This window comes from Schistocerca gregaria, chromosome 2 (assembly GCF_023897955.1).
Source record: "Schistocerca gregaria isolate iqSchGreg1 chromosome 2, iqSchGreg1.2, whole genome shotgun sequence".
Classification (NCBI taxonomy): domain Eukaryota; kingdom Metazoa; phylum Arthropoda; class Insecta; order Orthoptera; family Acrididae; genus Schistocerca; species Schistocerca gregaria.
Genome location: NC_064921.1, coordinates 713,039,671 through 713,111,759, shown reverse-complemented (window position 1 = coordinate 713,111,759; position 72,089 = coordinate 713,039,671). Strand labels below are relative to the sequence as shown.

The window sequence follows — 72,089 nt, the reverse complement described above, 5'->3', positions numbered from 1 at the left end:
TGCTCATGCAGTTTCGTTTGGTCTTCTTACAGACCTGTAAACTGATTTTGTACCTGCTCTACTTTCTCTATTCTGTAGGTTAATTCTTCACCTCTTCCGGTGATTCTTTGGTTTCAGTGATAGATTCTTGTAATGTTTTCTTGACTTCTTGCACCTCTTTCAATGTTCAGCCTGCAAACAATTTAATCATTTCTGTTTCATCTCTTACTTCTTTCCTAGCTTCCTGTATTTCTTCCTGTATTTCATCTAACCGTCTCTGTATTTCATTGTCCAGTTCTGCGTTTGTTTTATGTCTTTCCTAATCTTGTCTGTCCCCTTCAGTACATCATCATTCATTTCCCTTAAAAATTTAAGAAATTCGAAAATATTTTCACTGTTTACTTTCTGTCTATCTGGAGCATGTCGTCGCACCAGCGTTTATGGCCTAGCCTTCTCTTCTACCTCGTAATTTTGAATACTCACTATTGCTTCGGCATGTTGTGAATTGACCTCTTCTCCTTCCTTCTTCATTATTCTTGCCGTGTGCATTATTAAACTCATCAGCTGACTGTAAGTAATTTAAATCCATTAGTTCATTATCGCTGATGTTCAGACTTGCCTGTTCCATGGGAAAGATCAACTGTTCCTCTCCTAAACCACCTTCTACCCTACCTTTACAGTGCTGCATGGTATTAATAGTTTTATTCTTGGCCTGTTCTTATTCTAGTTACGCCTTACGCCATATTATCATTCAAATTATGTACCATACACTGTTGTTAAAATGCAAAAGAACTAAACCTGATTACACCTAATCCCTTAACTACCACATTACTTAACAAATTTCCTGACATGTATAAACTTAAATGTCAGTACAGCTCTCAGACATGGAACAGATTCCGTCAAAAACAGGCAGAAAGCTGTATTAAGTACACGTATTATATATTCAAGCCAGAAAAATGTTCTGTATAGTATTGCAGTTTTAAACGTTCCTCAGTAATGACCCATTAAAAAAAGATCTTTCCTGTCTGACTGCTTCCTAGATTGTCCCGTTTTGTAATCTGATCCTGGAAGGATAAACTAGTTCATGCAAAACCCCACATATGTGAGAATGTGAAATCTAACTGAATTTGAAATTGTAACCGTAGGCTTCCGCGGCCGTTGTCAATGTCAATAAAATTCTTCTGGATTAGAGACCGCATTGTCATTTATAAAATTCCAACGTTTCGGCGTCTGTTGCAAGACGCCGAAACGTTGGAATTTTATAAATGACAATGCGGTCTCTAACCCAGAAGAATTTTATTGACAATGAATTTGAAATTAATCAACAATTTGGCACACGCTTGAGATCCAGTGCTGAATTTAATGTATACAACGAAATTATTAACACTTTAATTTATTGTCCCTAGCAGTTGATCTCATGGTGGAGAACTGCCATAATATTTATCGTTTGAAGGAAATGGTAGTGATAATAAATTCAAGATTTAAATAACACTATGGTTTATTATAGAAGACATATGACTAAATAATGCAACAAAACTCAATTACCTGTGTAAGAACTTTACAAAGAAGTATCTTAGTACGAGAACTGAAAACTAAAGCTTGGAGTAGGCAATGTTACTAAAAGAGATGGGGATGCATAAAATCTCAGATCTAATTCTGTGACCTAGGCACAGTACCCTGACTACGATGATCACAGTGACTGTTTGTCTGAAATCAACACGCAAGAATTCCAAATATCTGAAGAAACACTGACAAATATGAACCAGTGATAGCTATCTTGCAACTGAACTGCAATACTCTTGCTTGTGCTAATACACCAGAGCTGTAAGCGTTGTTTACGATAATCTGCAGTATACTGTGAACAGAGTGGAGAGACAGTGAATTCTCAACTTGAGAACGTGGCCGTAACTTTTCCTTCATCACCTGTGACGTCTGACCTGGAACTCCTCAAATTTCCGCGTCTCTTCACCTTCTGTGACAGAATATATGGATGTTCTATTTTTTTAAGTCTCCTCCCGGTAGCTTGTTCTTCTTTTCTCGCCAACAAAACGTGACCACCAATTCTCTTAAAAGTTGCTACAGCCTGCCAATGGCGCAATTGATTCTTGACAATAAGTAGCGACCAGAACCAGAGAAATGTCAACAAGCTAATGAATCAGATTTCTTTCTCTCTTTTCTAAACAGCTTCCCACCGAGCATTGCATCCTACAGTCGTCACTGCCACCACTCCAATCGGTGCTCATTTGGCCACCGACTAGTCTCGTATTACAGGTCCCGTGTAGTGTTAAAAAGATTGCTACGAGGCTAGTAGCCGACTCTGCTCCAGCGGCTGCCCCTTAAGTAGGTCTGTGCTTTTTGTCAAATTTTTAGGAAAACAAGGAGATGTTTATCTGCTCAAGTGTATTACTTTACACGCTCCTAGCACCTACCACCTGCTAGCAGAGTCCTGTCTTCTGCAATTACGGCTTTTTATCTTGGCCACCACCAAACCGTCCTATAAGTTGACAATGACCCGTCTGCCTGCTCTCCACATGGCAAAGTGTCTTCCAACCCCTGGCAAAGAGGTGGGCACCCTATCTGCTGTTTCTTCTCCCTGTGTTCCTGCAAAGGCTGGCATGCCCACAGCCCCACATTGCTCATTCCACCAGGCCACGCAATGCATTACTGTCCCATATTCACAGCACTCCTCAGCTCCAAAATTAGCCCATAAAGGAAATGAACGTATCCTAGCCATGTTAAACTACTAGAAGTTAACCAAAGTGAAAGCAGCTCATACAATCACTGTGATGACTTGCATTACTCTAATTCAACCTCTCTCCATTTCTATAATGAAAAGGTAACAAAAAGGAAGGAAGCCAGCTGAAGTGAGTGCCATGAAATGAAATGATCGTGTGGTACTGTTAACCGAGAGGCCTCTCCGGGGAAGTTCGGCCGCCAGGTAGAAATCTTCTTTCAGATGACGCCACACTGGGCGACTTGCACGTCGATGATGATGAGAAGACGACGAGGACAGTACAACTCCAAGTCCACAAGCGAAGAAAATCTCTAACCCAGCCGGGAATCGAACCATGGTCTCCAATCGGATGAGCAAGCCCGTTACCACTTTGTTTTTCATTTTGTTCCATATAGTTTATTGCATTTGGTCTGGGCGGACGTCACAAGACATCCGTTCAAGTTGATCGTTGATTGCTTTACTCTTTTTTTTTTTTAATTACAGAGGGCAAACAGCCCTTTTGACGGAACGCGCAAAGCTACCGTGCCGGCGTACTCAGCTAAGCAGTCGGACAGCGTGTGTCATCTTCCAAGCTTTTCATATGCTGTATACTGTACTGGTGCATTTCAAAATAATATTCACTATTCATAGTTAACAACTCATTTGATCTAATAATGGTACTGCTATATGTGTTTCCAACTGTAAAAGTATAAAATCTAACTAGTACAAGGCTTAATTATGGTTTATTTTTCAAACACTGAATTTCGCACATTTTATTTTTTTATTTTATTTTATTACAAACCGAAACAAGTTATGTTAAATGTATTATTATGGTTTTCAAATATTGTCTTAATACTCTTCATGTGCCACATCATTTTATAGAAACACATAATCATAAACCATGATAATTGGGTGTTACATAATTAACATAACAGTGGAAAACGACATCTGAATAGAAACGTAGTCCTTTTCTTACTATTGCCACATTATTATTATTGTTATTGCCGCATCAAAACCACAATCAAGTCCAAATCCGAAAGCAGGGTCGTCGAGTACAGCACTTAAAGAAGTGAAAGCACATATATTACTGCCACCAACGTAAGGCCATAACAGAAATGCATACCTGGATGGAGAGTCCAGCTGTATACCCAAACTTCGAATATTCCAGAGTACACAAACATAAGATACTTCTAGGGTATTCCAAAAAAGATAATTACTAAATAACAAATAATTGCCTGGGGTCAGATTTGAACTGACAGCGCACAGCACGCCAACCAGCACTACCAACCACTACTCAACACTGCGTATGCTACAGTTTACTTTATTGTTCAGTCAACAATCCGCTGTTTTAGTAATTCTCATTGCAGCCAGTTACAGCACTCTGGACCTAGTTCTTGTCAATGGCCCTCTGTATGGTGGCGTTGGTGGATCCTCACTATTACATCCTATTCACTGTGATCGCCATCGAAGATAGACCCTTCCATCACATTTTTTTCCGATCATCGGTTGTCTTCAGTTTCCTTGAAGTTCCCATCGTTCTCTGGTGGTGGTGGTGGTAAGTTCCTATGGGACCAAAGTGTCGAGGACACCGGACCCTAGGCTTACACACTACCTAATCTAACTTAAACTAACATACACACCCATGCCCGAGGAGGGACACAAACCTCCGACGGGGGAAGCCGCGCGAACCATGGCGGCTACTCCGCGCGTCCATCGTTCTGTGTCTGTGGATTGTAATAGGGCTCCATATGGAGGATATGAAAGACTTTTCTGCTTTTCCGTGTTCTTGATGAAGGGTCATAATCTTCAAATTCATACAGGGTGATACACGGGAGACGGACGGTTTTGAACTGTGTAGTACTGAGGGCGCGGTGGTGGGAGGTGGTCGTGGTGGGGATAATTCTGATCACACAAGACGCCATTTCATTTACTCAGTCACTATGGAGCAGTGGGACTTTCAACGTCGAGTGTTTATCTATGACAGTTTCGTGAAAAGTGATGAGTCTATTATTTCTACACAGCGATTGTTTCGTGCGCGGTTTAATGTCGGTCCACATGGAGCTGTTCCGAGCCGTAACACAGTCATCAGATGGGTGGAAAACTTCAGATCAACTGGAAGCATACTGGCTAAGAAGCATCTTGGCCCGAGACGCAGAGTAACGACACCAGAAAATGTTGAAAGGGTAAAGGAAGCGGCAGTCAGAAGCTCAGGACGGTCAGGTAGACATTATGCTAGTGAGTTACGAATCAATCGTGAATCGTTAGACGAATTTTGCATAAAGAATTAAAATTCCATCCCTACAAAATGCTCATTGTCCAACCACTTTAGGAAACTGATTTTGCTGTACGAGAAGACTTCGCTTACAGAATGCAAGTGATTTTGGGATCGAATCAAAATGAAATTCTATTGATGAGCGATGAAGCTCATTTTCATATAAACGGGGCCGTGAATAAGCAAAACCTACGTTACTATAGGCTCCAGAGCATCCACACCTTATCCACCAGCGTCCTCTACACTCAGAAAAAGTAACAGCCTGGTGTGCTTTTGGCTCTGTTGGCACCATTGGACCTTATTTTCTTGAAGAGAATGGGGCCACAGTTACTGTTGATTCGGTTAGTTACATTCGTATGCTTGAAACATTCTTGAAACCAGAACTAAGAAGACGACGAATCCCTTTAAAACGCGTTTGGTTCCAGCAGGATGGGGCAACATCGCACACCACAAACACTTCAATGACAGTTCTTAGACGCATATTTCCTTGCCGGATTTTCTCACGTTTTGGCAATGTTCCTTGCCCTCTAAGGTCTCTCGACTTGTCAGTATGTGACTTTTTTCTGTGGGGGTGCCTTAAGAACTGTGTCTATAACCACAAACCACGAAATTTGGACGAGTTGAAGAATGCAATCATTCAAGAAATTGCTGCCATCCCTGCATAGATTTTAGTCCGTGTGATGGAAGATTTTGAGAAGAGACTTGTGTCCTGCATTCGGAATGATGGACATCACCTTGACGACATAATTTTTCACAAATAACTTTGTTAACTAAAATGGCGAATAACGAGCTTTGATTTTGTGTAAATAACATGCATTAATTTTAAAGTTGGCTGAGTATTATCTAATTAAAAACCGTCCGTCTCCCGTGTGTTACCCTGTATGAGACGTCCGGAAAGCAGCGAATGATATGACATGGCCCAAGTAGCACTTTAGTAATTTTTCCAAAAGTCCTACTCTCTGCAGAGATGTAAATATTCAAATCACGTCTCCTGTGCTGAATCTCACTGGCTAGTGTTTGGTATTGTAGCACTCTCGGTCCTTCTCTTGTGAGCATCCAGGGTGCGTTTGTGAACCAGGTATATTGCTTCTTTGGTCCTGTTAATATAGTACGGCGGGTAGTCAACCTATGTATCATCTGGCTGAAATGGGAACAGTGCATCCATTGTTGCTTCGGCCTTGCAACCATGGCTCAGACAGAACTGTGTGAAGCCTGTAGTGTCCTGCTTCACTGTGTTGTAAGCAAATGTCGCAATGGACAGTATTGTATCCCAATCTCTCTGTTCGACATCGAGAGCCAGAGCATATCCGCCAGCGCCTTATTAAAGCATTCTTTGATGACATTCGTCTGTGGATGGTATGCAGTTGTCATCCTGTAGGTGATATCATAACTTGAAATTCCTTCCGATACTATACATGGATTAGAATAACAAGGTGATTGACGTGTAGCTGTTTACAGGGGTACGACCATTGCAACAGCCAATCAGAGAATGCGCTTGACCGCGCCTCCTGTTCTGTGCATCGTTGTCAAATCTCCCTGCTCTTTCAGGCGGCGGCGAGAACGGAAACGACACAGGATTTCGTACTATCCCCACCACGTCGTGCCAGCTCTAACCATGAGACCAATCGGAAAGCGCTGTTTCACCCGCGTGCAGGTTTATATTCGTTTTCTTATTAAAGTTGTTTTTGGCGCATTGAAGATTTATCACAAACTTTTCACCCCTGGTAGCACTTCTTATAATTAAACATCAACTAACAAAAACACATCGACGTAAATGGTTATCAGGAGATCCTAACATGGAAAATAACTTTATTCATTCGTATCCAACGTTCCGTTTGGAGGTGTGCTTAGAAGGATCGTATTACTGTGTCTAAGGTCACACTTCGAGTTTCTGCCGGATTGTGAGACCAACAATGATATTTGTATTCGTGCTTGTTAAAATATTTTACGGGTTTTTCCGACTTTATCCCGACTTCCATTGGTGTGGTTAGGCAGCTTTAATTATTGAGAGTGGACGATCAGCAATGACATTTGGTGAAGAAAGTGCCTAAAAGCGGGCTTCCATTTCGTTTTTCATTTTACAAAAATAGAACATAGAGTTGTGTTTTAAAGCATGTAATAATTCATTTGCAATGTTATGTACCGCTTGCATTTCAGCAATGGGAATAAGCAAAAAGTTATTATGAAGAAAATATTTAAAAAATTTACACTTAGCGAGTTCCAAAAATAGCTGCCAAAATCGGATCCCATGTACAAATAATCGAAATAACACTAAACAAAATTAGAAGAAGGTATTAATCGGAGAAAACATAATCTAGTTTCAAAGTAGGTATAATATAATATCTTCCAGGAAGTTATAGAATTCTTGTGTGTTTTCTCTGCTGAACCTAAAGAGCCTCGTGCTGCGATTTACTTGTGACAGTTTGGTTTTGTGTCGTTTAAGACTTCCCCCCCCCCCCCCCCCCATTTTTCCAGCAATTTCGTCTTTGAAAGAGTGTTTGATGTCATTTCTCTCTGCCAGTTGCATAGTCATTCTTCAAAGGTCATTGCTCGTAAGCATGAAGAAAGAAGCGTCCATGACAAGACAACACTAAACCAGCTCTTCTTCAAGATATTTACTCAGTAGGTCTGCCTTGTTTTGTTTGTGCTGCTTCTTCAGGTATTCAGTAGTGGTTACAGAAAAACCTTAAGGAGGGGGCTCTAAAGATATCTTGAGCTACCTTGTATGTATTGTATGTTAACCAGGGGCCTAGAAACGACGGAGAGGCTCCGTCCCCGCCGCAACCCCAGTGGTCCACAACTCCACGACGACTACCGCTGTCCACTTCACCCCTCCGCCGCCCCACAACGAACCCAGGGTTCGGCCCCCGGTCGATCCCCACCAGGGATGCAGGTATGTTTGCATGGTAGAGTAATGGTGGTTCACGCATACGTGAACTTGTTTGCGCAACAATCGCCGTCACAATGTAGCTGAGGCGGAATAAAGGGAACCAGCTCGCATTCGCCGAGGCAGATGGAAAACCGCCTAAAAACCATCCACAGACTGGCCGGCTCACCGGACCTCCTCCGGGCGGATTCGTGCCGAAGACCAGGCGCTTCTTCCCGCCCGGAAAGCCGTGTGTTAGACCGCACAGCTAACCGGGCTGGCTGAGCTATCTTTACTTTTACCGTAATAAAAAATAATCAAGTCACACATCGAAGGCTATCTGTGCAAGAAAACAGTAAAATATTCGTGACTTTTCTTAAACAAATACCAGACCTAATAAGGTATCGAGATCACTAGAATGGCCGCGACTTCTCTCGTAGGTATGTGTTAGCTATCTATGTGTCACACAGAAACGTATAAAACAAGACGAAACGGACGCGGGTGCTAAATAGGAAAGTACAACTACTCGATAACTCGTTGCAGTCGAGTCGACTGACGAAAGAAACGAACGAATAGCGTGCGGGTGGCAATGCAGGCGGCCCCGCAAATAGGTGGGGGTGGGGGTGGGGGGGGGAGGGGGGACGGGGGGGACGCGCCTCCCCCCCATATGTATCCGCTACTGAGTGTACTTTATGTTGTACACTCTCATGAGAGTTCACTGGTCTTCTTCCAACTCAAATGTCTTTTAATTGCATCAATAGCTTTAGTCAATTTAGACATACTCCACACTACCTATTACACTCTTGGAATCAGCAACAGAATTCCAAAGTTATAAGTGTGTCCACAGCACGGGCAGAGTTTACACATGAAAAAGTAAAGGGCCCAGTTTAAGGAACTTCAGAAGATTCAGTGTACGCGGCTAAAGCCTACATGTCATAACAGAATAATTTTTTAACCAGTCTCGTCAATTTAAATGTAAAAATGTTTGATACAACAAATGCATCAAAGTACAATAGGTATGCTGTGTGTGTGTACTGTATCAAACATTACTACAAAAAATACCAATTTTCCATACAAGCATTTATATTCTGTGCAAATGACTGCCGTCATATAATTTATTTGGCGTCCATTTGATAGCATTCGTGATATAGGGCTTGCTTTTACCCCTGCACTGACATTCAACATTCGTGGTAGAAGCTGTTCTAGAAGCTTCACACTTCACTTCATACGCACGTATTTCATCTGATTTCACTATTTAAAACACTAAACATAATTTTCACAAACAAATACAATCATTGCAAATCAATATAATTTTCAGAGGAGACTTTTTCACACATAAGTAGACAAATTTTCAAAAAAAAAAAAAAAAAAAAACAGCAGTGCTATAAACGGTAAATAAAAATCAGCTGTTTTCACCTGCAGACGGATGAAACATAGCGCTCTCCTATTGACCTTCCATTCATTGGTCGCTTGGTTAGAACTGGGATGACGTGGTAGAGATAGTGCAAAACACGGTGTCGTTTCCGTTCTCGCCAGACAGTGGCTACTGAAGCCAGTTGCAGACGATGCTCGCAGCCGGTAACGTAAACAGTTGCGGTCCGTTCCGTGCTGTGTTCGTCCGTGCGGCGAGTTTATTTTGCGCTACAGAATGTCTGATGCTTGTGGTGGAAGGTGCAAAAAAGTGTGAGTGCTAAACGGCGAGTTCAGCGATCTGCTCATTTTCTGCACGGTCACACACGTGAGTTTGTGTGCTCAGTGCAGGAATATTTCGAGAAGGAGAAAGACAGCGGTGCAACTCTAGCGCTCCTAAGGTAGTCGAAATGACTGTATGCGTTTTGAACATACATAAAAATACTGTCAGCGAAATCTGTAAGGAGAAATATTGTGCAGAAGGGAAAGAGCCTGGTTCATCCAAACTGCTGCGGAATCCCGCTAAAAAGAGGACGAAACCACGCATAACAAATTTGGACTCTTTCATCAGGATGCTGCTCGTCGCTACAGTTATGGATATTACGAGAGAAAATAACATCCATCTAAAGAAAAGCTGTGCCTCACTCTTCGCGTGGCAGTTATTCGGTGGCAGCAAGACGTCTTTCTTAACAGTTGGCAAAGCCGACGGTTTTCGGTATAAAAAAGTTAATGGACGTAAAGTTATATCGCAGAGAGATGACATCGTAGCATGGTATTGTCGATTTTTAAGAAATATCATTAAAGTGCCGTTTGAAGACATTGTGTGGCTCGACGAAACCTGGTTACACGCTACTCATTCCATACGAAAAGACAGGAGAGAAAAGGAAGATGTGGACAAGTTCTGCAGCTGCATTGGGAAAAGACGCAAGAATTATTGTCTCTGGTTTCGCACCTTAACTGTCTCCTCGTTTACAAATCGAGAGAACAAGCAACTACCACGAGGAGATGATCCATGGTGGTTTTTGAAATGATAAACGGGGCAACTATTGGAAAACTTGAATCGGCCATCTGTCGTTGTAAAGGATAATGCCCCATACCACTGAGTTATTAAGGATACAGCCGACATTGTTGAATGGCAAAAACGCCACATTGTGAAAATTCAGGATGAGTTACACAAGGCGGAGCTGACGGAAATAGTGAAAACAAATAAGCCACAGTTTCAACAGTATGTTGTGGACGAGGTAGCTAAAGAACGTAGCCAAGGGCTCTTAGGTTTCAACCGAATCAATGCCACTTCAATGCCATTGAAATGATTCGGGCATAGAGTAAATGTTACGTGGCAACAAATAACAAAAGCTTCACTGTGACAGAATTTCAAAGACTGTTACAGAAAGCAGCGGTACAAGTAACGCCATAGAAGTGGAGTAATGTCGTAAGCCACACAGAAACGGTTGATAAGGAAGCATGGAAAAGTGAAGTGAATGTAAATAGCAATATTCAAAATATAATTACATCCTTGGGCAATTTTCAGTGACTCTTCCACGGACCAGAGCTCAGATAACGACAGTGTCGAGGAAGAAAGTGATTCTGAGCTAAGTGGTATTTACTCTTTGCCATTTTTAGGTGTATGTTTCATATTTTTGACGAAACGGCTGAATGGTATGTACTGCCTTTGCACAATAAATGTCATGCAATACTCCTCTGCACGAGTATGGCGCTCTACATGCACACTACAGTGACTGGCAGTACTCATGCAGTTTATATTATTTTAATGTTGTTAGTTATTGTATTTACATGAACGACTCAGATCCATTTACGACCCCTTTCGTATCGAATGCGACAACTGATCCTGATTCATTCTGATTATTGTAAAAATAGTGCGCCTCCTGTTGCGTTTGTTGAGATACACAAATAATAAGAATACGATAGCATTTTATACGTGGGAGTACATTTGATAAGCCACAAGTATAATACGATCCTCTAAATTTGTACAGAAACCACACGGCAGTTATAAGAGTCGAGGGGCATGGGAGGGAAGCAGCGGTTGGGAAGGGAGTGAGATAGGGTTGTAGCCTTTCCCCGATGTTATTCAATCTGTATATTGAGCAAGCAGTAAAGGAAACAAAAGAAAAATTCGGAGTAGGTATTAAAATCCATGGAGAAGAAATAAAAACTTTGAGGTTCGCCGATGACATTGTAATTCTGCCAGAGACAGCAAAGAACTTGGAGGAGCAGTTGAACGGAATGGTCAGTGTCTTGAATGGAGGAAATAAGATGAACATCATCAAAAGCAAAACGATGATAATGGAATTTAGTCGAATTAAGTCAGGTGATGCTGAGGGAATTAGATTAGGAAATGAGACACTTAAAGTAGTAAAGGAGTTTTGCTATTTGGGGAGCAAAATAACTGATGATGGTCGAAGTAGAGAGGATATAACATGTAGATTGGAAATGTCAAGGAAAAGCATTTCTGAAGAAGAGAAATTTGTTAACATCGAGTATAGATTTAAGTGTCAGGAAGTCGTTTCTGAAAGTATTTGTATGGAATGTAGCCATGTATGGAAGTAAAACATGGACGATAAATAGTTTAGACAAGAAGAGAATAGAATCTTTCGAAATGTGGTGCTACAGAAGAATGCTGAAGGTTAGATAGGTAGATCACACACTAATGAGGAGATATTGAATAGTATTGGGGAGAAGAGGAGTTTGTGGCACAACTTGACTAGAAGAAGGGATCGGTTGGTAGGACATGCTCTGAGGCATCAAGGAATCACCAATTTAGTATTGGAGGAAAGTGTAGAGGGTAAAAATCGTAGAGGGAAACCAAGAAATGAATACACTAAGCTGATTGAGAAGGCTGTAGGTTGCAGTAAGTACTGGGAGATGAAGAAGCTTGCACAGGATAGAGTAGCATAGAGAGCTGCATCAAACCAGTCTCAGGACTGAAGACCACAACAACAACAAAGCGAACTCAGTACCGCACATTAAAAGGCGGTATGTGAAGTTAGTCCAGTAAAGGCCGTTTCCCAACTGGGCTGTCGCGCGTCAAAAGCGCGTGCAGGGCCTTGGTTGACATGAAAAGCTGTCAGCGGCACGGTGCAGCCGGCTTTGCGCCGCGGTTCGTCATGTCGAACAGCGACCACTGCCGCGTGCCGCGCTGCAGGTCCGCACTGCCAATCACTGGATGCGCTGAGCGTGACGTCAGGTACAGAGCACGGGCTACACGAACTGTCGCCGAAGCGCTGGCGCCGGCGAGGCGGCAGCTACGAAATACTTATCATCCGATTTCAAGGAAACTATTCCGTGAAAAAAATTGATTCTTCTTCGCTCGATAAAGTAGTGCATTTCTTTTCGTTATTCGTCGTTGTTACTTGCTAAACTATTATGTCAACCACTACATGAAATTTTGTTGTGTGTGCAGAGGTAAAAACGCATTGCGCAGACTTTCCATATAGTTCATTTTAGGTAATACTTTATTGCATATCAAATTTAGTCAACATATCGAAATTGTTTTTAAAGTTGAGAGCAGAACGATAGCTATTACCGTACTCAAGACATTGAATGATTTGTCGGCGAACGTGCCGCGTGCGGGTCGCGCCCACACTACGCCCTGGTCGCCGTATATGATGTTATATCAGCTCCATATTTTGTAAACGGTTCGAGATATCGGAACGTGTTTTTTTTTTTTTTTTTTTTTTTTTTTTTTTTTTTTTTTTTTTTGCAAACGATAGCTCAGTAAGAGTCACGTATTTTGTCTCACGATAAATATACTAAACCTTTTTATCTATCGAGACGTGAAACTAACTAGTATTTTACAATGGATCAAGGAAGGAACTTCTTTAACCGCCATTTAATAGCATGTGCTTGAGAATTGCGATGAGATGGGACACATTAATATCTACTATATTCTGTACAGACCTACAGAAGTTAAAATGAAACTAAATTCCTGGTACATCACAAGGTGCAATCTGCTAAGTATCTGCAACTATTATTTCATTTTCTAACAAACGCTTCTTTCTTGCTGCAATCTATTTTATTTGTTCCAGACGAGTTTTGCCTTTTACTGTAAGGTATCTAGAATGACTCAGTTTTATTTTGATATGCGATATTTGTAGATTATAAAACAGTTCACATGTAATTTTTTACGTTTATAAATGATTACTTACAGTTAATGGAGTTTTTGGGTTACATCTGCTTTTCCTCTGATCTCGTAACGTGCTGGAGGTCGCACTAAAACTTAACTTACGAAACATAAGCACATTTTGACGTTCGAAATTTTTTCATCACAATTTTCATGTTCTTTGTGCTAATTGGTAAGGAGCACTGTAATTCTTCTGTCAGTAACTACTGATATTCTACCAAAAACTGATTCAAAGTCGAACTACTGTGTGTTCAGTTTATGTCTCTTCTTATTTGGCCACGTGGTTAGTGGCGCCATGTCACGGATTGCACAGCCCCTCCCGCCGGAAGTTCGAGTCCTCCCTCGGGCATGGGTGTGTGTGTGTGTTTGAGTGTGTGTGTGTGTTAGTTCAAATGGCTCTGAGCACTATGGGACTTAACATCTGAGGTCATCAGTCCCCTAGAACTTAGAACTACTTAAACCTAAGTAACCTAAGAACATCACACACATACATGCCCAAAGCAGGATTCAAACCTGTGACCGTAGCAGTCGCAGGGTTCCAGACTGTAGTGCCTAGAACCGCTCGGCCACCCCGGCCGGCTGTGTGTGTTGTTCTTAGCATAAGTTAAAGTAGTGTATAAGTCTAGGGACCGATAACCTCAGCAGTTTGGTCCACTAAGAATTCACACATACACTCTTATTTGGTTTGTTTGTGTACATGTTGCCAAGCTAATGAAGTATATGCTGAAAACGTAAGTCCGTTCATTTCTGTTATCTTTGACTGTGTGTGAGTGTGTTTTGTGTGTGTGTGTGTGTGTGTGTGTGTGTGTATAGTTAGTCTGGGAGAGTTATAAAAAGTTGAATGCGAATGTAATAGCTGTCAGAGAGTGGGTGAAAGTCTTTGTGTTCAGCTGATTAGAGTTTTGGTTCAAATATTTTATGGAGGGGTTCAGGTAAGATTAAATTCACTGCATACAGTAATATATAAAATAGTAGAACAACAATTCAACAGATGATTATCATCAGAACATTATCACCAAACCTGGTTCTCCTCACTCTTAGAGCAACCCCTCTTCAAAATATTTCAACCAAAACTCGAATCAGTTGAAAACGAAAACTTTCACCCACTCTGCGAACTGCCGCCTCACCGCAGAAAACGCTTGCCGCTGGCGTTGCCGTTTCCCACAACAGTGCGGTGTGCGGTAAAGGCTAGTTGCCACTAGCGCTGCCTCAAGTCAAAACCGCGCGGCAGCGGCGTGGTTGCCATGGAAACTCCGTTAGCGGCGCGGCATAGCGGCGTCTACGTCGCGGTTTTCCCATGTCGAACCGCTGCCGCTGCAGCGTGCGGCGCTCCGGTCCGCGCCGCCAATCACAGAAGGCGGTGAGAGTGACGTCAGGTTGGGAACCTCGGGTCGCACGAACTTTCGCCAAACTGCAGGCGCGGACGCGGCGGCAGCTATGAAACACTTATCACCCGATATTAAGGAAACTATTCGGTAGAAAAATTTGATTCTTATGCATGTTAAATCTGATATCTCCTCTCTATAAAGGACCGAATTTCTTTTCGTTACTCGTTGTGGTTACTTGTTGTATCGCATTTACGTAAACCATTACACGAAATTTTAATGAGTTGACAGAGGTAAAAACTCATTGCGTGGACTTTGCGTTCAGTTCATTTTAGCTAATACATTATTATGTATGAAATTTAGTAAACATATAAAAACTGTTTTTAAAGCTGAGAACACAATGATAGCTATCACCATTCTCGAGATATTGAATGATACGTCGGCGGACGGGCTGTGCGGTGACCACGTGCGGGTCGCTCGCGATGCGAACGACACTTCGTCCTGCTCGTCGTAAACCATGTGGTTGTATCAACCGCAAATTTCGTAAATGGTTCAAGACATCGAAACGTGTTTTTCTGCAAACGATAACTTGTAAAAAGTCATGTATTTCGTCGCATGATAAACATCCAATATCTGTTTATCTACCGAGATATGAAAGCAACTATAGTTTTTCAGAATGGACAGATGAGTTTTTTTAAACGGCATTTAATAGCATCTAGAATGAGAATTCCAGTGACCTAGAACACGTTAATATTTACAATATTCTATATAGACTTACAGAAGTTAAACCGAGACTAATTTGCTGGTATGTCATACGATGAAGTTTGCTAAGTATCTACAGCTATTGATTATTTCCTTTGATAAGTAAGAAACTTTTTTTCTTCCTTCGGTGTACTTTATTTTTTCAAGACGCGTTTCGCTTTTCACTTTAAGGCATCTTCGGTGGAATCTAGAATGATTCAGTTTTGTTTTGATATGTGATACTTGCAGATTATAAAACAGTTCACATATTCTTTTACGTGAATAACTGATTACTTACAGATAATTGAGTTTTTGGAAGACATCTGCGTTTCCCATCACCTGGTCACATGCTGGAGGTTGAACTAAAACTTGTGTTATTTGCTGTTGGGCTGCATTAAAAAGAAATACAATTCGTCTGTGTGTTGATACAGTGTTCCACGGTAATCTATCCTTTGCAGGACTCTTCATCTCTACATAATTACTGCATACTACATCCATTCTAATCTGCTTGGTCTCACTCTACCATTTAGCCTCGATTACCAAACTGACAATTCTTTGACGCCTCATAATATGTCAACTAACCCCTCTTGCAGACAAGTTGTGCCATGATTTCCTCTTCCTCCTTTATTTAATTTCGCACCTCTTCTTTAGTTATTCGATCCTCATATCTAATCTCCAGCATTCTTATTTATCACAATGTTTTGAAAGCGTCCATTGTCTTCTTGAGATTCATCGTCCACGTTTCACTTACAAACAAGGCTACACTCCACACAAATACCTTTGTAAAATAGTACCCAGACATTAGAATTTATATTCGATGTGAACAAATTTTCTTTTCCAGAACACTTTTCTTGCTATTGACAGTCTTCATTTTACTGTATATCCTCTCTACTTCTGCATTCTCAATTACTGCTTCCCTTTCAAGTCATTGAAGTCTTAGAAATGCAGTTTGGTTTCTGTACAAGTTGTGGATAATCTTGTGTCTTTTATCGATGAGATCTCCAGAGCTTCAAAGAATGTTTTTCAATTAAGATTGTCAAAACCTTTCTCTTAACATGCAAATGCTATAAGCATGGTTTTGCCGTTCTTCAATCTATCTACTTATCTAAGCGTTGCAATCAATATTGCCTTGCGTCTTCAGGCATTGTACAGGAATCTATCATTGTGCTCATGTTAGTTTGTATAACCCCTCCCCCTCTTCTCGCTACATATTCCTTCCAACTTATAGCCTTCTCTTATTTTCTTAGTTCTGGCTTGCCAAATGAGTTCTTAACAGTTGCTTTTCCTTAGAACAAAGTTTTATTTCTTCTTTCTCATTTTCACTCCCCTATGTTTTCCAAGTGCAAAATCGCGTTGCGATTTTGGACTCTCTGTCAACATCATGTTTAAACATTTCTATTTCCCATGGCCTACTCTATTTGCTGCATTTTTATATTTTTCCCTCTTGTCAATTAAATTTAATATATCACGTTTTATCCAACGATTTCTTCAGTACCTTTTTCCCATTCACATACTCTGCTGCATTCACCAATTCTTCTTTCAAAGATATCCATTCGTATTCTATCGGATCCCTTCCTTTGTTTCAGTTAGTCGTTGCATTACGATAACTTTAAGATTATCGAAAAACTGTGGGTCTTGACTAATTCAAGTTCCATCTCCTTAATTTGCTATCGTTTACTGTCTCTTTAGATGTAAACTGCAGCTTTTAACCATTAAAGTATTCTCGGTTTCCGTCTGCACCAGGAAATGTCTTACAGTTTAAAATCTGGTTTCGAAAACTCTGTTCCAAATATGTATTATTCTTTCATGATTTTCCCCAAGGTGCTGACGATGATAACATTATGCTCTGTGCAAAATTCTATCAAGTGGCTTCCACTTTCATCCCTTCCCCCAAACCTTTGTGTTCTTACTGTTTTTCAGTACCTGCTACTGTATCACATTTTAAATTTTTGTCTCGCTTAACTATCTGAATAATCTCCTTTATCGTACATTGTTTCACTGTGTTAGGAGATAGTGAACAATCATGAACGTTAGTCATGGAATCTGTTTATGGTGAAATGAGAAAACATGAATAATGAAATATGTGGAAGAGTACATTGTACAGAAAATGAAAAATTGGTATGTCTTCACCCAACTTCGTCTTTCCTTCCTGTAGGTGTAAGATATAGTTAATAAAACGCACCGGGCGTTTCAGTTGGTCCCGCCCCGTACCTCAGTGGCTGTCCGTCATTGGCTACCGCTAGCGTCTGCCGCTTCCAGATAGAAACGCCAATTCCACGAGCTGTCCCGTCGAAAACGCTTGCCGCTGCCGCCCGCCGCGCTGCCACGCTGTAGTGGGAACCAGCCGTAACACCTGCATGAAAGGGCGCGCAGTCCGTGACATGGCGCCACTAATCACTTGGCCAGATGCCCCACAGGTAATTGCAGCATATGCTTCTGTCATTGGCGTTCCTTAATTTGGCTCAAGCAGTGTCTAACAAATCAGTAGAGACCTCGCCAGTGATACCTGTCTCTGATTCTGTCCAGGGTTTTCACGAATCCCAGGTGACCAGATGTTGGAGCATTGTGGAAAAACTTGAGGATATCTGGCTTTAGAGGAGCAGGGATGATAAGCAGCTATTTATACCCTACTGGAACATAGTTCCTCTTAATCAACATTCTGTTAATTAACTGGAGTCCTGATTGGTTGGCTCCTTCTCCTTCAAGGCTTCTATGATTGTCAGCAGTGTTGAATCCTCCCTCTTTTCAGCAGCAATGTCATTTAATGTAATGATGACTGAGATTTCATTCATGTAGTCATATTCTGCCTAAAGATTCTTTGAAAGACAATCAGTATCTTATATTTGCACAAACTGTGATGTTCTCTTGAAGCCTCAGTGTGTACCTCACCAGTCGACCCAATAGAACCTCCAGGCTAGTCAGTCAGCAGGGGGATTGGTCGTTGAGCCATGGTGGCTTTAATTTTTGTGGCATGGCAGTCCGCTGGCGCCGCTAACAATTTGGGTTGCCGATATCGATCTGATAATACGCCGCGTGCTAGGATCTTTGATCAAGGCGTGTGTTGTTGGTTTGGCAGGTCGGAGCACAGTCAGTTGGTTGGTGGGCACACGGCGGGCAAGTTGCTTTTGGGAGCCTCCGCCTGACCATACGGGCCCCAAAAAGCTGCGAGTCGATAAATCAGTTGGAGGCAAGCCTTGCCAGCTCACTTAAGGATTGGCAGGGGCGAGTTGCGGGAGGAGCTGCTGATGTTGCGTGCGAACTGGTTGGCAATTTCCTGACCCACTCTGCAAGCTTAAGTTTTACGGCACCTTGAAAATCGCGTACGGGTTGGAGACAATAGTACCTGGCTTAGAATCCTAGAAGTCATGATTCCTTCACATTTGAGTGGAGTTAATTGTTCTTTTCTTATCTTTTGGATATCTGACATTGCACGTCTGTGTTTATTAGAAATTAGGTCTGTTACATTAATGCGCCTGTGAGTGACTGTATCTCCCACTATCAGTCAGTGTAACTGATCGCAGTTTATTATTCCAGGCCATATTCCGTGCAAGTGCATGAGTGTTGTGTACTATAAATTTTTTAACTTGTGTCTGTAGTCGCTTTTGTGGTAAACTGAGATTTCCCACATCTCAGGCTTTCTCGTCTATGTCCTTATTTGCACATATTACTGATCCCTTCTGATGTATGTTGCAGGGTAGCTTTGACAGTGGACTACACGTTTCTGTTCCCTGGACCTGAAGCAGAGACATGTTTGCTTTCTGCTGTGGCGGCACTTCCATCATCGCATGACGTCTAGGTTGGCTGACAAGCTACCATCCACATTGTGGTGGCTCAAGTTAAGTAAGTTGATCGTTGTACGTGCCACAGCGGAGTGTCACCGATTAATCTGGAACTGTTAGGCTGTCCTATTTTGTGAATTCCGTAAGCTCATGAGGTTTAAAACGTGTTCTGCAAGCCTGAAATTGCTCCTCGCTACGCCTGTTCTTTACCTACTCATTCAAACCTTGCAACATTATTGCTAATTATGAAGTGCTTTAATTTTTAAGGCCTTTTACTTGTCGATACAAACTGCTGAACCTTTCCTTTGATCCACAGTCATCTGCTAACTCCATTCATTGTGAAACTTACCTGCTTGTTCCTGGTTAGCTGTGATAGTCGTTTGCTGTAGTTCCTGCTGAGGTGTACCAGTGGAGAGTCACATTTAAATTGCATGTCCTCCCAACTTACCTTGTATTTGGACAACTGTATTTTTATTAAGAGTCATTATCAATCTTTCTGCTGGTGTAAACCAGTTGGGAGTCACAGTTAAATTGTATGCCTTCCCAGCTTTGCTGTATTTTGGGGGATTGTGTTTTATTGCCTAAGGGGTTTTTATTCAGACTTGTGCATTGTTTAGGGCTTTACAACAGTCGCAATCAGTGCCATGACTTGTTACTCTTTCTATGTTTACGATGGGCGTTGTCCTCTTGTGTAACGTGTTACCCATGGTTGGAAATTGTCAGTAAGTTTAGTGCCTGTCATTTTATTTCATTTTACTGATAAAACTGTGTGTTGAACCCGCTTGGTGCGACTTTTTTTCTTGAACTTGGGAACTGTATACTCCTGCTTTCAAGCCCTGCTCTTAATGGTATAAATTTTTAAAGTTTGTTGTTAATGATGAGCATGTTCAAGTTTTTAAAATGATTGTGAGCATTGTTAGTCTTTTAATAAGGTTTTTTAAATTTAATTGTAATGTTGTTGTTAAGCAACGAAGTTCATTCCATGAAACAACAAATGATGAATTATATGGATCCATCTTCCATGTGTTTCCCTTAACGTTATCCCAACCCTAGTTCTATCAGTGGTCTGTCACAGTGGTGAATGAATGGTTTGCCAAATTAACATTGCCGGGACTTCTTGATGGCCCAGAAAACTGCAAGGTGCTTCTTCTCAGTTGTAGAGTAGTTCATCTTGGACTAGCTCAGGACATAAATCTGCCTGGTATGGAATGGAGGTTTCAAACAGGTGCCAACAAATTACATACAAAAACCACAAATTTTGGATGCAGTTTTGGAGAAACTATGTGACATATCCCACAGGACAGAAGTAACTGATGGTATCAACAAGCACAGGGCAGTCATGATAGAATTAGGGTGATTGGCAAGCATTTTGGACAACAAATAAAAATGGCATTATAATTACAACTCAGTGGAAGTAGTGAAACTATAACTATTTATGACATAGTTGTGAGTTGTGTGTAGAGACTGGTGTAACTATATATGATAGGAAAAATTTTATGGAACTGGTCAACACAGAGCAAAACCAGTGCATACCATGTTGGACATGGTATGGGAACAGTTTCGTATGAGAAAAAGAAAAGGGTGACATACATTGGGAGTGACAACATTCCAACTGACTCTGAGAGGGAGGGGAGATATAACCAGTTACTGCTGAAGAGTGTGGGTAGACTATGAGGTACAAACCAATCACAAGGGAAGAAAAAAGAATTCAACTTGCAACTACTGATAGCAGGAACTTCCAGCTAAAAATAAGGAAAATAGCAAAGATGCTTAGAAGCAGCAGTATGCGGGAGGCATGTTGGCCTGGCAATGTGACTGTTAATCTGCTGAAAAAGGTTGATTCAACAGTGGTGTCCTAGCTGGTTGAAGTTCATAAGTTTGGCTTGAACAGGGGGAAAGTAAGAGGACAAGTAGTTGTCCCCAAAGTAAATATTCTACATGACTATCTGATGTAGAAAATTATAGAGCAGTCATTTTAATGTCTGTGATTTGCAAGAAAGACAAATAGTCAAATTAATCAATATGACGTGCAATGAAGCATACTGACTTAGGGAAATCCAGCATGTGTTAGATACACTAGATAAGGAAGGAGGTGGGATTAGATGAAATTACTTTGGTAATTGATTGAACTACACAACGCATAAGGTAATTCAGAAACTTCTTTGTCTGTAACTAATGTTCAAAGGTGACACCAAAACTCTGATGAATATTTGTCATCAGTAACCTCACTATTTAAAATCTCTTGTATGCATTGTCACCTCAGTTTACAAACATGTCAAAGAACACTGTCTTGAGGTGTTCATATTTGTGCACCGACGGGTGTTGTGAGTAGTGACTGACAATAATAGGAGTCTGAGTGTCCAATGGCAAGTATAAATTGCAAATTGTCATCACATACATCATAGGCAGTAAATGAAAGTTCCAGCTATTTGAATCACAGGTCAGGCCAGTGTGGCATGCATGATAGAATGATGACATTGTAAGTGGTGTGGAAACATGGTACAGGCAACTGACAAATGTTCAAGAACTGAACAAAGCTCAAAAGTTGCAGCGAACGTATCTCAGTTGAAGCATTTGAGATCTGTTATTCGTAGCCAGTCTGTTTGATTTGTTCAACAATGGATCTGGTGACGTGGCCTCTGTTATAACTGGTGTGGCTGAAATGCCAGAAAATATTAATATCTTTGCTTTTTTGAACTTTGTTTTACTTACTTTGGTTGTTGCCAAGTTGGTGTGAGACATTCGTCATGACTCTTACCGTGATTGTCGAAAACTATTTCTTTGTATTTTGATTTATCTTGTGTCAATAAAAATATTACATAGTGAAAGTAAATGGTGTTTTCTGTGTTATAAGTATAACACACACGATACTGGTGACCCCGACGTGACATGAACATGCAACCTTCTGATCTGGAGTCAGATTGCTCTACTTTCCTTCCCTAATGATGATTGCTCTTTGTATTGTGCCATTAAAACAGGTCATCCTCATCCTATAGTACCTAAAGCTCTTAGGAAAGATGTTTTCGACACAGTCCACAATCTCACTCACGCGAGCATTCACGAGACTACGCGCCTCATTACAGAGAGATACATTGGCCTAATGTAAAAAGAGATTGTAATCGGTGGGCGAGAGCATGCATACCTTGCCAGAGAGCCAAAATACACAAACATACTAAGCCCCCATTAGGCAAATTTACTGTGAGGTAGATCTCTTCATGTCCATTTGGACATCGTCGGTCTGTTACCGATATCTAACAACTTCCGTTACTTACTGACCATGATAGATCGTACCACACATTGGGCCGAGGCTATCCCCATCGCGGACATTACGGCCGACTCTGTAGCTAACACTTTTGTCCACCATTGGCTTTCTCATTTTGGTTGCCCTACTTCACTTACCACAGACCAGGGGAGACAGTTTGAATCTAATCTGTTTAATTGCCTCTGTCAGCCGTATGGTATCAACAAATTCAGAACTACAGCCTATCACCTGCAATCTAGCGGCCTAATAGAATGGTGGCACCGTGCCCTGAAGGTCACTCTCATTTGTCATTCTTCCTCTTGGACTGAAGCACTCCCCTGGGTCCTTTTAGGTTTGAGGAAGGTTTTCAAAGAAGACCTTAAAGTGTCAGCTGCTGAGATGGTATACGGAGAAAACCTCGCGCTTCTGGCGGATTTTCTTGATGATCCTCCTCTACTTCCCGAGGATCAACTTCCCGAGTTGGTACGACAGGTTCGACAGCATATCACCAAGTTATGTTTTCCGCAACCTCGACCGCATGCTACCCTCCAGTTTTCATTCACCCACACCTCAGTTTTTGTAACTATGTGGTGCATAGAGAAGACGCCGTGCGTCCACCCCTTGCTCCACCCTACACTGGCCCATACCGGGTCCTGTCACGCTCTGAAAATACTTATACGATACTTTTTAAGAACAAACCATCTGTTGTGTCCATTGAGCGCTTGAAACCAGCATGGATCCTTAATGACACCGACATACACGATAATGAATTTGTTTTGCAGGAAACTTCAGAGGCCTGTCCTCTCCCTTCTCCACAAGCTAATCAAACACTCTCTGCAAGTCTATACTTCACGCCTCCGAGTGCCAGCAGTAATGAACTAGTGTTTCAAGTAAACTTGAGTGACTATGATGTGGTCTCTATAAAAATACAACTTGTGGACACTTTTCTTTTTTTATTTGAAATTCAAAACAATTCTGTGCCATCTGACCAGAAAGACATTAAGCTATTACAGTGCTTCAATTTGGCTCCTGGTACTTCACAAAATGACACTTCAGCCTATGTAGATTCCAATAATGTTTTATAAATAAGAGTAGCCCCCCCCCTTCTCCTTCATCTTCCCCAAATCTTCCTACCCCTATTGCTATCACCCGTGCTGGCCGCACTGTACGGCCACCTCTCAGACTTCAAGATTACATCATGCCTTAAATGTTTACCTTCCCTTTATCACTTTCTCCTCCTATGCGCTCCGCGCTCCTCGGAGGGTGGGGTGTGTGTGTGTGTGTGTGGGGGGGGGGGGGGGGGGGGCTCTGTGGCAGAACTGCCAGAAAATATTAATATCTTTGCTTTTTTGAACTTCGTTTTACTTACTTTGGTTGTTGACTAGTTGGTGTGAGATATTCGTTATGACTGTTATCGTGATTGTCGAAAACTATTTCTTTGTGTTTTGATTTATCTTGCGCCAATAAAAATATTACATAGTGAAAGTAAATGGTGTTTCCTGTGTTATAAATATAATAAACGCCATACTGGCACCACAGATTTACACGTGATGTATTTCCCATTATCCATAGCCGATACAAGACACATCCAGTCACAGTAAAAATAACATATAACTGCTGCAGGTGAAATACTGCAATTTATTACTGCACACTTGCAAAAGCATTCAAGAAGGAGAATATAAAACACCAACCACATGGGCATAGGACAAAATGTATGAAGACAAAGGAACACAACAAAAGGTATTACACACTTTATCCCTTCAATGAATGTCTTAAGTGTTTGGATATGTTGCCACAAGCTTATTTATTACTTATTTATTACTTATCATATGGTACATGATACCCACAGATTCATATGCAGAAATAAGTCATTTGGATGCAGAACAAGACTGTACATATAACATTATAAACAGAAAATAAACAGTAACAGAGAGTAGTAGTAATAAACTTTACAAGAAGTGTTATGTTCACCATTACTTTTGCTATACTGCCTCAGATTAATACATATTGTTAATCAGTACAGATAATTTAGTACCACTAATAGCTTATGAATTATATAAAATAAGAAAATGATTAACAGGAGTTTCTGTTTAGTATGCTACAGTATGGATTTAAAGTTTTATTTCCATTTACTTCAGTTTGCACATAAACTCTTGCTTTAAATATTTTATTTGCTACTGCAAAGGAGCTTTTCCATGTAATAAAATTGGATGTCGAACTAATTATTTTTGAGCAAAGAAATATTACTTCTTGTTGGTTTGATATTCTTATTATTATTATTCTTTATTTTTGATAGACCCAAGACATTTGTTACCCTGTTACTTATTTCCATATTCAGTCTTATTAAGTATCAATGCTGTGTCTCAATGAACAAAGAAAACTAAAGTTTCATCAATCAACATTTTAATTTTGCTCACTCATACTTGACTAATGTACAAAATAAAAAATAGCAAAGTGTAGAGCAATGACAACCAGTGAAAAAAGCTGGTAGTACAGCAGCAGTATAATGTCCCCATCTTTGAAATCTAGAACACTCCACATGACATGTTATTGATAGTCCCATGGATCCTTAATCTGTACACACATGTGTAGTTTGGATTTCCATGATTAGAATGAATCCTCATCTCAGTCATCGAATATAACTTAGGGCTGTAATTCTGTTGGAAGAGAAGATTATTCTCATAAGTATTTCAATCTCATTAATTGTTTGTATAAGGGGCATTAAAAAGAAATGAGCTGGAATCTGGAATATGCAAACCAGTGACAGGAGGATATTATCATGGCATGCGTAATGAGGTGTGGTTCCGACCAGAGCGTGGAAGTTCACAGCCTGTTACTAGAGGGCACGTGTGCACATCATGTGACAATACAGAGCTAGCAGCAGGATGTATCAATCATCCAATGCTGCCATTTGCATTGCAAACAGTGACGTGGAGGCATCAACAGAAGAGCAAAGAGGTCTTGTTCATTTTCTGACAGCTGAAGGAGTAGGAGGAACGGACATTCATCGATGAATGTCACAAGTGTACGGTGAACACTACATGTCCCTTGGAAGGGTCAAGACATGGCACAAGTGCTCCAGGGAAGGAAGGGTGTCGTTAGCTGATGATGCACAGTCTGGAGCACCACAGTGCATTGCTGTTGACATTGTCCAGCTGGTGGATGCACACATTATCCAGAACTGCCAAGTGACAGTGAAAGCCATAGTTGCCATAGTCGTATTGAGTGTCGGAAGTGTTCACACCATCATTAACAAACAACTGCACATGCACAAAGTGTGTGCCCAGAGGGGGCCCCACAGTCTTCAACCACACCAGGAAGCATGTTGAATGGCTCACTGTCTTGCTCATCTGCAGCACTATGCTCGGGAAAGGAATGCATTCCTTGCCACTAATGGTGATTGGAGATGAGTCAAGGTGTCATCACTTCGAACCAGAATCAAAACAACATTCTCCAGTGGAAGCATCCAGGGTCTCCACCACCAAAAAAGAACCTAGGCCATCCACATGAGTGCAGGAAAGGTTATGTTGACATTTTTTGTTTGACCAAGGTAGTCCCATTCTGATTCACTTCCTACAGCATGGGACAACAGTGAATGCCCAGCATTACTTGCAAACCTTGACCACCCTTCGTCAAGTGATCAAATCAAAACAACCAGGCAATCTCACCCATGGGGTCAGTCTGCTCCAAGACAAAGCAAAGCCTCATGCGGCCAATACTGTTACGGCACTCCTGCAGAAATTCAAATAGGAGGTTCTCAGCTACCGTCCATACAGTCCGAACCCATCTCCCTGTGATTACACTATTTTTGGCACCCTTACAAAGGCTCTGAGGGGCAAACGATTCACTTCAGATGACGGCATCCAGCTGTATGTGCAGAACTGTTTAACATTGCACTGGAATTTTATGAGACAGCCTTGTGTCACATTGGCACAAGTGTCACGAAGCCAGGGTCAATACTTCTAACATATAGGTATTGGTTTCTGTAATTATGCTTCTGGCTCGTTTCTTTATGAATGCCCCTTATAATATGACTGGTACAACTTAAAAAATATTAACACTAGAATGAATGAACAACATCCTTAGTTCAGCACTCTCGTTCACATACACACACTTTGTTCATGTTTCCAATAGTATTTTCCTTAATTAATTTACTCTTTAAATCATGCATTTTGTCACTTTTGGAGTAGTGTTTCTTTGAATCATTCATTGATTCATTCATCCATTCATTCATCATAATCTGTGGATCCTGTCATGAAGGAATCTGTAAGGGATATGAAATGAGTCAAGGTATACATTAACAAAGTGCAAAAGCTGCTGGAATCTACATTAATAGTGAACTGCCCTTAAACTGCTATAATCTTTTGGAGCTTGCTCTAGCTAAACTTAAAAGAGTAAAATCAATGGGAATTTCACCTCAATGAAACTTTTTGACCAATTCATGCAGTAATAATTAACTCATTTAAAATATGAAGGAGGAGAATCACTGTGTACTAATACACTGACAGATCATGCAGGTGTTATATGACTGCATTATTATACATGTACTGAAAACCTAAATAAAGAGGATCTGTTAGCAATATTACTACAAAACAGGCCCAACAGTACCAATTTTAAAGTAAAATTTCATTGTGTCAGAATAACCAAGCTTCATGCCACTCTAACTGAAGTATGAGTCTGACCTTATTCTTTGTAAACAAGTATATACCATAATAGTATTTTTTATTATTTTTTATGTCTGATCCTATTCACTTTTACAGTGCTGTGAATAGGATTACAAATGTTATACTGAAATTAATTCTTTCCCCATACTTGGTACAAAAAAATTACACACATATGTTTCCCTTACTTTGAATGATTTTTGAGAAGTACTTATGATTTGTAGAGGTGCTCAGAACAGTTTTGGCATCAACCTCAACTTCATAATTAAGGATGATGTAAGACCTGTCATGGAAATTGTGAAGACAATTCTTTAAAAAATGTGACAAGCCTAGGATGAAGTGTTCTGTCAAAAAATAAATGTGGAATGCAGAGGTGACTGGAGAGGTCCCTCAAGGGAGCATGGCTGGTTTGTCACTCTCTTAGAAGGTCGCGCCACACAAGCTATAGTCTCAAGTTTTCTGATAAGAGTTTAGTTGTACGGCCAATTTCCAGAAGCATTCGCTGCAACCAGAGCACTTTTGGTGCAATCCCTGTTAGTTCCAATATTTTTACTACATAATTTTTTTTAAATAAATGTTTTCAGAAGCAGAGATTCCAAATAACTATAGACAGAGTAGAAACAAATAGTGAAAAGGCAGCTTCGACACTACAAAGAGTAACATTCATGTTACATTTAGACTTGTAGATCAAAACAAAAGATTTTGTTACACACAAAAGATAGCTAGTTTCCTTTGCTTATTTTCATCCTATTATCTCCTAAGGTATCATATATTGCAGTAATTTGTACCCTCACCTGGAACACTGTTTCAGTTGTCACATAGATCTACAGAGTCAGTTCACAAACATTGTGGAGGTCACTGTTCAGGTATATCACAACTCTAACTTTGACAGTATTATGAAAAGGATATTGTTATTATTCCATCCTGGGTTTTCTATTGCTAGAATTCTAACTCTGTCAATGCTGTACAAATACTCCATCATGAGCTTTCTTGCTGACATTGTTGACTCATTCGGAAGAAATGAAAACATTGATCTGTTTTCATAGTTCACTGTGTATAGTTAGTACAATCTTCTTTTACTTACCATTGACAATAAACTGCCTTTTGTTCCACAACATATGAAGTGTGACTTTGCTGCATCGATTTCTTCCTTTCCCCTTGTGATGAAACTAAAGTTGTTACTGTTTCTTGATTTTTTTTCCATTCTGTAGTTTTTTACCACTTCTTCAGCATTTTTTTGTTGATGAATACCTTCCTTCATTCTTTTGATTTAAAGTCAAAGATACAGTGCTGGTTGTTCATCAATTATAATATCAAAATTTTTCGTCAGTTTTTGCAGGAGATTTTTCATTTGACAGATATCTTCCCCAAACAAAATCTCATCATCAATATGCATTGCAAGACATATTTCCTTATCAGTATCTGAATGACAAACACATAGGTTAGATTTCAGTTGGAAGTCATTCAGTTTCTTATTCTGCTGCAAAGGAGCTTAACTCTTACAATGCCTTTTTGAGACGGGAAATTTTCCCATGTGCTTTGTATCCCTCTCAAAGTTCCATTAAAAATGTTCTCTTACATTACCTTTAAGGAAGATCATAATTGTAAAATCACCTTGTGGATTACATGCAGATAGGAATCTCACAGAATTAATTTGTACAACAGAACTAAAAAATCTTTTAAATTCAGTTTTCTTTGATATTGTTGACATCCTATTGCAACTACCTTAGCTTAATACTTTCCATTATCCTTTTTCTTGAAGATCCATTTTTGTGTAATTATTTATTTTCCATGAGTGGTTTGTTTATTCACCAGAGTCCATGTTTCATTTTTATTCAATGATTCTTTCTTTTCATTTATAGCCTTAGTAGCATGACATATAATTGTCACATCTCTTTCATAAATTTATTTGACATTTTAGTCTCTGATCTGTTTTTTATCTTCTTCTGAAGTTTCTACTCTTTTCTCTTCCTTCTTCTTGAAAAAACATTATATTCCATATAACATAACCACTGTCTGTATATGGAACAAGAATGCCTTTTAACCTCTTCCATTAAGTTTTTTTCTGAATACTGCAACTCCAAATATACCACCCAATCATCACAAAGACAATGATCTCCCACACCACATCTGAGCTGGAATCACATGAACAGTTGTAGTCAGACTTCTGTTCATGAGATAAGCCACAGTCAAAACTGCACAGCCCATTTTGTTTCCAACTTTTGAATCAAAGAACATGCAGCTTGTTTTTTGTTTTTCATCATAGTAAGATTTATTCCTTCTGCCTTACCATTGACCTGAGAAGACTTTTTAATTGTGGAGTCAATCACTATACTTTCTTTTCACACCACTCCTTAAAATCAGTACTTCCATTCTCCTGTGTCACATTTTATTTGTTCTCTCTTCAGACTGAAACAAGCATCACTTTCATTTATATATTCCTTGATGTGACCTTCTGTTTCATCTTTTGTGTTTCAAAACATACGTACAATCAGCAACCTTTTCTCCCCCATTCTATTCAGTTCCTCCTCACTAGTTAGTTGATCTACTTATCTAATCTTCAGCATTCTTCTGTAGCACCACATTTCGAAAGCTTCTATTCTCTTCTTGTCTAAACTATTTATTGTCCATGTTTCACTTCCATAAATGGCTACACTCCACACAAATACTTTCACAAAAGAGTTCCTGACACTTAAATCTATACTCGATGTTAACAAATTTCTCTTCAGAAACACTTTCCTTGCCATTGCCAGTCTACATTTTATATCCTCTCTACTTCAAACATCATCAGTTATTTTGCTACCCAAATATCAAAACTCCTTTACTACTTTAAGTGTCTCATTTACTAATATTATTCCCTCAGCATCACATGGTTCAATTTGACTACATTCGATTATCATCATTTTGCTTCTGTTGATGTTCATCTTATATCCTCCTTTCAAGACACTGTCCACTGCTCTTTGAAGTCCTTTGCAGTCGCTGACACAATTACAATGTCATCGGCAAACCTCAAAGTTTTGAATTCTTCCCTATGGATTTTAATTCCTAGTCCAAATTTTTCTTTTGTTTCCTTTACTGCTTGCTCAATATACAGATTGAATAACATCGGGTATAGGCTACATTCCTGCCCCACTCCCTTCTCAACCATGGCTTCCCTTTCATGCTCCTTGTCTCTAATAACTGCCATCTGGCTCCTGTACAAATTGTAAATAGCCTTTTGTTCCCTGAATTTTACCCCTGCCACCTTCAGAATTTGAAAGAGAGTATTCCAATCAACATTATCAAAAGCGTTTTTGAGATGTTTGTATTCCTTTTGGCCTGCTTCATTTACTGTATTTTTATATTTTCTCCTTTCATCAATTAAATTCAGTATCTCTTCTGTTACCCAAGGATTTCTACTAGCCCTCGTCTTTCTACCTACTCGATCCCCTGCTGCTTCACTATTGCATCTTCTTCTACTGTATTTCTTTTCCCCATTCTTGCCAATCATTCCCTATTGCTCTCTCTCTGAAACTCTCTACAACTTCTGGTTCTTTCAGTTTATTCAGGTCCCATCTCCTTAAATTTCCATCTTTTTGGAGTTTCTTCACTTTTAGTCTACTGTTCACAACCAATAAATTGTGGTCAGAGTCCACAGCTGCCCCTGGAAATGTCTTACAATTTAAAGCCTGGTTCCTAAATCTCTGTCTTACCATTATATAACCTATCTGAAATCTTCCAGCATCTCAGGCCTCTTCCACATATACGAACCTTCTTTCATTATTCTTCAACCAAGTGTTAGCTATGATTAAGTTATACTCTGCGCAAAATTCTACCAGGCAGCTTCCCCTTTCATTCCTTCCAGTCCATATTCACTTACTACTTTTCCCTCTCTTCCTTTTCTTGCCATCTAATTCCAGTCCCCCATGACTATTAAATTTTTGTCTCCCTTCAGTTTCTGAATAATTTCTTTTATCAAATCATATATTTCTTCAATCTCTTCATCATCTGCGGAGTAGCTGGCATATAAACTTATACTACTATGGTAGGCATGGGCTTCGTGTCTATCTTGGTTACCATAATGCATTCACTATGCTGTTTGTAATAGCTTACACGTGCTCCTATTTTTTATTCATTGGTAATACTACTCCTGCATTACCCCTATTTGATTTTGTACTTATAACCCTGTATTCACCTGACCAAAAGTCTTGTTCCTCCTGCCACTAACCTTCACTAATTCCCACTGCATCTAACTTTAACCTCACCATTTCCCTTTTTAAATTTTCTAACCTACCAGCCTGATTAAGGCATCTGACATTCCAAGCTCTGTTCCGTAGAACACCAGTTTTGGTTCTCCAGAGATCTGACTGGGGAACTATTTTACCTCCAGAATATTTTACCCAAGAGGATTCCATTATCATTTAACCATACAGAAAATCTGCATGCCCTTGGGAAAAATTATGGCTGTAGTTCCCCCTTGCTTTCAGCCGTTCACAATAACAGTACAGCAAGGTCATTTTGGTTAATGTTACAAGGCCAGATCAGTCAGTCATCCAGACTGTCGCCCATGCAACTGCTGAAAAGGCTGCTGCTCCTCTACAGGAACCACACATTTGTCTGGCCTCTCAACAGATACCCCTCGGTATCTACAAGCGATTGCATGTCAGAAGACCTTTTGCAAGCTGGTTGCAGTGTATTTAATGTAACAAGAACTTTACAGTTTGACAGTTGTATAACTAATGAAAGTCATAATTTGTAAGTTATGTGATATGGTATCTATGCTAAAGAGTATCTGTAAATACATGTATAGCAATATTAAGTTAAGAAATTAATGTCATACAACTGCAGATAAATGTAAGTAATATTTGTCATTACAATATTTGTTAAGTACTTGTTTTAAATTGTAATACATAGACTACATTTTATCACTTCAGGATAAACTGCTGACTTGTCGACTATGTGCCAAATGTGATCAAATAGGACAAAATTAAATCAATCACTTAATCAAACAATGACAGATATAAAAGTTCACTGCCACAAAATATCCCTAGATGTAACAAAATACCTGATCTTAAATGTTTGGATTTGATAGTCTATACAGTGTATCCTGATTACATGGTGACTGAAAAAAGGAGGTCTTAAATACCTTGACCTTAAAAGTCTGTACTGGTGGTCCTTTCAGATCATACAAAAATTGACCAAAACAAAAAGCATCTTCATCACTGTCTACTGAAGTAATTCCCTGTAGAAAGATATGTTGTTATAGAAGATGCCAAACTGCAGGAGATAATAATAATAATATTATAATAATAATTTTACCATCATTCAGCCAATACAGCAATAGACAATATCACACATATTATAATTTAAAAGAAACAACAGGATTGTTAGTAGTGATATAATATTATATTACAGATGAAATATTCAGTTATGTCATAGACTGGCAGTATTTCTTTGAATGCTTGTACAGGTAATTCTTATACAGATTGTGGAACCTTATTAAATAATTTGTGCCCCACTAGTTCATAATTGTTCAGTGGTTTTGACAGTCTGTGGTATTGGATATAAATACATCTGTTCTCTCTTGAACTGAAACAATGTACATTTTCTCCGCGTTATGTTTCTGGTAACTTCTTTTTTTGTGTAAATTAAAGCATAGAGTAAGTTTATTGCAGTCATGATCTTTCATTCACAAAACAGTAGTTTACAGTGTACCTTACAGGAAGAACCAGTAATTACCTAATAGCTTTTTTCTGCAGTATTAAGATCTCATGCACACAACTATACTTCCCCCATAAAATAATACCATGTTAGTATGCTTTGGAAGAAAGAGAAATATGATGTTCTAACATACTTTATGGGTACGCAATCCATAAGTCTCCTTAACAGGTAAATTACTCTTGACAGCTTACACTAATATATTGTACATGTTGACTCCAAGGTAATTTATCATCTAAATATACCCCCACAAAAATTTAACATATGTGCTGTGTTTTGTTGCCATTCAGTAAGAAGCCATTTTCTTTTAACCAGTTGGAAGCTTGGTCTACTGTCTTTGCAACACATCTTTTAAGGCTGCTGAGGTCATTAATACAATGCACTATACTAGACTTTATAAATGATGGCAGATCATTGATCATTGTTAGGAACATAAAAGGGCCCAGTATAGATCCTTGAGGAGCACCTACCTTTTAACTTTTCTATTCTTGACATTTCCTTGCCAACACAGATAATTTACCTATGGTTCTGTAGATATGAGTTTAATAGTTTAAGGCTGTTACCTTCAATGCCATAGAATCCAATTTTTTTTCCAGAAGTGGTGTGCGCTCTACAAAGTCAAAAGCTTTACTTATGTTAGATAATGAAAAGTGGCTTGAGAAAAGCTTTTTGTCCTCAAACACTTGATGTATGTATTTGAGTACAGGGTCTATAGCATCAACTGTTGACAAATTTTTCCTAAAACCATACTGTGATTCACTAATTATTCCTAGTTTTTCAAAGTAAACATATAATTGTTGGTAAATTACACATTCCAGTACATTAGAAAAAGCTAGGACTATAGAAATTGGTGTGTAACTTGAAAGTAAGTCAGTATCTCCTTCTTTATGTATTGGAACTACCCTACACACCTTTAGCTCATCAGGGAAATATCTCTCAGCTATGCACTTGTTTATACAATATGCTAAGGGATACACAATATAATCTATTACCGTCTTTAGTACATTACAAGATATGTCTTATACATCTACACTGTCTAATGGTTTTAGCTAGGAGAGATCTCAGAGAAGGCAGACGTGTGTATTAGCTGGTAGTTTACAATCATTTTTGAAAGAATCTCTGATGAACTAATATCAGATTTGATAAAAGAATTTCCTACTTCCTCAATTCATTTAACAAAATAATCATTAAATTTTTGGAGACATATTAATTTTCTTGTTTCTTTCATTTTTAGCAATACTATTTATTAATTTCCATGAGGCTTTGCACTTGGTGGAATACTCAATACTGCTGAAATTGTCTACTTTTTTGGCTTCTGCAATGGGTTTTTTATGCTCATTCCTATATTTAAGATGGACTAATCTGGCATTGTCAGTATTCAGACTTTCATATACATTGTGCAACAGCATAACTTGGTTTTTCACATTTGTTAGTTTTTCACTATACCATGGATTTGTTTATTCATGGCCTTGCTTTTGAGGTCTTTGCCTATTGCTTTGCGAGAATGTCATCATTAAATTATGTCAAAAATGTTTTAAAGAACCTTTCAAATGTTACATTTGCTGACAAATCATTGCATAAGCTATTATGTGTGTCACCATAAGACTGGCCAAATCAGTCTCTGTCTGCAAGGGACTTCGAAACCTGACAATATATGTTATGTTCATGCAACAATAAATTTACAGCATGCCAAAAATGATAAAGATCATAAGAAAACATTTTAAAAATTTGCTAGTGCTTACTGGATATCCTTACTTGAACCAATTGAGGATTACCTCACCTTGGCTTCTAATGAGAAACTGACTCTTCTTAGTATGCGGTGTTGTGAAGCTAACTCAGTTTTTGGAAATCAAAATATAACTAAATGGACTATCTCATAACTACATAGAGTATGTTAAGTGCAATAATACAATCTGTTTGTGAGCCTATATTAGAAACTATCCAGGATGTCTGGCACATTAATGGAAACCTACTGGGAAACAGAAATATTATCCTGGCTGTAGTTTCTAATGATTCAGATTTAACACATAAATTTGCATTCTTTTCATAAACAGTTATCCCATAAGAGAACCTCCTGAAGCAAAACTTATATTACTAAACGAAATGCCATTTTGAGTACGTTGAAGGCAAATCTACAATATAACCATAATGAGGAATGTGTAAAACTATTGCAATGTGTGAAGGAAAATTACATTTACCATGCAGTATTTTTAAGAGGGAAACTATAATAGAAAGTAACAGTGTTTATATTCATTAAGAGAGACACTGTCATAAAACATGGCACTACTTCTGTTCAAAGAATGAGAATGCATAAATAATACTTCACATGTAACAGACATCTATAACAACATAGGTTATATTAAGAGAAGCATTTATACGTTGACACCAAACGTACTAAAATGTTTGAATATAATTACACCAAATTTGCAAGGTTTGTTAAAATGTATGTACATGCATGTGCACTAAAGGACATCTCAAGAAGTTCACATAATGTAGAACACAACAACAAATTTGTCTGGTATAGGCATGTGAATGTAGTGAACATGCAGAATCCTCTCACAGTACAGCTGAACATTTAGAATGAACTAATGAATAAAGATAGCAGTTTTCAATTAAGCATGGCCTGGGACCCAGCCTTGAGCATGATTAAAGAACAGTGGAAATCTGCTCCCATCATAGTAACTGAAAGGACAAAGGATTACTGTCACAGCACTGGCAGAGGCCAGCTCTGGTGCCGGTAACAGTGTGATTGAGAACAATGTATTGAGCTGCGGCCACATGATTCCCTCACAACTGCATCAGTTCCACACCCAGAAACTGCCAGCTAGAGGCTGTGGGCAATGGGATGGGATATAAAGACAGCACTCGGTGAAATACAATCAGTCATCATGAAATCCTGAAGATGGCAAGAAGTTGGCTTGCCAAAATACTGCTCCTTCTTAATAATGGCATTTGGCTGAATGCCCAAGAAATATTCAAAATAACTTTAAATTACCATCACTGAATATCTTTTAATTTCAGGGGTTATTGTGCTACAAGTGATGGAAGTCCCCTTTAATAAATGAATCTACCATCCCAAGAAAAAGACTTGGGTTACAATGAGAGAAAAGGTCGGAAAAAAGATTTACTGAATAACTGAAGCTAATATTGTGTCTTGAACTTGTGTTGAGGTTCTGCTGACAAGGAGACTCAGGTGATAAACGTGAAAATAGTTGAAATTAATAACAAATTTGGATAACGTACACTACTTTTGAAGGGAAAAATTAAATGATACATGATATGATGATTATAATATGTGCTAAACACCATCTTATGCCATAGCAGTCATCATTGTATGAGCTAGATTATCTTGTGCACAATTCAATGTCACTGTTACAAAGAGTGCATTTATCTGTATCTATAAATAGGTAGCACCACAATTGTTTCAAATGAAAGAAAAGAGATTACTGAAATAAGTTGATGCACTATCTACAGCTGAATTAATTGCACCATGTTGATGCCTCTTGAACTAATATATAAAGAAAAGGGAAACTAATAAAACAGAATCACTAAATGTGAGTGGCAACACCATATGTAGAAACAAAGAGGGGTGCAAAATTCAATATATGAGGGTTGGAACTGCAATAGTGGCAACTATTTATTTACAGTGCATACAAAATAAATACAGGTTTCAAATATTTGCTGACCTTCAGAGTAGTCATCTGAATTGTGTGTAACCTTTTGCCAGCAATGTGGAAGTCATAGGCTACTCTTAGCAGTGCCAATTGTGTTGACAGTTTGAGTGTCATCGTCTATTGCCCGACAAATTTGTAGCAGTTTTGAAGTGAAGGCCATGAAGTGTTTCCTTCAGCTTAGAAACTGAGTTGAACTCACAAGGGCTTAAGTCAGGAGAGTGCAGTAGGTGGTATAGCACTTGGCAGCCCCATCAGTCAAACAAATCAGTAACAGCTTCCACTGTACTTGAGTATTGTCCTGCAAAATGATGGTCAGGTCCTGCAGAAAGTGTCGTCACTTTTGTCTCTAAGCTGGTCATAGGTTGTGTTCCAAAAATGAACAGTTTAGAGACAGAAGTGATGACACTTTCTGCAGGATCTGACCATCATTTTGGAGTACAGTGCTGAAGCATGTACAGTGCAAGCTGTTACTGTTTTGTTTGACTGATGGGGCTGCTAAGTACTATACCACCTACCGCACTCACATGACTTACGCCCTTATGAGTTCAACTCAATTTCTAAACTGAAGGAAACACTTCATGGCATTCGCTTTAGAACTGCTACAAATTCGTCGGGCAATAGACTGCGCTGCTCAAACTGTCAACACAACTGACACTGCTATGAGTATCCTTCGACTTCCATATTACTGGCACCATGTTATACACAATGCTGATGACTACTATGAAGGTCAGTAAAACTTTGAAACATGTATCTATTTTGTATGAGCTGTAAATAAATAGTTGCCACTATTAAAGTTCCAAGCCTCTTATATCTTTCTGCCTGTTTAAAGCACAGTTCAAAGAAATGTTCCCAGTACCACAAAATTCAGTTTAAAGTTTTATTAAATAATTCATTTACAAAATGGTTTCCCATGCTATCTTAGTTTCCTGTGCCCTCCCCTGGTGTCACAACCACTGATTCATTTAAGATGTAACAGAAGAGTTTATTCCTCCACGCACAGAACCATCCTAAGCAGGAATGATTTAACCATTTCCCTTATTAATTCAGTATTTTTTTAATAAAATATGGCTCAAAATAAAGTCTGCTCTGCCTGCTATTCGTCTTCACCACCCATATTATGCCACACTGCCTGTCCCCTACAATGTATTTTTTCTGTATGGTCTCACCTCCTTGCAGCTGCTCTCATTTCAAAGTTTCCTCGTGTTCTCCTGCTCAGATCCATCATCTGTAGGGCAATGATAATGAAGAACCTCAATATTAGTAGAAGTATGAAAAAGAGAACAGAGGTGTAAAAATGATTGTGAGTCAAATGGAAGTTAAAATATTATGAATATTAACAGAAATATGAAAAATCGGACAGAGATGGGAAAACTGTAGTGAGACACGTGTACATTAAAACCTGTGAGACAGAGAACCACTTCCCATCTGTTCATACAGAACCATTTTTCATCTCTCAAGCTTAAAAGAAACAGTAATGGAATGGATGATCGAAATGACAGTAATACTGAAATGCATTATGTATACACATTGCATTTGTCATCTTCCGTGACATTTCCAGCAATAGGGTGTCAAATATTGTCAGTAAATATTATTTTTTTGTGCCTGTGTTTGTAGAGAGTCTGATAGTAATCATGACTAACAGAAAGCTGGACAACAGCTGCAGTTGAGTTGACATACCATGAAAGTCCTTTCATTTCACAAGGTTTCATTCATGCTCTATTTTTTGACAGTGCTGGGACTGTAGTGTGCAGTACTACTGTTGTGTACCAAGGAATTTTTCCAATGAAGTTGTTTAAATAGTTATAAACGAATCAAGAAAGAAGTGTGGTTTTGATGTCATTAGAATTGACAAATATACTGACAATACTGAGCAGGTGATAGAGGGCTACTTTGCAATCTATTTTAATAAATTAAATAACATCAATGTCATTTAAGAAAGTCATATTATTTGTACAGTAGTTGATTAAAAACCATATTTCTGTACTGTATGAGGAACAGTTTTATCACATTTAGGAGGGGAATGAGTCACAATTCAACTTAGGTTGAGGTTAGGCAAAGATTTTCTGAGAGATCATGTTAAACCAAATCTTGTATTTATAAATTTGGGAACACTTATAAAACAACAAATGTAATTAGTAAAACTGTCTGACGATACTGTTTTTTGTTGATAGAGCTATGCAAACATGAATCCGAGTGTGAAAAATTGATACATAATTCCAAATATTAAGAAAAGTACTGTAAGCCTGGAGCTGGTCCAAAATTTCAGAAATCCAGGCTCGTCATTACTCTAGATAAGAAAAATGCCAGCTTTATACACTCCTGGAAATGGAAAAAAGAACACATTGACACTGGTGTGTCAGACCCACCATACTTGCTCCGGACACTGCGAGAGGGCTGTACAAGCAATCATCACACGCACGGCACAGCGGACACACCAGGAACCACGGTGTTGGCTGTCGAATGGCGCTAGCTGCGCAGCATTTGTGCACCGCCGCCGTCAGTGTCAGCCAGTTTGCCGTGGCAAACACTGGTAGCATGCCGCAACAGCGTGGACGTGAACCGTATGTGCAGTTGACGGACTTTGAGCGAGGGCGTATACTGGGCATGCGGGAGGCTGGGTGGACGTACCGCCGAATTGCTCAACCCTTGGGGCGTGAGGTCTCCACAGTACATCGATGTTGTCGCCAGTGGTCGGCGGAAGGTGCACGTGCCCGTCGACCTGGGACCGGACCGATGCGACGCACGGATGCACGCCAAGACCGTAGGATCCTACGCAGTGCCGTAGGGGACTGCACCGCCACTTCCCAGCAAATTAGGGACACTGTTGCTCCTGGGGTATCGGCGAGGACCATTCGCAACCGTCTCCATGAAGCTGGGCTACGGTCCCGCACACCGTTAGGCCGTCTTCCGCTCACGCCCCAACATCGGGCAGCCCGCCTCCAGTGGTGTCGTGACAGGTGTGATTGGAGGGACGAATGGAGATGTGTCGTCTTCAGCAATGAGAGTCGCTTCTGCCTTGGTGCCAATGATGGTCGTATGCGTGTTTGGCGCCATGCAGGTGAGCGCCATAATCAGGACTGCATACTACCGAAGCACACAGGGCCAACACCCGGCATCATGGTGTGGGGAGCGATCTCCTACACTGGCCGTACACCTCTGGTGATCGTCGAGGGGACACTGAATAGTGCACGGTACATCCAAACCGTCATCGAACCCATCGTTCTACCATTCCTAGACCGGCAAGGGAACTTGCTGTTCCAACAGGACAATGCACGTCCGCATGTATCCCGTGCCACCCAACGTGCTCTAGAAGGTGTAAGTCAACTACCCTGGCCAGCAAGATCTCCAGATCTGTCCCCCATTCAGCATGTTTGGGACTGGATGAAGCGTCGTCTCACGCGGTCTGCACGTCCAGCACGAACGCTGGTCCAACTGAGGCGCCAGGTGGAAATGGCATGGCAAGCCATTACACAGGACTACATCCAGCATCCTTACGATCGTCTCCATGGGAGAACAGCAGCCTGCATTGCTGCGAAAGGTGGATATACACTGTACTAGTTGCCGACATTGTGCATGCTCTGTTGCCTGTGTCTATGTGCCTGTGGTTCTGTCAGTGTGATCATGTGATGTATCTGACCCCAGGAATGTGTCAATAAAGTTTCCCCTTCCTGGGACAATGAATTCACGGTGTTCTTATTTCAATTTCCAGGAGTGTATCTCTGAAATACATAGTGTTTATGTTAGAGTTAATAATTCAAGTAAGATAAAACTAGGAAAATAGATACTATTTTTAATATGATCTACAGTTTTAATTTGGTGCTTGATTAAAGACATATATGCAAGCTTTATACATACGAAAGCTATATGACTGTGTGGCACATCAAACTGAAGAAGTACAATTCTTGCTCATAAAAGCATGCAATACAATAATTATCCCTTGATGTATTACATTTTTTAAGAACCTACATGTTAGAACATAGAAGCAGTATATACCCATATTGAAAACTCTTTTGGTGCACTACTCCTTTCTCCTGTTGGTGACAGGGCCTGAGGAATGTGCTCCAGGGTCACTGCTGTCAGATAAATTTCTGTAATCAGTTTAATTGCTGCTGAGCCTGAACTGCCATGGAAAGCCCAGCATTCACCAGGCAAAACATTTGCCTGCAACACAGAATTTAAGTGCTGTTATGGAAAGGTTCTCTATTTTTGTAAATATAAGGAATAGTTGTAAATCTTGCACAGAACAAACAAATGCTTATTTGGAAGAAACATAATTGGATAAATGTCTAGTTTTCAACAACTCCTTTCATTTTCAAAGCATTGCCTGTGTCTTTCTTTGTACAATAAAGCCAATGTAATATATAAAAATTTTGTTCTGGTCATATAGATACAACTGAAATATCTATCCTTACACATCTGACTTCCATACAACAGATCAATTTAGCAAATGTGGTTGAGTGTAGTTGACAGGCACCATTAGTGTTCAATGTGACATATTACACAAACATATTTAATTGTTAAAAGTCTTTTCTGAATGTATTTGTCTAGAATGTAGCCTTGTACAAAAGTTAAATGTGGATTATAAACAGTTCAGACAGAATGGGAGTAAAAGCTTTTGAAATGTGTTGCTACAGAAGAATGCTGAGAATCAGATAGGTAGATCAAGTAACTAATGAGGAGGTGCTGAGACAAATTGGGAAAAAAACGAGATTTGTGTCACAACTTGACTAAAAGAAGATATTTGTTGATAGGATATATTCTGAGGTGGCAAGGAATTGGCAATTTTGTAATGGAGGGAAGTAAGGGGGGGGGGGGGGCAGAGTGTGAAATTTGTAGGATGAGACTAAAGGATGCATACAGTAATCAGGTTCAAATGGATGTATGTTGTACTAATTATGCAGAGATGAAGAAGCTTGCACAGAATAGACTAGTGTTGAGGGAAATCAGTCTTCATACTGAAGACCACAATAACATCACCAGTTTGCTAACACATCTTCTCTTGCCCTAATCAGACATTCCTCCAAAAATATTGCTAATACAATCTATAAAACTAAGAAATGCAAACTCCAGGGAGGAATATCAACAATGTAGGAAAAGATAGATTGCTACTTACCATATAGATGTCACATTAAGTTGCTGACAGGCACAGTTAAAAGACACCTACACAAACTTTTGACAACAGACAGCCTTCATCAAATAAAGAAAGAGAAACACACACTATTCATTCACACAAGCATGCACACCTCATGCATACATACATGACTGCCAGTTCTGGTAGCTCAGGCCAGAAAGCAACTATCATGTGGGATGGAAGCAGCAATCTGGAGGGGGGAATGAGTAGCAGTGTATGGGTGGGTGGGTGGGGAGAGAGAGGAGAGCTGTCTGATGGAGTGTGTAGGGACTAGAATTTCAACAGGCACGCACAGCACCAAGAGGTTGTGGGGAAGGGAGTTGGGGAAAATGGAGCAAAAAAGAAGAGGAATAAAGATGAGTGGGTGTGTTGGCAGGGGAAGGCAAGCAAAGAGCGTGGGAGATGAGAATAAAGAGGAGGTGATATGACAGAAGGGGTGGAAATTGTTGGGCGGGAGGTGCAGGGACAGTAAGTTACTCCAGGTCGAGGCCAGAATAATTATGGAGTGTTGTAAGGATAACTGCCATTTGTGCAGTTCAGAAAGACTGGTGGTGAAGGGGAGGATACATATGGTTTGGGTAGTGAAGCAGCCATTGAAATCAAGCACGTTATGTTCAGCTGCAAGTTGTGCCACAGTGTCGTCTACTTTGCTCTTGGTCACACTTCGGCGGTCGCTTTTGTCTTCACACAAATATGCACCCTACTCAAACCTCCTAGTCAACCTACTTCCTTAACATCTTACAAAGGTCTATGCTGGTCATAATTAGATAGAAGACATATATCACCAGTTCTCCTGTGACATCAGCCCTACATTTCAAATTAAAGTTGTTACTTATCCTGATATTCTGCATCACGTGTTTTCTTCTTTTATGTATAGCTTCAGATCTATGATGTTTCTCAAATCTAACTACTCCTTGGAATGGAGTCAGATAGCAAATATACATTTTCATGTGGGTTTAATTTTATAAGGGGCTACCACAAAGCTTTCCATTTGAGGGTGTTGCTGCAGCATATGCACAACGTAGCATCAAACTGATGTGGAGAAATAAGCACTGAGAAGTACAAAAAAGTTCAGTGTGCCATTTGTATCTTTCTAATTTGAACTACAATGATGTTATTACTGAACAAGTACAAACAGGATCAAAATGTTGTAATTCTTTTTTTGACTGCCCAAGGACAAACACCAGTACATGTACATTGGAGAATGAAGAAAGTTTAAAGGTCAGCACATCTTTCAAAAACCACTGAGCAAGCAATGGTGTGCCAAGGTCCAATGCTGGTCACAATTAGATAGAAGACATTGAGGCCAGCCTCAACTGGAAGACCAAAGTGGGAGATACTTGAGCACCCACCCTTTAGCCCTAATCTCTCCCTCTCTTCAGTCCTTTAAAAATGGCCTTGTAGGGTTGATGGTTCTTGTCAGAAGTGGATGTGCAGCAGGCAGTTACAGACTTTTTCACATAGCAGGACACAGTGTTTTACCAAACAGATATCTTCAATCTGATTCTTCAATCTGATGTGTCAGTGGGATGATTGCCTCAATGCTCATGGTGATTTTGCCTGATTGGCATACCGATTCTGTACAGTATGGCCTTAGGAAGGAAACTTTTTCATCACTCCTTATAATTTAAATGACCCATGGTAAACATGCAAAAATTCCTTTTATTTTGGAGTCTTTTTTTTCCTTTCGCTTAATGAAAATTAGGCCCCCTATTTCAAATACAGTAGGATTCAACCAATTTTCTTGCTATCTCTTTCTTCCTTCTGCTTTCTCATTCATTTCTTTGCAGTCTTCTCCTTCTGTGATGTTAGCTCTTGAGTGACAGAGAACTCAATCTTTTCCATTAACAAATTACAGGATTTCACTCCAGAACAACCTCATTTGGAGCAAATCGTGTGCCCTCTTTCTTACTCCTGTCTTTTTCTGTATCAATTTCTTCACTCTCTTTTCTAATTCCTGAGCACTTAGGCCTGGAATTTATGGGGAACTTAATCTCTTCCCTTACTAAATTCCTACATTTCACACTCAGCCATGATCCCTAGTGATGCAAATCCTGTGGCCTTGTGCCAAACATGATTTATATATCTCTTAAATGTAAATACATAGATGTCCCATGAAGTAGGTCCTGCACAACATATTCAGTTCTCTGACAAGTCTCGCTCAAGTTCCCTTGTGGGAAATAAGCTTACACTTTTAATGTGCCTTACACCTTTCCTCTCCTGACCCCCCACCTCCACCCCCCCCCCCCCAAAAAAAGTTAACTATAGTAATTGGAGTAATAAGGAAATTAGCAAACTACAAAAAATAAAGACACTACATCTGTTTGCAAGCTAAATACATGCTGGTATGAGCAAGTGCAATTAGAATAAATACAGTTTACGATTTCTACTTAACTTTGTCTTCATTAATGTTGAAACTGTTGTGTGGCTGTTTGTCTACATGGTAGATTCTCCTCCTTGTGAGACATAGTTGGGTTGTAACTTGAAAATATGTATGTTGAAATAATATCACGATGCAGATTTTCTTTACATCAACTTTTTTATGATGGCAAACTTATTTTAACATTAGATAACATACACTGTAGCTTTACAACATCTCAGTTCACAGTCTAACATATTGTGTTATGCCTTGCTGCTTTAACTGTATGCTTCCAAAAGTTTCTGCGATGATCACAACTTTTTTGCTGTGAGTAAGAGATAAAATCTAAACCAGTTGTTGCTCTTTTTCCCTAATTCCAAATTGTTGCAGTTTATCCACAATTAATTCATCACTGACAAGTTCAGAAGCCTTTTGAGATCAAGTAATACTCTTGCTGTACACTTTCTGTCACTGAGTACAACATAAATTTCATTTAGAAATGAATATAGGACCTTTTTTGGAAAGCATAAATTATGAGGTCTGAACAAACAGTTCCTTTCCAAGAACTTAAAAACACTTTCATATATTGAATTCTAATGAACTTTAGTATGTTTAATAGGATTGAGATGAGTTTGCAGTTATTGATGTCACCCCTTTCACTTTTTTTTAAAGAGACGAACCACATTTGCTGCCTTGAAAAATTTAGGGTCCAACAGCAAGGAGCAGTTTATTACATCTGACAAGGGATAGGACACAAGATTTTTTTGAGCTGTTAATCAGACATGCCACCAAAAATCATGATCATGACTGCATTCAGTTTTATAATACTGCTGAGTTCACCTGGTGTCACTGGAACAAGAAACACTTTTTTGGGGGAATAAACCCTTCTGAACAGCATTGGAGCACCAATTTGAGAAGAATGTTTGCTGCCAATGTTTATGAAGTTGAATACTTCACATATTTTTTAGAGTCAGAGAACATTATCCTCATTCTTAATATCTATTATTGAATGACTCTTGTTATCTTCACAACTTCCCATATTTTTAGATTTATTCCTAGAGTTGACTATAAACTTCCAGTAGCACAATTTCTTGTCTTTGTGAATAACCTCGTTGAGGATTTTTTTTTTTTATATTGCCTGCAATAGTCTTGAAATAACATCTTGCCCTTAGTTCTGCAATATACAAGCAACTATTCTTTACTTGAGCAATATATTTGTATGCCTAAAGTTAACCATTTCTTACTGGAGTTTGATAGGAAATGCTACATCATAACAGTACCCATTAATTTCCTCTACCTTACTGTCAATTTTACAGGCACTATAAACACTCCCCCAAACAGCTTTACAGAGTAAATGTGTGAAAGTTGCTACACTGTTCTTCTTGCCTACTGATGTCCATTTGTATACATGTAGGTGTATTTCTGTCTGCTTACTTTTGCTTGACAGCAATGTCAGTTCCTAGGTATATAGTGCATTTCTGCTTAATCAGCTGCTTAAGCTGGCTTTCAAAAATTTATCCACTTCCCCTGATAGCAAATTATTAAACTTTTGTGCCTTTGACAAGAAGACTGTTTGCTGTTAACTTCAATCCTTCATTGGTCTGTGAAAGGCCCTTCTGTGCCTCATATTACATTTATGATTTCAGAATTATAATATAAATGAAAAATAATGTCCAACAGAATAATTACTAATTTCTTGAGACACCAGGGTAGAAGTCACAGGAAGAAAATAGTGAAGATGTTTATGAAACAGACATGGTAAAAGAATAATGTATGTCCTTAAGTATAGGCTAATGACACTTTTAACTCTATTTTCCTTATGAATGCATGAACTATGAATAAATTTCAGTCACTGATATATTAGAGTAAAATTGCGCATAATGAGGAACAGAGACTGGGTAGCATGTAAATTATCTTCTGTCAAGAAAAAAGCACACTAATTCATAAAATGGGCCATAATACAGAACTTAACCTTTTTGCTGACAGTTTTTGAAGATTCTCTAGCCTGTTAAGACTATATCAAAATGGTGCACCATGCTTAACAAGTAAAAATCTAAAAGCATATTGAAAAAATATTCAGATCATTACTAAACAAAATGAGAATGACGAAAAAAATGCACTTCAGTTTCATGACGGAAATAATGATGTATTAAAATTATTGTCCACAAAAGGAAGCGACTAATATTTAATTAGTTAAATGTACATTCATTAGATTCCTTATATATTTCTTTTATTACTTTTACATGTTATATTTATTTGAGAACTCATGAACAGCTCTATGGCAAACTAGACAAATATCAAGGAGGCTTTCATCGGGGACGAATCTGTACAGATCAAATTATTAGTCTCAAATGGCTAATGAAACATCAAAGAGTCAGGGACAAGAAACTAGTGATCACGTTTGTCAATTTTTAAAAAGCCTACAATAGTATCCAACGTGAATCTCTACTGTCAATTCTTAAACAATTTGGTTTACATCAGAAACTTGTTAACCTCGCTGCAGTCACCCTTCGAAATACTAAAGCTAGAGTGAGGTTTAGAAATGAATTCTCTGAACCTTTTGAGATTCATACTGGCTTTCGACAAGGCAATGGATTGTCTCCCTTATTGGTCAATTGTGTGCTGGAGAAAATCATGCATGGATGGAACAAGATAGGTCCACCATCTGTTAAGATTTGAAGAAAGATTCGACTTAACTGCCTTGCATTTGCAGACAATTTGGTAATGTTAGCAAACAATACTGATGAAGCAAAGGTTCAGGTAGAACAACTAGAATGATTAGCAGCAAAGGTTGGATTGCAAATTTTAATTCAGGAAACAGAAATGATGCCCAGCTTCCCAGTTGACACATCCTATATCTTACTCTATAATGATCAAAAAATTAACGTAGTAAAAAAGTTTAAATATCTTGGTGAGATTATTACCTGGATGTTAATTAAAGAGCATCAATAGATAGTAGAACATTAAAACTTCAGCGAGCGCAGAGGTCCACGTGGCCAACCTACAAAAAACGATCTCTCTCAATAAATGCTAAATTTCGACATTACTCCTCCATCTTTAAACTGGAAGCAACATATGCAAGTGAAACACTATTTAGACTAAATACTCAAGCAACAACTGACAAATTACAGAAAGCTGATAGAAGAATATTCTGAACAATTATCAGTAAGAAACATCAAGTTAATGGGCAGTGGAGACTTTTGCCCAATTCAGTAGTACATAAAGAAAGTGAATCCATTATTGACCCAATGCGGAAAAGAAGGATTGCATTTTTTGGCCACATACCTCACCTATCAAATACTAGAATCCTGAAGCAACTTTTTGACTACTTCTGGAACAGTAAAACTAAAATCTGGTTTACAGAAGTTCAAAGTGATCTGGATGAACTGAACATCACCACACACCAAATTCAACTCAGAGAAGAGAAACTGCTTCTGAAGAACAAATATACATGGTTGACATTCAAACCATCAGAACGGAAGAAGTATGTCATATATGCAGAAGAGCGAGCAGCCAGATCACAGCGAATGAAGAAGTTTTGGGAAACAAAGAAATGGCTGACTAATAAGACCTAAACTTAATCATTATAGACTCTGTTATGTTATGTTTGATTTTAGTGCTCCAATGTGGGTGTAAACTATGTAAATATAAAAATATATAAATAATTTACACTGCCAAGCACTTATAGATTGCCACCAGTATGGGTTCCATCCTGTTCAATACTTCCTCATTAGTTATGTGATCTACCCATTTAATCTTCAGCATTCTTCTGTAGCACCACATTTCGAAAGATTCTATTCTCTTCTTGTCCAAACTATTTATCATCCAGGTTTCACTTCCATACAAGGCTACATTCCATACAAATACTTTCAGAAATGACTTCCTGACACTTAAATCTATACTCGATGTTAACAAATTTCTCTTCTTCAGAAACGCTTTCCTTGCCATTGCCAGTCTACATTTTATATCCTCTCTACTTCAACCATCATCAGTTATTTTGCTCCCCAAATAGCATTTTATATCCTCTCTACTTCAACCATCATCAGTTATTTTGCTCCCCAAATAGCAAAACTCCTTTACTACTTTAAATGTCTCATTTCCTAATCTAATTCCCTCAGCATCACCCAACTCAATTCGACTACATTCCATTATCCTCGTTTTGCTTTTGTTGATGTTCATCTTATATCCTCCTTTCAAGACACTATCCATTCCATTCAACTGCTCTTCCAAGTCCTTTTCTGTCTCTGACATTTTGATTTCTTCTCCATGGATTTTAATACCTACTCCGAATTTTTTTTTTGTTTCCTTCACTGCTTGCTCAATATACAGATTGAATAACATCGTGGAGAGACTACAAACCTATCTCACTTCCTTCCCAACCACTTCTTCCCTTTCATGTCCCTCGACTCTTATAACTGCCATCTGGTTTCTGTACAAATTGTAAATAGCCTTTCGCTCCCTGTATTTTATCCCTGCTACCTTCAGAATTTGAAAGAGAGTATTCCAATCAACATGGTCAAAAGCTTTCTCTAAGTCTACAAATGCTAGAAACATAGGTTTGCCCTTCCTTAATCTAGCTTCTAAGATAAGTCGTAGGGTCAGTATTGCCTCACGTGTTCCAACATTTCTACGAAATCCAAACTGATCTTCCCCGAGGTCGGCTTCTACTAGTTTTACCATTCGTCTGTAAAGAATTCGCGTTAGTATTTTGCAGTTGTGACTTATTAAACTGATAGTTCGGTAATTTTCACATCTGTCAACACCTGCTTTCTTTGGGATTGGAATTATTATATTCTTCTTGAAGTCTGAGGGTATTTCGCCTGTCTCATACATCTTGCTCACCAGATGGTAGAGTTTTGTCAGGACTGGCTCTCCCAAGGCCGTCAGTAGTTCCAATGGAATGTTATCTACTCCAGGGGCCTTGTTTCAACACAGGTCTTTCAGTGCTCTGTCAAACTCTTCACGCAGTATCGTATTTCCCATTTCATCTTCATCTACATCCTCTTCCATTTCCATAATATTGTCCTCAAGTACATCACCCTTGTATAGGCCCTCTATATACTCCTTCCACATTTCAGCTTTCCCTTCTTTGCTTAGAACTGGGTTTCCATCTGAGCCCTTGATGTTCATACAAGTGGTCCTCTTATCTCCAAAGGTCTCTTTAATTTTCCTGTAGGCAGTATCTACCTTACCCCTAGTGAGATAAGCCACTACGTCCTTACATTTGTCCTCTAGCCATCCCTGCTTAGCCATTTTGCACTTCCTGTTGATCTTATTTTTGAGGCGTTTGTATTCCTTTTTGCCTGCTTCATTTATTGCATTTTTATATTTTCTCCTTTTATCAATTAAATTCAATATTTCTTCTGTTACCCAAGGATTTCTACTAGCCCTCGTCTTTTTACCTACTTGATCGTCTGCTGCCTTCACTACTTCATCCCTCAAAGCTACCCATTCTTCTTCCACCGTATTTCTTTCCCCCATTCCTGTCAATTGCTCCCTTATGCTCTCCTTGAAACTCTCTACAACCTCTGGTTCTTTTAGTTTATCCAGGTCCCATCTCCTTAAATTCCCACCTTTTTGCAGTTTCTTTAGTTTTAATCTACAGGTCATAACCAATAGATTGTGGCCCGAGTCCACATCTGCCCCTGGAAATGTCTTACAATTTAAAACCTGGTTCCTAAATCTCTGTCTTACCATTATATAATCTATCTGAAACCTGTCAGTATCTCCAGGCTTCTTCCATGTATACAGCCTTCTTTTACGATTCTTGAACCAAGTGTGACCTATGATTAAGTTGTGCTCTGTTCAAAATTCTACCAGGCGGCTTCCTCTTTCATTTCTTTGCCCCAGTCCATATTCACCTACTACATTTCCTTCTCTCCCTTTTCCTACTACCGAATTCCAGTCACCCATGACTATTAAATGTTCGTCTCCCTTCACTACCTGAATAATTTCTTTTATTTGATCATACATTTCATCAATTTCTTCGTCATCTGCAGAGCTAGTTGGCATATAAACTTGTACTACTGTAGTAGGTGTGGGCTTCGTATCTATCTTGGCCAAGACATACTTAATAATATACAGTAAAAATGGAGACAAACAAATGTCGTCTAATTATAGGCGTATCTTATTCAAACCCATTTAAGGAGCTCACAATATATCTATCATTATCAAATGCTTGTCAACATATATACACTCATGGAAATTGAAATAAGAACACCGTGAATTCATTGTCCCAGGAAGGGGAAACTTTATTGACACATTCCACGGGGTCATATACATCACATGATCACACTGACAGAACCACAGGCACATAGACACAGGCAACAGAGCATGCACAATGTCGGCACTAGTACAGTGTATATCCACCTTTCGCAGCAATGCAGGCTGCTATTCTCCCATGGAGACGATCGTAGAGATGCTGGATGTAGTCCTGTGGAATGGCTTGCCATGCCATTTCCACCTGGCGCCTCAGTTGGACCAGCGTTCGTGCTGGACGTGCAGACCGTGTGAGATGACGCTTCATCCAGTCCCAAACATGCTCAATGGGGGACAGATCCGGAGATCTTGCTGGCCAGGGTAGTTGACTTACACCTTCTAGAGCACGTTGGGTGGCACGGGATACATGCGGACGTGCATTGTCCTGTTGGAACAGCAAGTTCCCTTGCCGGTCTAGGAATGGTAGAACGATGCGTTCGATGACGGTTTGGATGTACCGTGCACTATTCAGTGTCCCCTCGACGATCACCAGAGGTGTACGGCCAGTGTAGGAGATCGCTCCCTACACCATGATGCCGGGTGTTGGCCCTGTGTGCCTTGGTCATATGCAGTCCTGATTGTGGCGCTCACCTGTACGGCGCCAAACACTCATACGACCATCATTGGCACCAAGGCAGAAGCGACTCTCATCACTGAAGACGACACGTCTCCATTCATCCCTCCATTCACGCCTGTCGCGACACCACTGGAGGCGGGCTGCACGATGTTGGGGCGTGAGCGGAAGACGGCCTAACGGTGTGCGGGACCGTAGCCCAGCTTCATGCAGACAGTTGCGAATGGTCCTCGCCGATACCCCAGGAGCAACAGTGTCCCTAATTTGCTGGGAAGTGGCGGTGCGGTCCCCTACGGCACTGCGTAGGATCCTACGGTCTTGGCGTGAATCCGTGCGTCGCTGCGGTCCGGTCCCAGGTCGACGGGCACGTGCACCTTCCGCCGACCACTGGTGACTACATCGATGTGCTGTGGAGACCTCACGCCCCACGTGTTGAGCAATTCGGCGGTACGTCCACCCGGCCTCCCGCATGCCCACTATACGCCCTCGCTCAAAGTCCGTCAACTGCACATACAGTTCACGTCCACGCTGTCGTGGCATGCTACCAGTGTTAAAGACTGCGATGGAGCTCCGTATGCCACGGCAAACTGGCTGACACTGACGGCGGCGGTGCACAAATGCTGCGCAGCTAGCGCCATTCGACGGCCAACACCGCGGTTCCTGGTGTGTCCGCTGTGCCGTGCGTGTGATGATTGCTTGTACAGCCCTCTCGCAGTGTCCGGAGCAAGTATGGTGGGTCTGACACACCGGTATCAATGTGTTCTTTTTTCCATTTCCAGGAGTGTAGTTCAGCATGCTTACTTCCCCTACCACAGATGAAGGGTCCAGAAAACTGATTCCTCGAGCCACAAGAATACAGTGGCATTGTGGAGACTTTTCCATTAATTAATTATTAAGGCTCCTCTTTCATTACAGAATTCTAAGATATATTATCGAGTTAAAGACTGGGTTCAACTATTATGTTCTTAGTTTATTGAATAAGAATTTTAGAAGCCAGAATCTCATTTTACTCAATAATTCTATTTGTTTTTATTACATTACGCATAATGTTATGTTGATTTTTGAAGTAGCTCAAGAGAAATACTTGTTGCTCCACAACGCTTACCTGATCATCTCTTCTGTCAAACTTTCTTGTAACATCTCAAATTTGCTAAATTGAGAATGTACAATATGCTTGTAATATTCATTTCTGCAACAAGTGCACACTCTTGTTTGCTTTGGCATTTTTATGTGAACTAGTCTACTATCATATCTCAGAAAGGAAGTCCTTTTGCTTTATAAGATGTACAGGATCTCTTCCAATCATCAAAAGTACTCAAAGGTATGATTCCAGGAACTGTTTCTTTTTAACAGCTGAGTATGATAGCTGATTTTTCTGCCAATTTTAGGTCAGAGTGGTGTTTGACAAGTGTCCTAGAGAAATAATGTAAGTGTAATAGTAATTATCAATGTGTCTGCAGAATTATTTTATCTTAGTTGTGCCTTTAATGCAATGCATAAGTTGATTTATTTTTATGCATGAGAGTTCTCTCTCATGGGACTGGATCAGTGGGTCACATTTTCAGGAACTCGGGTATGGATGGGTGCAATAAGACATGACATGAATCAATAAATTAGAATTTACTACTTTATGTACATAATGTATGTACACTGTTGTGGACCATATGTCCTAACGTAACACAAATCATTTCCAGACTAAACTGGCATAGAATCTACGCAGCAACACTTGATAGTCAGAGATGAAGTGTTGGGGAGTCTCCCTAGTCGAGCCCGCACAGAACCCTTTGGAGTGGAGGAAGGAATGAGAAGAGAAGATGGGTGGAATGTTAGTGTGGTCACCTTCATGCAGATGCACATGATCACCTCCATCATGGCTGGCTGAGAGATGGTGTGCAGTGGACCATTTCTCACAGGATGGTGTTGAAGATGCACGTGACTAACCAAGCCACAAGCATTGCTGGTGTGAGGCATGGCCCGACCATTTCTCACATAAATTGTAGGGAATGAGTTATCTGGTTGGGAAGTCACAGATGAGACAAGGACAGCAGATTGCATGCCATGCACTGCAGTTGTCATCTGTTGTGAGGGAGGGCTAATTGAAAACAACAAATTGTAGCCATGACTTGGTCACAAAGCTGTTGCAGACATTCAGGAGGGAACAGATGTTCCAGAGGTGGCTTATTGTGTGTAACAAGTCGTCCACTTGCTGTCAGTGGAACTATGGTATGCCTCTGAAATGTCTTGTTCAGTGCAGTAACGTTGTCCTCCAGGCAGAAAAACTGCTGCAGTAATGTTGTCATTGATAGTGTTGTCATATCCGGTAGGTGATCACCTCGGGTAGCATCTACAATTCTGCATGTCCAGTGTGGGTTACACAACACAGTGGTGAAGTATGCATGGCCATTGACACTTGAGTGCAGAACAGATGAAACGATGGTGGAACCAACATAAATATTTGACACATGGCTGGAGATTGGCATCCACCACACAAGTTGTTATTGCATGAGCAGCTTCTGTAGGGAAATGTTGTCTCCTCACACAGCAGTGACTGGGCCAAGTCATGTCATCTAGGTGTCATTCAGATGAAGCTGTCACATCACAGCTGACTCCAACATTGGGGAGGCGATGCCGGCTGCATCAGCAAAGTCAGGTGGAGTCATGATGTATTGGACATCTGAAATGGCATAGTAGTGAGAGGATTGAGGGGGGTAATGGTTGGCTGGACTCATGAATTTTCAGGTACTTGCCACAGTGGATGAGTCGGAACCACAGTGAAGCAAGATGGCAGCCTCTATCGGTTGTGTTGGTTGTACACTGTTAATTACAGAAGTCAGGAGGACTGAAAAACATGTCTGAGCACAGTTAAACTGATTGAAAGGTACAATTGTGAAAATATTTGTGGTCCAAATGTGGAGCAGTAGAAACAAAGTGTTAATAAGAGCACATTATCTAATCAGCTGGACAGTGTGTCTCTATCCGGCACTGTAATGACACTTCATACCTGAATGTAAGTCTTGCAGAAAGTATTGAAAGCGCCATTGTAGAGCGCTGAACATGCCAATTATGAATTCCATGTCCAAACACGCCATTTCTTGCACACTGATAGGGGAGTGGAACATTGTAAATGCACTGGGTTGTCAGTACACTACATAGTTATGGCATTGTTTCAGATTTGAACACAGTTTGAGGCTTTGCACAGAAATGTCATAGATTGTAGTGTGGCAATGTTCTACATTGTAGTGTGGCATGTGAAACAATGATGCAGGAAAATCACAGTCAGTTCACACAAAACATGTAGCAACAGAGTGCAATAAGGGCTGTATTGTTGTTGCATGGTAACTGACTTGACAGTAATGCGAGAAAATACAGTATAATGAAGTAGTTGGGGGTCATGCATGGAGAAACTCAAGCATGGATGGGTGCAACAACATATGATGCAAAACACTACATTAGATTTCAGTACTTTATTTACATAAACTATATGTACTGTTATGGTCCAAAAGTCCTAATGTAACACAGGTCAAATCTATACTCAACTGGCAGCGAGTATCTACTCAGTACTGCTTGATAGCATATTGTTCGAGACACCACACACTTGAAGAATACATTAATGAATGAAAATTCCTCACTCTTGAAGCTCCTTGTGTTTGATAATAGGAAAACCTTCTGCAATTCAAAACAGTAACATGCCTTTTGGAAGTATTATACATTTCCTCATAACCTATTATACATTTCTTCATAACAGAAAGCAATTTGTGTGTCACTCAAATCAAAAGATTTTGGTTCCATGCTGCATTTTCACTCAGTGATATTTTATTTTAAAAAATAATGTCATGGAACCAAACACTATTTACCCAAAACTTACAGTTGTTGGACAAAAAATGTAAACATTGAAAAAATGTGTGCAGATGCTAGTCAAGCCTGCAGGTTGCATAGTTGTATTTGACCACAAAAGGAACCTGTGCAATGCCAACAATACATTGCAAATGTGAGTCATCATCAGGACAGAATTCTGTGTAGTTGTTAGTACATTATGTCACAGCTAAGTGAATTTGAACTTAGGCAGATTGTTGGTGCTCATGTGGTGGGTGCTTCTGTACACAAGGTAGCTGAAGTGTTTGGTGTTTCAAAAGGCATTGTATTAAAAATGTATACAGCATATATGGAAAGTGGAAAGACATCATCTGCTAAGCTATAACAAATATTAAAGGGTGTGGTGAGTTATAGTGACACATGGTCACTAAAGAGAACTGTAATGAAAATAGAGGACCAACATATGCAAAAGCCACTGCACAACTCAATGTCCACTTGGGAAAACTGTCAGCAAAAAAGCAACATAAAGGAAGTTCTGTAAACAGGAAATTAGAGAGTGAGCTGGAATTCCAAAACCATTCATCAGTGATGCAGATTCTCATAACAGGAAAATATTGTAACAAAGCCATAAAATCTGGGTTATGGAGCAATCGAAAAATGTAGTTTGGTTGGATGGGTCTTGTTTCACATAGTTTCAAACTTCTGGCTGAGTTTATGTCCAAAGAGTGAAACAGTGATGATTTAGTCAGTCATATCAGGATATCCCTCTGGCCCTATGGTGACTCTGCAAGGCTGCATTACTGCCAAGGATTATGTGACCATTTTGGCTGATCAAGTCCATCTCAGGATACAATGTTTGTTTCCCAGTGGTGACGCAGTATTCTAAGACGATAGGGCCCTGTTCACACAGCTCACAATATCCTAGACTGTTTTGTGAGCATGAGAATGCAGTGTTGCATCTCCCCTGGCCACCACAGTCACCAGATCTCAAACTTATTGAGTCTTTGTGGTGTACTTTTGAGAGAAGGATGTGTGATTGCTAACCATCTCCACCAAAATTACCTGAAGTTGCCACTATGATAGAATACAGAATCTGTATTTATCCCTTCTAAGGCAACTGGAAGCTGTTATGAATGCCAATGGTCATTGCACATTATGCAGGGTAATGTGTCGTGTTTCTGGTGTTTCCATATTTTTGCCTACTACCAGTATATCATTCAGAACAATTTCAAACATGATTACACATGGATGAGACATATTGAAAATTGCTTGAACAGTCCACAGGTATACTGCTGGTTCATAGTGTTCAATGGGTGATCAGACATGTCACCATCGTCAGGTGCGCTGACGAACTGAGCTTCTGAGGGCGGGTGGCCAATTTAAATCCCCTTCCCCAGCGGGCCGCTCTCTTCGCCATCTGCGCCTGCGCGCCGGTGGTCGCAAAGACGTGAGCATCAGAATCTGTTGTAGTGTCGATGTGCTTGTTATGTCTGCCCTAGTCAACAGTTCGTACTTCTTGCTGAGAGTCTTCTTAATTACATTCAGTGCCAGGTCCCAAGCTTTGCTGGGATTGTAGCCGCAATCTCAGTAGATAAGATCTTCCCTGGTGCGAATTTTGATAGCCTCCCTTATAACAATGTCACAATATTTAGAGGTTTGAGCCAGGATCTTGGTACACTTATAATCCGTCTCGTGTTTCTCAGATAAACAGTGCTAGACTATGATTTTCGATGGTGCATACTGTTTGTCCGATATAAGTCTTCTCACACCACAGGGAATTTGGTATATGCCAGCCTTCCTCAAACTGAGGTCATCTTTCACACTTCCCAGTAATGCCCGTGTTTTATTGGGTGGGCAGAAGATGGTTTCAACTCGGTGTTTCTTTAATATACGATATACGGCCGATTTTCCCTGATAGTGCACCATTGTATGGAATAAAGACAGTGGCTACCTCTTCTTCCATGACTTCATCCATCTCCACAGGTTGTGCTGTGGTGGTGGGACGGAGAGCGCTTCTAATCTGCCATTCTGAGTACCCGTTTTTTCGAAACACGGTTCTGAGGTGTTCCAATTCCTGGGCCAGATTCTCTGCATCTGAGATGCTGCACGCCCTGTGTACTAGTGTTTTTAGTACTTCATTCCTCTGAGAAGGGTGGTGGCAGCTGTCTGCATGCAGGTACAGGCCAGTGTGCATTTTCTTCCTGTACACACCGTGGCTCAGGATACCATCAGCTCTTCTCTTGACCGTGATGTCCAGGAATTGTAATCTTCCTTCTGCTTTGGTCTCCATAGTGAATTTGATGTTTGGATGTATGGAGTTTAGGTGTGTAAGGAAATCCAGAAGCTTGTCCCTACCATGGGGCCAGATGACGAATGTGTCATCGACATAATGGAAGAAACAAATAGGTTTCCAATTGGATGACACCAAGGCTTCCTCCTTGAAGTACTCTATGTACAAACTCGTGACCAGCCGGCAAGAGTGGGCTGCCCACTGTGACTCCATCTGTTTGCTCATAGTATTCCCCACTAAACAGAAATACGATGAGGTCAAAACATGCCTAAAGAGTTCGGTGGTCTTTCGTCAATTTCTGCCCAATAAGCTCGACTGACTCTCATAGAGGCACCCTGGTGAATAGTGAAACCACGTTGAAGCTCACTAGGATATCAGTGTCTTTCAGTCTGAAGTTGTCGAGACGTTTTACGAAATCCACGGAATTACGGATATGGTGAGAGCATTTACCTACATAGGGGCTAAGTAATTCAGCCAGATATTTTGCCAGCAAGTAAGTAGGTGCCCTAATGTTGCTGACAATTGGGCGCATAGGTTCCCCCTCTTTGTGGACCTTAGAGAGTCCATAAAGTCTCGGTGGTACAGGTCCTTGAGGTGACAATTTCTTGGTGTCCCCCTCTGGTAGATCCATGTCCTTGAGTAGAGCCCAGGTCTTGTTCTCCACCTTCTTCGTGGGGTCAGCGTTGATCTTCCTATAGGAGTCGTCATCTGGCAGGTGCTGCATCTTCTCAATGTAGTCCTTACGGAAAAGAACAACAGTGGCATTGCCTTTGTCAGCAGGTAAGATAACAATCTCAGAGCACTCTCTTAGGTCCCGAATGGCCGCCCTCTCTCTACTGGTAATGTTAGTCTTCGTACGTTTAGTTCTGGTCAGAACCCGGCAGGAATCCCGACACACTTCTTCTGCTGCTTCAGGTGATAATAGCGCTACAACCTGTACCACTGCACTGACGATGTCTGCACCGGCGTGAACCTATAGGTGGGAGCAAAGTTGAGTGTCTTCTCCAGAACCGAAACTGCCTCATGAGACAGCTCCATGTAAGTGAGATTGATGATCATCTTGTTTGGTGCCTCCAGCAATGGTTTATCCGAGAGACATGAGAATTTTGAAATCTGACGTCCAGTGGCCTTTTTATGTGCAGAATCGGCTGTCGTCCAGGTAACACCATCCACCCAGTCCCACGTCCATGAATTAAACTGATTGGCCAGTTTACGATGAAGTTTAAATAGTTCCTGGGGGTTGTAAATCAGCCGCCCATTCTCAGGAGCTCAGTTCATCAGCGCACCTGGCAATGGCGACATGTCTGATCGCCGAAATATTGTGCCTGTTGGACACTATGAACTGGCAGTATACCCGTGGACTGTTCGAGCAACAAATATGCTGGGAGAAATTGAAGAATCATACTGAAAATTGTTTATTTTTTCTCATTCACTCTATTCAGTGATATAGATCAAAACATAAAAAGAAAACACCAATTCCTGTATTGAATCTGTGCTTCTTTGAAGAAATTTCTCCAAATTAATTTTTCATAATCAGCCTTAATTGTTCTCCAATAGTGAAAAACTAACTGCTTTTTAGTTAAATACACATTTTTCAATAACTACACTTTTCTGGAATACAATACCACAATTTTATTTCACATTTACTTGGTATTTCTCACCTGTATTATACGATTGGGCAAATTCTTCTGGGTACAGAGTGATGTACCCATCAATGATACACTGATCTGTTTTGTCTGTGTACCGCGAGTGGTGATGACACTTCCTCCTGTGAAAAAAAAGATAGTCATAGCTTTTACACTACAAATTATGATTGTTTATAAAATAGAGGTAAATGTATTGAAACATGTGGTTTCAAAAAGAAACTGCACTTTTGCTCTATCAGCTTTATTGCTTATTGTAGAACATTTTAAGTATTGTCCCCTTCAAAAAAGTTCCCTCGGCTGTTAATACACCATTCCCATCATTTCTTCCAGTTTTGGAAAGTCTCCTGGAACACATTTTGTGGGATGGGGTGCAGGGTTCTCATCACATTGTCCTGTACCTCGTCTGTGGTTTGGAAATGACATCCTTTAAATGTGTTTTTCAGTATGGGAAACAGGAGAAAGCCTGCTAGGGCTAGGTCTGGAGAATATGGTGGATGGGACACAGTTGGAATGTGGTGTTTGACTAGGCAGTTGCAGACAAGGAGTGACATGTGAGCTGGTGCATTCTCATGATGCAACATCAAACTGTGGTTTCCCCACAATCCAGGCCTCTTCATGTGCACAGCATCCCTCAAGCGCACTAGGATTCCCTGGTAGACTTCCTTGTTTGTCATCTGGTCACATGGCTCAAATTCATGACGGATAATGCCGTTGTATTCAAATAACACAACCTACATCGCATTGATCTTTGACCAACTCATGCATGATTTTTTTTGATGAGGTGACCTTTTGGCCACCCACTGCGATGAGTGCATCTTCATTTCAGCATCGTAGCCATACACACACATCTCATCACCTGCTATGATGTTCTTAAGAAAGACCTCATTGTCATTAAGAGCTGCAAGCAGATCGTCGCACATTTCAACACAGGTCTATTTCTGATCTTCAGTCAACAAATGAGGTATGAATTTTGCCCTGACACAACACATCTCAAGTTTTTTGCTCAAAATTTGATGGCATGATCCTACATTCATGTCCACCTCCTCAGCAACTTCTCGAACAGTTATAGGACAATTTCCACGAATCACTGCACAAACAATATTCACATGGTCTTCATCTGTTGATGTGGGAGGATGTCCAGACTTGGAATCATCACAGACTGACATTCTGCCCTGTTCAAAATGTTTAAACCACTCACAGCACTGTGTGTGACTCATACAGTCCTCCCTGTATGCTTGGCTAAGCATTTGAAATGTCTGTGTGAAAGTTTTGACAAGTTTGTAGCAGAATTTCACACACACATATTGTTCTTCAAGCCTCTTCATTGCACTAAACAGACAAACATGCTATACACGAGCTTACTTCACTGGCTGTGGTTCGTTTGCTAAATGTCTGAGTGACACAAGGCAAATAGCAGTTTGTTGTCTAAACCTGCAGCTAGGTGCACTCAGTAGCTGCAGCACCCTCTCTCTGCTGATTGGTGCACTGTTTCAAAAGTTTGGTTTCTTTTTGAACACAGCTTGTATGTTGTAAGTCACATGGTTTCTATTTGAAAATGAATTATAATGTGATTTAGCATTTGCTTGTCAGATAACATACATACATAACATACAAGAGGTATGGATAGCAGTTTAAAGCTTTACATAGTACATAACAGTTCAAAAAGTATGGACTTTAATGTCAAGAATGGTTACATCAGTACCTCCATACACATCAAACTCACCAACAGTGCCTCCACTTCAACAGCTACCATCCACTCCATATCAAGAAGTAGCTCCTGTACAACCTAACTATCCATGGTCATTGCATCTACAGTAATGTACAGTTCCTCTTCAAATATGCCATGGGTCTCACTGAGGCCTCCACAGACTAAAATTATACTCCCAATCTTGTCCAGAAAGAGATCTCCAAGTCTTCTCACCAGTGAGCTACAAACACCCACAATCTGGTAGCAAGCACTCTTCTTGTGACTCGGCAAGCCAGAACTGGAACAACCGAATTACATTCTCTGACAGGGATTGACTACCTCTCATTCTACCATGAAATGAGAAATATTCTCTCCACTTTCCTCCATATTCTCCCACAGTGGTGTTCTGCCAGCCACCCAACCTATGCGATACTTTTTTCTGTCCCTGCTCCACCCTTGCTCCCAACCCCTAGCCTAATGGCTCCTATCCCTGCAATAGACCTAGCTGCAAGACTTGTCCCAAATCACCAACTCCAGTCTTGTCACTGGCATTTCCTACCCCTTCAAAAGCAGCCATGTGATGTATAAATTTAGATGCAACCACTCTGCTGCATTCTATAAGAGCATGAGAACTAATAACCTGTTGGTCTGCATGAATGGGTGCTGCTAAATCATGGCCAAGAGACAGCTGGACCACCCAGTTGCTGAACATGCCTCCCAGAATGATTGCTTCACTTTACTGACTGCTTCACAGCCTGTGCCATCTGGATTATTCTCACCAAAACTAAATTTTCTGAACTTCACAGGTAGGAATTCTCCCTACATTCATTCCTGTAACCTCTGTGGCCTCAACTTTAGTCCCTGTCCTTCACCTGTCTATCCCTTTCCCTGATCTCATTTCAGTACACACCCACTCTTTATCTCACCAATGCGCCTACAAGGCCTTCACCCTCTCTACTTGTTTCTTCTCTACTCCCCCTCCCCTCCCATCCCAGTCACCCATTGCCATACCTGACCTAGCTGTCTATCCTGTTCCCTGCAAGCTCCCAACAAGCTTCCACAGGCAGCACTAGTGTCTCCCACCACCCCTGCTCAGTTTACCCTCCCCTCCCCAAATACCGACACCAGCTGAGTTGCAGCTCACGTCAGATGCAGTCATAGCCAAGACTCAGTGCTTGGAGACAGTAGACATGTGTATGTGATGTGTTGTGTGAATGTATAAGACTTTCATTCAAAATTGAAAAAAAAGGTCTTGCACACAAATATGTTGATCAAAATCTTGCACCACTCTGCAACCTCATTATGGAGATAGGAAAATTATGCCTGAAGAAAACAATGCAGATGTCCTGGACAGTTTTAAAGTAAAAGGTTTTGTCATTAAAATAAGAATTACCTTGTACATCAATCAGTTACAGCTGTACATGCGAGGGGGCACTTTCAACCAAAATGGCAAATGCTCTCAATAACACATGTAAGATTGATAGTGTTCTCAAAATGTTTAGGAAATTGCCCTTGTAAGGTCACAATGAATTCTTCAAACCCTGTGTTTTTTTAATGCCACCAAACATAGAGAAATAGTTGGGTGTTATTTGTTAGAATTTGTCCCTTCCACAATATAATTTTCTTTTTAAGTGCATCCCTATCAAACTCTCACCTTGCAATGTCTTGCTGTGGGCAGTGGGCAGTTAAAACTCAAGGTCTGCAATCCATTTGGAAGTTGAAATTTCCATTCCTGCACTCCAGTCTCCTTAATAAATTCAACAATAGTGAATTTTAAATAAAAAATTGTTCCATATATGCCCCTTGACTTTACCAACATAGTTTGGAATCATATATAAAACATCTGCACTCTTTGTTGAGTTTCATAAAAAACTGTTACAACTATAATGCATGTGGCTTAAGAAACTTTGGTATTCATACAATCAGTTTCTTCATGTGCTGCATGCCAGCAAATTTAACAAAAATTGCTTCTCGATGCACTGAACAATGAAACCCATCTGTCCCTAGTTGCAATTTTTTTCTCTTTCATTGTCAACTAAATCTTTAAATCTTTTATGCACGATATTGTTGGCATGTTGGTGGGGTATCCTGCATCGCCGCCAACCTGCAACATAGCACTGCTATGTAGGTCATCACTCCAGCTCCGCAGGAGCACTGCCCAAATTGAGCTGAACTTTGCCTGACCTGCAGGAAGCATGCTAGTTCAGAAGGCACATGCATGAGCAGTAAAGGGTGCCACATCTACAGACCTTCTGCTTATATCCTATGTGCATTCTTTTCAGCAAGTCCGAGCCCACATCCCAAGACCAACAGCTGTTTGGTAGTCATCTGCCTTATGGGTATAACTGTCCTTCCCCTATAAGCAGCAGACAGTTCTGTCTCCACTGTCCAAATTAGAAGATTGCCAGCACCACGCTGCCACCCAGACTCGATCTTCCCCTTACCACCCAGGACCACCACATATTGCAACCAGCTGCTCTGGTTGTGGACTCTAATGCTGCAACTCCTTGTACTGCTCATGAGATAGGACTTTAATTTTCTGCCTACTGTTGATGTCTAAGAAGACAACTTTTCAGAACATAGTTTCTTGGAGAGATTTGCTTGCGTTGTTTTCCAAGAACTCCAGTTGTCAAAGAAGTCATTCCTATATTTCCAAGAAGGAGTTCCCTTAGAACGAAATTTTCACTCTACAGCAGAGTGTGTGCTGTTATGAAACTTCCTGGCAGATTAAAACTGTGTGCCGGACCGAGACTCGAACTCTGGACCTTTGCCTTTCGCAGGCAAGTGCTCTACCGACTGAGCTACCCAAGCACGACTCACGCCCCATCCTCACGGCTTTAATTCTGCCAGTACCTCGTCTCCTACCTTCTATGGCTAAGCCATGTCTCCGCAATATCCTTTCTTCCAGGAAAGCTAGTTCTGCAAGGTTTGCAGGAGAGCTTCTGTGAAATTTGGAAGGTAGGAGATGAGGTACTGGCAGAATTAAAGCTGGAGGGCGGGGCGTGAGTCGTGCTTGGGTAGCGCAGTCGGTAGAGCACTTGCCTGGGAAATGCAAAGGTCCCGAGGTCGAGTCTCGGTCCGGCAAACAGTTTTAATCTGCCAGGAAGTTTCAGGACTTCCCTTATTTGTTTTTAACTGTCAGTGGACTGCAGAACTTACATTTGTGACCATAACTGACTGTGTCAGTAAATTGATTTTTGACTGTCATCAACTGACTTACTGTGAAAGTGCCTTAAGCCAAGACACTTCAATTGTAATATCACCTCACAGAAAATTTACATTAAACATCACTTATGCAACTGCATAATATACGAGGGTTGGATCTTCAATAGTGGCAACTATTTATTTACAGCTCTTACGAAACAGATACATGTTTCACAGTTTTACTGACCTTCAAATTAATTACCAGCATTGTCTATAACCCATTGTCAGCAATGTGGAAGTCGTAGGATACTCTTAGTAGTGCCAGTTGTGTTGACAGCTCAAGCAGCGCGGTCTATTGCCTGACAAATTTGTAACAGTTCTTAAGCAAATGCTGTGAAGTGTTTCCTTCAGTTTAGAAATCAAGTTAAACTCATAAGGGCGTAAGTCATGTGAGTGCGGTAGGTGGTATAGTACTTAGCAGCCCCATCAGTCAAACAAAACAGTAACAGCTTGCACTGTACATGCTTCAGCACTGTACTGCAAAATGATGGTCAGATCCTGCAGAAAGTGTCATCACTTCTGTCTCTAAGCTGTTCATTTTTGGAACACAACCTATGACCAGCTTAGAGACAGAAGTGATGACACTTTCTGCAGGACCTGACCATCATTTTGCAGGACAATACTCAAGTACAGTGCAAGCTGTTACTGATTTGTTTGACTGATGGGGCTGCCAAGTGCTATACCACCTACTGCACTCCTCTGACTTAAGCCCTTGTGAGTCAACTCAGTTTCTAAGCTGAAGGAAACACTTCATGGCCTTCACTTCAAAACTGCTACAAATTTGTCGGGCAATAGACGATGACACTCAAACTGTCAACACAACTGGCACTGCTAAGAGTATCCTACAACTACCACATTGCTGGCAATGGTTTATACACAATGTTGGTGACTACTTTGAAGATCAGTGAAACTTTGAAACATTTACGAGCTGTATATGAATAGTTGCCACTACTAAGGTTCCAATCCTCATATATTGGGAATTCTCATTCATTTCTTCTGTCATTCCAAATCATTTTAAAGGCTAGTGACAATAGATTGCTAAACTTCCTCTTTGTATGCAAGCAACCACTGTACCTGTGAATGAGTTTCATACCATGAACTAATAATGAAGGGTAAACAGCACTGACACAGTGATTTTGCTGAACTGAAGAGAGTTGTGGCAACTGGAAAATGCCTTACTGCAACACTAACTTCCAGGAAGGAGTGAACAAAGTCCAGACAGACTGAGCCTTGGCCCACATGCATGCCGCACAGCCAGCCTGCATGGAGTTTGGCATGCCCTGGCCAGAATTGGTATAGGGAGTCCAAAAGTGGATAAGTTAACATACTGTTTTTGTCTAGTGAAAGGTATAACAAGCAACACTGGTCAAAACTTGGACAATGGAAGTTTGTATAAAACTAGAAACATAAAAGTCTGCATTCAAACATACAGGTTGTTCAAAATTTCTATTCACTCTGAGATCTAATAACAGAATAAATACATTTTCGCTCTCAACAAAAAGTTTCAAAAACAGAAATAAAAACACATGTACAAATGTACGTTATGGTACATTAAAACATCTCCAGAAACACACTTCACCTGGAGAGAATGCTGTCATTTACATACAACATCCACCCTTGCAAGCGATAAACTCTACATATAGAGGAGTCTGTATAATAAACAGATGGGGATAGTATATAAAGGCAATAAAGAAGTAACCATAAACTTGCTTGAGGAAATGGCAGTTGTCTGGATGTATTAATACATGCTGAGGTTGTAAAATGAAATTTAGATACAATTTGAATTATGGTACAGGTAGTATCAACCTAGGGCAAAATATGCCTTTGCATAAAAGTTGTATTATTTAACTCCAATTTTTAATATTTTAACTGTGTAAATGTACATTATAGTACTTTGTAAGGTGAAAGATAAACAGAAAAAGGTCCATAAACATGGAAGGATATTTGTTTTGATTTATTTTAATAAAAGAAAAATGTACAGGCACTTTTTGCCCATGCTTGGTGGTTCTAGAGTTAGAAAAGTGATACCATTTTTCTAGGTAGAAACACATCAGATATTAAGGCACTGTGAGAGGACAGGAAGCCAGACATGATTAATCTTAAGTCTGCTTGTAGTGCAGCACACTATGCCAGGTTTATTACAGTACATATATATCCAAATTAAACAGTGAACAGCGCAATTCATATGGTAAGTGAGGAAAGCTTGAGGGTAAATGAACATATGAATTTTTATTTTTCATATTTGAAATATATGCAATATAACTATAAAAAGAAGAAAAGGTATATCTGATTTGATTTGATTTTTTATTGGTCAGTTTTATCATATAGCACAAATTGTACAATTGATATTGGACAAGTCAAAGATAAGTTACAATTGTACATAGCATTAGCAATTAAAATTAGATACCTACTACAATTAATTTTGTTACTTATTCAGAAATTCTCTGACAGAATAGAAACAGTTTTTTATTAGAAATGCCTGTAGTTTAGCTTTAAATATTGGATGAGTAGTATTTTTTATTTCCTCTGGTATCTTATTGTGTAGTATTACACCAATGTTTATTATGCTACTCTGATAGGTGGTTATTCTGTGATATTTTTGATGTATATTTGATTCCCTTCTGGTACTATAGTTGTGTACACTTTTGTTCTGTACCAGTTTGCCTGTTTTCAGGAGGTAGTTCCTAGTGAACAAGATAGTTTCATAAATGAATAAACTTGGAACATATAGAACACCAATCTCAGTAAAATTGGATTTACAGGACTCCATCTTTTTAAGGCCACAAATTATTCTTAAAGTTCTTTTTTGCATTCTAAAAACCTTTACACTGTGAGTTGAGTATCCCCAGAAAATGATCCCAGATCGGATTAGTGAGTGGAACTGTGCTTGGTATGCCTGCAGTACTGTTGTTTTGCTTGCTGTAACCTTTAAAATTCTTAGGCCATAGCACACAGATGATAGTTTTCTACACAAGTTATTTATATGTGTGTCCCACTTTAAGTCTTGCTGAACACAAAAACCCAAGAATTTTGTGACACTTACATTTTCTAGGGGATCATTTTTTTATTGGGCTTGAACAGACATTTGATTAGTTGGAGGAATTAAATGAAAATCGACACACACAGTTTTTTCAGTATTTATAATGAGTTTGTTTTTTGTGAACCAGTCATAAAGTCTTTTCATAGAACTTTCTGCTGTGGACCACAAAGTTTCTGGACTGGATCCAGTGAGCAATATGCTGGTGTCATCAGCAAACAGGATAGTTTTTGTGGGACGCATATATTCAACCAAGTCGTCCACATAAATCAAGAAGAGTAGTGGACCTAAGACTGAGCCCTGTGGTACACCATATTTTATTGGTAATTCCCTAGAAAGACAGGAGTTGTTTCTTGTTTTATTCATTTCGTTGAATTCACACTGAAGTGATACTTTCTGCCTGCAGTTTTTTAGGTATGAACACAACCAGCTATGTGCTACACCTCTTACTCCTCGTCTTTCTAATTTTTCGAGCAGAATGTTATGGTCCAGGACTTCGAAGGCTTTTGATAGATCTAGAAAAATACCTGCAGCTAATTTATGTTGATCAAGGGATTTTAAAATGCAGTCTAAGAATTCGAAAATTGCTGTCTGTGTAGCTTTAGACTTTCTGAAACCATGTTGTTGTACTGTAAGAGGTGCATATTTATTTATGAAACTTAAAAGCCTGTCATAAAAGAGTTTTTCTAGAATTTTTGAGAAGGAACTTAACAGTGACACAGGTCAGTAGTTTGATATTTTTTCAGAAGAACCTTTTTTTAGCAGTGGTGAAACTTTTGCTATTTTAAAAATATCTGGAAATATACCAATTTTTAAAGAGAGGTTGAAAATTTTTGCCAAGGGGTTTGCTATGTGGTGAGCACATGCTTTTAATATGAAATCAGGTATTTCATCAAGACCACTTGACATTTTATTGCTTAATGATTTAATTTTACTTATAATTTCATTGGGGTTTGTTTCATACACATACATAGAAGCATTGAAGGTCACTGACTTGCTGGAGAAACTTGGGACTGGTCCTTGACAGTGCACTTGAACAAGGTCTTCAGCTAATGAGGTGAAGTATTCATTGAATTTTTCCACAACTGAATTTGGGTCTGTGACTTCTGAGCCTTCTAGTGCTAATGATACATTCTTTTTCTTTGGCACTGAACAACGAGTTTCTTTCTTTATAACTCTCCACGTGGATCTCATTTTGTTAGATGAGTTTCTTATCAAATTGTCATTTCACATAATTTTTGCCTCTTTGACTACTCTACCATAGATTCTTTTGTAGGCTTTTGAATAATCTGTGAATTCTTGGGTTACTCTATATTTCTTACAAAAGTACGGCAGAAATCTGTTTCTCTCACTGGAAATTTTTATGCCTTTAGTTACCCATTGCTTATTATTGGTAGGTTTTACTGTTTTTACTACTTTTGGAAATGCTACATTAAAATAGTGAAGAAAGATGCTCTGAAAACTCATGTACATGCTATCAACATTATTCTGAGTGGCAATGCTTTCCCAGTTTTCCTTCACCAGTAAGAGATTAAAAATTCTAATGTTATCTTCAGAAAAGGTTCTTTTTTCAACTACTTTTCTGGAACTGCTACTACTTGTTGGCATTTCTATACACAGCTGCTGTGCCTCATGATCACTATAACTCATGCTCAGTACTCTGCTTGTGAATCTGTAAGTTGTTTCTGAGATGAATATTTGGTCAATAATGGAATTTGTGCATACTGCTAATCTTGTTGGACAGTGTATTGTGGGGATCGCATTGAATATATTACAGCAAGTGTTAATGAAATGTACTGTGATGAGATACAGTATTGCTGTCTAACCAATCAAATCATGGGGAACATTCCAGCTATATAAAGCATTATATGTTATGCAGATCAACAGTAAAACTGTCTGAAAATAAGCCAGGAAACACATCTGCAGAGACATCTTTCATGACTGTGTCTATTAGAACATGCAGGTATGTGAACACCAATATGGCAGCTCCATATTGAATTTACAGAGGTAATCTATGCAGGTGGTAATTCTTAATAATAACACTGCCTAAAGTCATCATCCTTGAGTAAGTAATTTTACGGAAGTGAGATGATATATGACTACTTCCTGGAGGTGAAACACTGACCTCCAAGATTGCAGTCATAAAATAATCAAGTTAAAAGTTCACTCACTAACATTACTGAGATTTGTTTTCCCTTTTACAAACTTCCAGTAGCTGCACTCATAGGACATTAAAATAACGTTTAAGTCTAAACACAATGAAATGACTGAAAAATCACAGACACTAACAAACTGTGTTACATAGATAAACATATTAATTAGCATTGTTGGGAAAATGTTGCATATTGACTTGAAAATAGTTTCAACTATTCATTTATTCACAAACTGTAGACTCCATTATGAAGTACCCATATGGACATGCAGTAAGTGAACACATACATTAACATGGAGATCTCATTCTAGGGGAAACCTGAAATGATCTCGTGGAACAATCAGTCCAGTATGTGTGTAACCATTGGTACAAAGTTTATCTCTGAAGTTACCCTAAGTCATTCTGTGTCTTTTACAAACTTTCATTTGTGTAGTTAAAAATAAAAAGTAGTGGTGTATAAGCTTTACCCACATAATTGGCATACCCAACAATAAAAAACAAGTATAAGCATGGACTGTTAATTATGGCACCATGACAATGGAAAAGATTCACAATTAGTTGCAAGCCATCAATAACAAGATTCAAGAAATTCACAATGAAACTCAGCTTTTGGGGCTCACTGTTCCTGCAACACAAAAAGTGGACACAGTGAAGAGCAAAAAAACTAAACATTACAACAATGCAAAACATCATGTTTATTGAAGAAATGCTAATAATAATGTTGAATACACACCACCATGCATCCATGCACTTTCCTAACTCCATGTCATCAAGCTTACCTTACTTTAAAAACTTCATTAATTGTGTGCTGCACTAAATTACCAGACCAAAGATTCAGACAAGCGCTTAATCAAGAAAAACAAAGTGACAAAAACCCTTGGGGAATTTGGCAGTGCCTGTGAGGTGTGATGGGCCCAATTACAGTTTCAGACAATTTGTTGTTACTTATTTGGCAACAGTAGCTACCATCACATGTGCAAGCAGCATTGGAAGTGTGTAAAGATCATCTAATAAACAAGTTGCTAGAAGTGGTCAAAAGAGTATATGTGACATCGGAGTCACCAATAACAATTACCATGATGACACTGGTAGACAACCATCAGCCAACTCCGAATGTGTGTAAGTTAACTGACCTGTATTTTACCTCACTATAACCTTGACTACTGATAATTTTGAAAATAATAAATGTTTGAAAAAAAAATGCTTATGGAGAAGAGGAGAATGAGGGCTGCATCAATTTAGAAACAAACATATATAAGCTCATTGCAGATTTCACCTTGCGAGCTAACATCCCAAAGATGTTCAGGCTTACATATGGTTCCTTTTTGTCGAAATGTCTTGGTTCAAACTTGTCTAGAAGTTGAACTGCACATGTCACATTACATGCCCTAAATTAAAAACTTGACCCTTTGGTTAAATTGCCTGGCTGATGGCAAGTTTGTGAAATACATAGCTAACATAACATATAATAACAGCAGTAATAATATTGGGAACTAAATTAATGACCCATAAATGATGTACGCCACACAGTTGCGATTAGGTTAGAATAATGTTTATTCAAAAAGACAACTAATAGTGAAAGTGGTCGTATTTAGAGTTACCGTTACACTCGAGTGCATATCCACTTGGCACAGTTCGATCATTCTCAATCTCATTACGAAACACAATACTCCATCTCGATATTTACTCAGAAAGTGAGAGTTCACTCCAGGTGTGAGGCTGCTCACCGCTCAGAGACTAAGTCCTGCAATATCACGCAATGTGAAATTTTCTAAGTCGTTTCACTTCCTAGCTGCCTAAAGACCGACTGTCCGCTTTTGCATCTCAATCCGAACTGTACCCTTTGGTGACTCCAGCCGAACTGTCTGCTTTTGCATATGCCCCAGCACTGTCCCCTGACCAGAACTGCCTTCTGCCCATCTCTAACCACATTTCCCACACACCAAACATCTTTGCTCAAATGACTAGCACAGTTCCCTTTCCTGAAGCCATCTGATTGGCTACAGCTTATTCTACATTACTTTACATTTTAACACAGTTAAATAATCAAAGCTTGACCACTTTCACATTCTAAATAAAGTAACAATAATATCCATTATATAACAAACATAAAATTCTTTTATGTAAAACAAATACAATCTCCTTCTTAACTTTGAATGTCACGGGCAGTAGCCTTGCACCAATGTGATTTCTCATAAATAAATACATAAAAAGTAACTATTATGCACAAAACTTTACAACAAATATTCTACTACCTGATGATTCAATAAGATGTCATGCTGTCATTGCTCAATGTGCTTTGTGTGGAGGAAATGGTGATCTGATGCTTAACTGAAAATATTAATAATTTAAATTTACTATATTTTAAACAAATAAAATTACACAGTTGATATTTACAACATTTGTCATTTTAATGATGTGCTTCTATATGAAAAGTTGATCATTAAGATTGATCAAAGCATTCAGATTTTTGTTACAAAACTTATTAATTTTAACAGTAAATCCTAAACTATTATAGATATGATCAATATTAAAGTTTTATTGGGATCACCATGAAGTTTTATAGTGGATGGCAGACTAAAATTACTGTGGTTTCATTAAATATTTTTCATAAATGTTTCCCGTTATGGCCAATCTTAGGCCCAACTTATTTAACACTGCTACATCCCTTGGCCACAAAAGCCTTCTGCTGGGTTTCCCTACGATGTACATTCTCATCTGTCTCACACACACACTACAGTGCTTAGTCCTCAATAGACAATTGACACCTGTGAGTTTCCCCATCTCATGGTGAATCTGTGCTCTTTGTGGCACGTAGTCCTGGATGACAAGGATTGTTTCACAATTCCTGCAGGCTGGCTCTTTCGGCCATGTATTTAAATGAGAGTGCAATGCTTGGTAATTCACAACCTTGACAAATCTTAAATAATGAATATTTCTTTATAAAAATTATTTTCCATGTAAATTAACTATAATATCATTGTTTGTGATTTGGAAGTGATATAATGAATAATCAAATCTGATAAAATAAGGCCTGAGTAAAAGATCAACTATTTTGTGTAGCTTTCTCATATGTGTTCTTCACAAAACTGCATCAAATACAGGAAAAAAATTTATATTATGACAGGAAAGGGACAAGAACAAATAAGATGGTTCAACCTTACTTTGTAACAGGTGGACATTGAACTGAATCAAAGAGATGACACCTTACTGTGCTACCAACACACTCCACCAACTGATGAGTATTTCTGAACAGCTCCAGAAATATGCAACACAGCTGAGATACTGGCTAAACAGATTCAGTTACAGCAGCAATGACTAATAAACCACTATGATGTTGACAAAACACAGTGCTGCAACCCCAAGGTTACTGGCAAGTTTGAGGCAACTTAACTAAGGTTTTTAATATTGCAGTGCTTCAGATGTTATGAAGAATGAT

The 72,089-nt window shown here is 39.7% G+C and overlaps 1 protein-coding gene across 1 annotated transcript; it reads right to left on the bottom strand.

Moving 5' to 3' along the window:
• Positions 1-24,754: 24,754 nt before the first annotated feature.
• Positions 24,755-67,692, bottom strand: LOC126335949 (SUN domain-containing protein 3-like). The gene is made up of 5 exons (XM_049999425.1): positions 67,305-67,692; positions 58,586-58,692; positions 40,493-40,660; positions 32,254-32,349; positions 24,755-25,124 (listed from the first exon to the last, which is right to left on the bottom strand). Exons 1-5 carry the CDS (start codon positions 67,690-67,692, stop codon positions 24,993-24,995), a joined length of 891 nt encoding a protein of 296 aa, XP_049855382.1. The 3' UTR covers positions 24,755-24,992.
• Between the last annotated feature and the right edge of the window lie 4,397 nt (positions 67,693-72,089).

Bases quoted from the DNA above. Each gene is read 5' to 3' on its own strand.
- LOC126335949 (XM_049999425.1), bottom strand. From the start codon at position 67,692: ATGAGATCCACGTGGAGAGTTATAAAGAAAGAAACTCGTTGTTCAGTG. The intron at 58,693-67,304 runs GTATATTTCCAG...TTTTTTTCACAG, and splicing joins CAACCTCTCTTTAAAAATTG to GAGGAAGTGTCATCACCACT. The intron at 32,350-40,492 runs GTATATACTGCT...ATCTTTCTACAG, and splicing joins CAAAAGAGTTTTCAATATGG to GGAATTACTTCAGTAGACAG.